The 72,089-nt window shown below is 45.6% G+C and overlaps 1 protein-coding gene across 1 annotated transcript; it reads right to left on the reverse strand.

Moving 5' to 3' along the window:
* Positions 1–18,692: 18,692 nt before the first annotated feature.
* LOC118381923 (melanocortin receptor 5-like) lies at positions 18,693–56,250 on the reverse strand. The gene is made up of 2 exons (XM_052473082.1): positions 55,970–56,250; positions 18,693–21,228 (listed from the first exon to the last, which is right to left on the reverse strand). Exon 2 carries the CDS (start codon positions 21,152–21,154, stop codon positions 20,144–20,146), a length of 1,011 nt encoding a protein of 336 aa, XP_052329042.1. The 5' UTR covers positions 21,155–21,228; positions 55,970–56,250; the 3' UTR covers positions 18,693–20,143.
* Positions 56,251–72,089: the final 15,839 nt, after the last annotated feature.

Here is a 72,089-nt window from a genome sequence, read left to right on the forward strand (position 1 = left end):
AGGCCCTACACCCAAACAAGGGCACTGCGTTCATCCACCTCTGGCCTGCTCGCCTCCCTACCACTGAGGAAGTACAGTTCCCGCTCAGCCCAGTCAAAACTGTTCGCTGCTCTGGCCCCCAATGGTGGAACAAACTCCCTCACGACGCCAGGACAGCGGAGTCAATCACCACCTTCCGGAGACACCTGAAACCCCACCTCTTTAAGGAATACCTAGGATAGGATAAGTAATCCTTCTCACCCCCCTTAAAAGATTTAGATGCACTATTGTAAAGTGGCTGTTCCACTGGATGTCATAAGGTGAATGCATCAATTTGTAAGTCGCTCTGGATAAGAGCGTCTGCTAAATGACTTAAATGTAAATGTAAATGGAGGTGGAATGTAATGTTCCCTTATGTTAGGTAATGTATGTACCCCCTTCATTTAAGGTTATGGTTAGCGTTAACCCTACTCCTTCAGTTAATTATCTGTAGTACTTGAGTAATATTGCAGGTACCTGTTGTATCTACAGTTACAGACCTGTTGTATCTACAGTTACAGACCTGTTGTATCTACAGTTACAGACCTGTTGTATCTACAGTTACAGACCTGCGGTTACAGACCTGTTGTATTTACAGTTACAGAGCTGTTGTATCTACAGTTACAGACCTGTTGTATCTACAGTTACAGACCTGTTGTATCTACAGTTACAGACCTGTTGTATCTAAAGTTACAGACCTGCGGTTACAGACCTGTTGTATCTACAGTTACAGACCTGTTGTATCTACAGTTACAGACCTGTTGTATCTACAGTTACAGACCTGCGGTTACAGACCTGTTGTATCTACAGTTACAGACCTGTTGTATCTACAGTTACAGACCTGTTGTATCTACAGTTACAGACCTGTTGTATCTACAGTTACAGACCTGTTGTATCTACAGTTACAGACCTGTTGTATCTACAGTTACAGACCTGCGGTTACAGACCTGTTGTATCTACAGTTACAGACCTGTTGTATCTACAGTTACAGACCTGTTGTATCTACAGTTACAGACCTGTTGTATCTACAGTTACAGACCTGTTGTATCTACAGTTACAGACCTGTTGTATCTACAGTTACAGACCTGTTGTATCTACAGTTACAGACCTGTTGTATCTACAGTTACAGACCTGTTGTATCTACAGTTACAGACCTGTTGTATCTACAGTTACAGACCTGTTGTATCTACAGTTACAGACCTGTTGTATCTACAGTTACAGACCTGTTGTATCTACAGTTACAGACCTGTTGTATCTACAGTTACAGACCTGTTGTATCTACAGTTACAGACCTGTTGTATCTACAGTTACAGACCTGTTGTATCTACAGTTACAGACCTGCGGTTACAGACCTGTTGTATCTACAGTTACAGACCTGTTGTATCTACAGTTACAGACCTGTTGTATCTACAGTTACAGACCTGTTGTATCTACAGTTACAGACCTGTTGTATCTACAGTTACAGACCTGTTGTATCTACAGTTACAGACCTGTTGTATCTACAGTTACAGACCTGTTGTATCTACAGTTACAGACCTGTTGTACCTACAGTTACAGACCTGTTGTATCTACAGTTACAGACCTGTTGTATCTAAAGTTTGAATGTGCAAGGGACCGATCTTTATCTCACAGTTGTCACGCTGCAAACTTGGTGATGATGCAATGCACCAGAAAGAGGAAGGATGTACAGGATGGTCACACACAGCCGGAAAACCAAAATAAACAAGCACGTCATAAAAAGTTGTCATAATATATGCATGACACCTTAAACCTGTGTTTCTATTGGTCAGACCTGGGGAAGGGTGTTACAGACCTGTTGTATCGTTCCTCCTTACAGACCTGGGTTACAGACCTGTTGGCACACTGCCACCTGTTCCACATAGTAACACAGTACCATCACCCCGTCCAGTTAGTAACACAGTACCACCACCCCTCCACATAGTAAGACAGTACCATCACCCCGTCCACTTAGTAACACAGTACAGACCACCCCCACTTAGTAACACAGTACCACCACCGTTACACATCTACAGTTACAGACCTGTAGTAACACAGAGTACAGACCACCCCTCCACTTAGTAACACAGTACCACTACCCCTCCACATAGTAACATTGTGGTCCTTCTGTTAGCTCAGTTACAGAGCATGGTTACAGCTGTTGTATCTACAGTTACAGGGTACAGTACAGGGTTCGATTACAGACCTGCGGTTACAGACCTGTTGTATCTACGTAGAATGTATGCACAGACATTTGGATAAACAGACGTCTGCTAAATGGCATATATTATTATATATTATTATATTATTATTATAGTTACAGACCTGTTATAACTACAGTTACAGACCCCTCCACATAGTAACACAGTTACAGACCACCCCTCCACATAGTAACACAGTACCACCACCCCTAGACCATAGTAACACAGTACCACCACCCCTTCACATAGTAACACAGTTACAGACCTGTTGTACAGAGTTACAGACCCCTCAGACCTTAGTAACACAGTTACAGACCCCTTCACTGTAGTAACACAGTACCACCACCCTTACACATAGTAACACAGAGTACCACCACCCCTCCACTTAGTAACACAGTACCACCGTATCCCCTCCACTTAGTAACACAGTGACCACCACCCCTACAGATAGTAACACAGTTACACCACCCCTCCATCTTAGTACCACCACCCCTACCACTTTGTAACACAGTACCACCACCCCTCCACATAGTAACACAGTACCACCATCTACCCTCCACCTGTAGTAACACAGTACCACCGTACCCCTCAGACCTGTAGTAACATAGTACCACCATCCCCTCCAGATAGTAACACAGTTACAGACCACCACAGACCCTCCAGATAGTATCTACAGTACCACCACCTAAAGTTACAGATAGTAACACAGTACCACCATCCCCTCCACCTGTAGTACCACCACCCCTCCAGACCTGTAGTAACACAGTACCACCACCCCTACAGACATAGTAACACAGTACCACCACCCCTCCACATAGTAACACAGTACCAGACCCTTCCACAAAGTAACAAGGTACCATCCACAGTTGTCCCTCCACTTTAGTAACACAGTACCAGGATCCCTCTACAGGATGGTAACACAGTACCACCACCCCTCTACTTAGTAACACAGTACCACCACCCCTCCCTTAGTAACACAGTACCACCACCCCTCCACATAGTAACACAGTACCACCACCCCTCCACTTAGTAACACAGTACCACCACCCCTCCACTTAGTAACACAGTACCACCACCCCTCCACATAGTAACACAGTACCACCACCCCTCCACTTAGTAACACAGTACCACCACCCCTCCACTTAGTAACACAGTACCACCACCCCTCCACTTAGTAACACAGTACCACCACCCCTCCACTTAGTAACACAGTACCACCACCCCTCCACTTAGTAACACAGTACCACCACCCCTCCACATAGTAACACAGTACCACCACCCCTCCACTTAGTACCACCACCCCTCCACTTAGTAACACAGTACCACCACCCCTCCACTTAGTAACACAGTACCACCACCCCTCCACTTAGTAACACAGTACCACCACCCCTCCACTTAGTAACACAGTACCACCACCCCTCCACTTAGTAACAGTACCACTACCCCTCCACATAGTAACACAGTACCACCACCCCTCCACTTGGTAACACAGTACCACCACCCCTCCACTTGGTAACACAGTACCACCACCCCTCCACATAGTAACACAGTACCACCACCCCTCTATTAGTAACACAGTAACACCACCCCTCCACTTAGTAACACAGTACCACCACCCCTTCACATAGTAACAAAGTACCACCACCCCTCCACTTAGTAACACAGTAACACCACCCATCCACATAGTAACACAGTAACACCACCCCTCCACTTAGTAACACAGTCCGACCACCCCTCCACTTCGTAACATAGTACCACCACCCCTCCACACAGCCATGCAATCTCCATAGACAAACATTGACAAATATTCCCTTACCTTTAATGATCTTCGTCAGAAAGCACTCCAGGAATCCCAGGTCCACAATAAATGTTTATTTTGTTCGATAATGTCCGTTATTTATGCCCAAATGCCTCCTTTTGTTAGCGCGTTTGGTATACATATCCAAACGCTATTCTGGTCAGCGTTACGTCAGACAAAAACTTCAAAAAGTTATATTACAGATCGAATAAACATTTCAAGCTAAGTACAGAATCAATCATTAGGATGTTTTTAACATATAGATTCAATAAAGTTCCAACCGGAGTATTCCGATTGATGAGCAATGGAACACAAGTGGATACCATGAGGAATGCGCATGATCAGAAAATGGCTGACTACCAGTCACCTGATAGATTCTGCTCTCATTCAGCCCCACAACACAGTAGAAGTCTCATTCAAATGTCTATAGATGGTTGACATCTAGTGGAACCCCTAGGAAGTGCAACATCATTAACTTCTTGATGCTACCCATCCCTTTAGCGGGATCATTGTCATCAACAACCGCTGAATTGCATAGCTCCAAATTCAAATAATATTACTAAACATATTTATATTCATGAAATCACAAGTGCAATATAGCAAAACACAGCTTAGCCTTTTGTTAATCAACCTGTCGTGTCAGATTTTGAAAATATGCTTTACAGCGAAAGCAATCCAAGCGTTTGTAAATTTATCGATCGCTCGACAAAACATTATTAACACCTAGCATCTAGTAGCTTGGTCACGAAAATCAGAAAAGCAATCAAATTAATAATTTACCTTTGATGATCTTCGGATGTTGTCACTCACGAGACTCACAGTTACACAATAAATGTTTATTTTGATCCATGAAGATTATTTTTATACCCAAAATACCTGCGTTTGTTTGGCACGTTATGTTCAGAAATCCACATGGAAAGAGCGGTCACGACAAATTACAAATAGTATCCGTAATATCCACAGAAACGTGTCAAACGTTTTTTATAATCAATCCTCGGGTTGTTTTTAAAATATATAATCGATAATATATCAATCGCAACTGTCTTTTTCAGTAGGAGAGGGAAAGGCAATGGCTGCCCAAACTCTGTTGCGCCAAGCAAAACGCTGCTGGTACCCGGCCATACAATGACGCGATGTTATCTTTCTCGCTCATTTTTCGAAATAAAAGCCTGAAACTATGTCTTAAGACTGTTAACACCTTGAGGAAGCGAAAGGACAAGGAATCTGGTTGATATCTCTCTAAATGGAGCAAAGGCAGGCTATGGAACATGGAGTTTTCAAAATAGAAGCCAATACCTGGTTTGATTTTCCTCAGGGTTTCCCCTGCAATATCAGTTCTGTTATACTCTCAGACAATGTTTTGACAGTTTTGGAAACGTTAGAGAGTATACCCCCATAGAGACTGCCAGAGGTCCAGACAACAGGCCCTCCGATTTGACACACTGAACTCGGTCACATACGTAGTGTTGGGGAATAATCAGAATTAGTTGGTAACATAGGTAAGATGTTTTATATTCATCATAAGTTTGTAAGTTACTTCTCATCAGAATGGGTTTGTATAATACTGTGGCGGGGTTGCAGTTATCTGTTCTCTGTCAAGACTAAGTTATTTGGGCCGGAGAGAGGGGAGAGGTCAAGCGTGAATCTCTTGGCTCCACAATGTCTGTGTGCCAGTCAATGCGTCTCTGTGATCTTGTCAAGATAGGATGGATTTGATATATGCCTGTTGATATGGAGGATTGGTTTATGGTTCTGAGTTTGAGAAAAGTACATAGTTTAGGAGACAAAGCTGAATGATAAATTATGCCGATGCTGTCTGGCTATGTGTGTCTTTGCTATAAAGGATCTGAGTTGCAATGTGTAAGGAACTCTCACAGAATTCATTGATAGACACTGAATTAATCTGAGAGTCACAGGGTTGTGACGGAGCTCATATAATTAAAGATGGACTACACTTTCCAGTACATTTGGAGACGAGGAGGGGATGTGAATCTTCACTCGGTGACCGTTCCTACGATCTAGGTAAATAAATCGTGCACGAGGGATCCCCTAAAATTGGGATCTTAGGGAAACCACACTTCAGGAACGAAGCAGATGGACCAACCTTTGATCTGAGAAGAAGCGAGCTGAGTTGATACCACATTTCGAACTGAGTTTTTTTTAAGAACAAGGTGAGCGAACCACACACAGATTTGAAGTAGAGTTTTTTAAATTATGCCTGTTACGTATACTCTGAGCGTGAATACCTTTGTAAGGAAGGCACCTTGGCGGCGTAAGCAGGGCCGAGTCAGGGGAGAGTATTCTGAGGGTTTGTGACTCTGCCACTGTCCGGTTACGAGTGACCAAGAGCTGTCCTGACACTGAATTGATCACAGTGGGGATTTGGTGAGGTCTGTCGGGGTGAGGGGCCAAAGGTTCTGTGCATTCTAGGTGAAAACATGGCATTTGGTGAAGCCTTATTGGAAGAAGGACCTCATTCTGTGCATCTGTGTGATTGTCTAAGTGACCCTCAGAGGTGGTGAATTGGTGAGTATTCTGTTATGGGATCACTAGGTAATAGTTGTCAGACCGTTCTGTGTGAGCGGGGTAGGGTTGACTCTGTGTGGGCAGGGTAGGGTTGACTCTGTGTGAACGGGGTAGGGTTGACTCTGTGTGAGCGGGGTAGGGTTGAATCTGTGTGAGCAGGGTAGGGTTGACTCTGTGAGCGGGGTAGGGTTGACTCTGTGTGAGCGGGGTAGGAGTTGAATCTGTGTGAGCAGGGTAGGGTTGACTCTGTGAGCGGGGTAGGGTTGACTCTGTGAGCGGGGTAGGGTTGAATCTGTGTGAGCGGGGTAGGGTTGAATCTGTGTGAGCGGGGTAGGGTTGAATCTGTGTGAGCGGGGTAGGGTTGACTCTGTGAGCGGGGTAGGGTTGACTCTGTGTGAGCGGGGTAGGGTTGAATCTGTGTGAGCGGGGTAGGGTTGAATCTGTGTGAGCGGGGTAGGGTTGAATCTGTGTGAGCGGGGTAGGGTTGAATCTGTGTGAGCGGGGTAGGGTTGAATCTGTGTGAGCGGGGTAGGGTTGACTCTGTGTGAGCGGGGTAGGGTTGACTCTGTGTGGGCAAACCTTTTTATGTTTTAATGTCCTGTGTGGACGTCTGACCAGTTCTGTGTGAACATCTGACCAATCCTGTGTGGGTGATCCTGAAAGTTCTATGTGAGCACCTACAATTTTTTAAGTTTTATATGGATTCTGTGAATTATTTGAAATGATGATAAATTGTATGTGTGTATAATCATTTACTAGAGATTTGATAAAGTAATGCTGAGAATGATTAGATACAATTTAAACCACCCATTCGTAGACGTACGTAGGTTTTGAGTTGGTATCTTTAAATGGATAATTTGATAAAGATGAGGTTTTAAGCACTATTAAAATAGTCTACAAAATCTGGGAAATTGAGCTCTAGAAACTGATTAGAATGTGTCCACTTTTGGTTATCTTACCCTAACGATGTAACTATAGAACGCATATTGGATTATCTCCGTCTGGGTGAAACATGTTAAATTAAACTGCCCTTAAGGTCTGTTCAGACATGTTATATTTTTTCTTCCCAGTATGAGAGAAGTTGAGGGATTTATTGGATAAATGGAATAAAGTTAGAGAGAATTAAGAGGGAATCTCGATGTAATTTATAATTTGTAAGTCGCTCTGGATAAGAGCGTCTGATTAAATGACTTAAATGTAAATGTAATGTAATAATGTTGTACTTAGCCTAAGGTTTAACATCAAACTAATTATCATGGCGTGATTAATGTGATGTAGTAAAGCCTAAGGTTTTCCATCAAACTAATTATCATTGATTAATGTGATGTAGTAAAGCCTAAGGTTTTCCATCAAACTAATTATCATGGCGTGATTAATAATGTGATGTAGTAAAGCCTAAGGTTTTCCTTCAAACTAATTATCATTGATTAATGTGATGTAGTAAAGCCTAAGGTTTTCCATCAAACTAATTATCGTGGCGTGATTAATAATGTGATTAGTAAAGTCAATGAAGTACGGTGCATAAGTAAACAATCTACATTTATTAAATATCAATATCTGTTTCCTAGTCATTAACTGTCGATTTTATTCTCTGATTGCTAATATATTCATTTGGAATTTGAGAATCATAGCTGGAGTAACGTTTGTACTAGTAGAATTGGGCTATTATTCTTCTGGGAATTGCCGATAGTGACGTTTTTTGATAGTTGACTATTGTTTGCAATTTGTTTAATATAGTGAAAAACACTGCTTTGAGGGGTTTGTATGACCTATGACCTTCTGATGACTTTTGTGGCTTGATCACCCGCTTTGGAAAGCCATTTGGATAATGAATTTATGGCCATTTGTAATACTGCTTTCAAAATAATTTTTGTAAAAAAAATATGTTTCTTAGCCATATTTGTCATTTGGACCACTGTGAAGAGGGAGAGGGCATTGCTTTTAACTAAGGATATGCTGCTTTAAGTCTATTTTCTTATGACCATAGGGGTTAAATAATTTTTCTTTGTGGAGTTTCTTTCAGTTTATTGATTTTAATTTGATAAGGTTATTTGAAATTTTGTTTTACATTTTTTTTCAGTTTTGTTTTACATTACTCTCATACAGAGAGATGTGTGTAAAACATGGGGGAGGATTCAGTTTTGTTTTACATTACTCTCATACAGAGAGATGTGTGTAAAACATGGGGGAGGATTCAGTTTTGTTTTACATTACTCTCATACGGAGAGATGTGTGTAAAACATGGGGGAGGATTCAGTTTTGTTTTACATTACTCTCATACGGAGAGATGTGTGTAAAACATGGGGGAGGATTCAGTTTTGTTTTACATTACTCTCATACGGAGAGATGTGTGTAAAACATGGGGGAGGATTCAGTTTTGTTTTACATTACTCTCATACGGAGAGATGTGTGTAAAACATGGGGGAGGATTCAGTTTTTTGAGGGTTTGAATTGAAGTTATACAACTTAAGTGATATGTGAAGGAGTGTATTGTATTTGTTGTGTTTGTTTGTTTTGTTCTATTCCCGAGGTATAGGTCTAACTAAGGGATGCGTCACCTGAGTGGGTTGATTCACTGTTGTGGTCATCCTGTCTGGATGACCCCCCCCCAGAAGAGGACTGGCCACCCCACATAGCCTGGTTCCTCTCTAGGTTTCTTCCTAGGTTTTGGCCTTTCTAGGGAGTTTTTCCTAGCCACCGTGCTTCTACACCTGCATTGCTTGCTGTTTGGGGTTTTAGGCTGGGTTTCTGTACAGCACTTTGAGATATCAGCTGACGTACGAAGGGCTATATAAATAAATTTGATTTGATCAGTGGAGGCTGGTGGGAGGAGCATTAGGAGGAGAGGCTCATTGTAAGTACTGGAATGGAATAAATATGTTTGATTGCGGTCCATTAATACCATTCCAACCATTACAATGAGCCCGTCATCCCATCGCTCCTCCCTTCAGCCTCCTCTGACAGTGACCCATTTATTATTTCATGTTCAAATATTTCTATGAACATGATAACTAACTAAGCTTTCCAGGTTCCAATATCCTTCATAATTGAATAGAATTACTTCCATTTCAATCATCACTTAATGTCCGTCTCTAAAACGCTCCTATGTCTGTCTCTAAAACGCTCCTGTGTCTGTCTCTAAAACGCTCCTGTGTCTGTCTCTAAAACGCTCCTGTGTCTGTCTCTAAAACGCTCCTGTGTCTGTCTCTAAAACGCTCCTATGTCTGTCTCTAAAACGCTCCTATGTCTGTCTCTAAAACGCTCCTATGTCTGTCTCTAAAACGCTCCTGTGTCTGTCTCTAAAACGCTCCTGTGTCTGTCTCTAAAACGCTCCTATGTCTGTCTCTAAAACGCTCCTGTGTCTGTCTCTAAAACGCTCCTGTCTGTCTCTAAAACGCTCCTATGTCTGTCTCTAAAACGCTCCTGTGTCTGTCTCTAAAACGCTCCTGTGTCTGTCTCTAAAACGCTCCTATGTCTGTCTCTAAAACGCTCCTGTGTCTGTCTCTAAAACGCTCCTATGTCTGTCTCTAAAACGCTCCTGTGTCTGTCTCTAAAACGCTCCTATGTCTGTCTCTAAAACGCTCCTATGTCTGTCTCTAAAACGCTCCTGTGTCCGTCTCTAAAACGCTCCTGTGTCTGTCTCTAAAACGCTCCTGTGTCTGTCTCTAAAACGCTCCTATGTCTGTCTCTAAAACGCTCCTGTGTCTGTCTCTAAAACGCTCCTATGTCTGTCTCTAAAACGCTCCTGTGTCTGTCTCTAAAACGCTCCTATGTCCGTCTCTAAAACGCTCCTATGTCTGTCTCTAAAACGCTCCTGTCTGTCTCTAAAACGCTCCTATGTCTGTCTCTAAAACGCTCCTATGTCTGTCTCTAAAACGCTCCTATGTCTGTCTCTAAAACGCTCCTATGTCTGTCTCTAAAACGCTCCTGTGTCTGTCTCTAAAACGCTCCTGTGTCTGTCTCTAAAACGCTCCTATGTCTGTCTCTAAAACGCTCCTATGTCTGTCTCTAAAACGCTCCTATGTCTGTCTCTAAAACGCTCCTATGTCTGTCTCTAAAACGCTCCTGTGTCTGTCTCTAAAACGCTCCTATGTCTGTCTCTAAAACGCTCCTATGTCTGTCTCTAAAACGCTCCTGTGTCTGTCTCTAAAACGCTCCTATGTCTGTCTCTAAAACGCTCCTGTGTCTGTCTCTAAAACGCTCCTGTGTCTGTCTCTAAAACGCTCCTATGTCTGTCTCTAAAACGCTCCTGTGTCCGTCTCTAAAACACTCCTATGTCTGTCTCTAAAACGCTCCTATGTCTGTCTCTAAAACGCTCCTATGTCTGTCTCTAAAACGCTCTTGTGTCTGTCTCTAAAACGCTCCTATGTCTGTCTCTAAAACGCTCCTATGTCTGTCTCTAAAACGCTCCTGTGTCTGTCTCTAAAACGCTCCTATGTCTGTCTCTAAAACGCTCCTATGTCTGTCTCTAAAACGCTCCTGTGTCTGTCTCTAAAACGCTCCTATGTCTGTCTCTAAAACGCTCCTATGTCTGTCTCTAAAACGCTCCTATGTCTGTCTCTAAAACGCTCTTGTGTCTGTCTCTAAAACGCTCCTATGTCTGTCTCTAAAACACTCCTATGTCTGTCTCTAAAACGCTCCTGTGTCCGTCTCTAAAACACTCCTATGTCTGTCTCTAAAACGCTCCTATGTCTGTCTCTAAAACGCTCCTATGTCTGTCTCTAAAACGCTCTTGTGTCTGTCTCTAAAACGCTCCTATGTCTGTCTCTAAAACACTCCTATGTCTGTCTCTAAAACGCTCCTGTGTCTGTCTCTAAAACGCTCCTATGTCTGTCTCTAAAACGCTCCTATGTCTGTCTCTAAAACGCTCCTGTCTGTTTCTAAAACGCTCCTGTGTCTGTCTCTAAAACGCTCCTATGTCTGTCTCTAAAACGCTCCTGTCTGTCTCTAAAACGCTCCTGTCTGTCTCTAAAACGCTCCTATGTCTGTCTCTAAAACGCTCCTATGTCTGTCTCTAAAACGCTCCTGTCTGTCTCTAAAACGCTCCTGTCTGTCTCTAAAACGCTCCTATGTCTGTCTCTAAAACGCTCCTGTGTCTGTCTCTAAAACGCTCCTGTGTCCGTCTCTAAAACGCTCCTATGTCTGTCTCTAAAACGCTCCTATGTCTGTCTCTAAAACGCTCCTGTCTGTCTCTAAAACGCTCCTATGTCTGTCTCTAAAACGCTCCTGTCTGTCTCTAAAACGCTCCTGTCTGTCTCTAAAACGCTCCTGTGTCTGTCTCTAAAACGCTCCTATGTCTGTCTCTAAAACGCTCCTATGTCTGTCTCTAAAACGCTCCTATGTCTGTCTCTAAAACGCTCCTGTGTCTGTCTCTAAAACGCTCCTATGTCTGTCTCTAAAACGCTCCTATGTCCGTCTCTAAAACGCTCCTATGTCCGTCTCTAAAACGCTCCTATGTCCGTCTCTAAAACGCTCCTGTGTCTGTCTCTAAAACGCTCCTATGACTGTCTCTAAAACGCTCCTGTGTCCGTCTCTAAAACGCTCCTATGACTGTCTCTAAAACGCTCCTGTGTCCGTCTCTAAAACGCTCCTGTGTCTGAGTTAAATGTACATGTTTCCTTGCAGGATTTGTTGAACCAAGAGGAATTGACTTCCTCCTGCTCCATCTGGAAGGATGTTCAGCCATTCTCGGGTTCCACTTACGGATTGGGAAACATTTGTTCATCGGTTGGTTAATGAATTTGAACATTTTGGATAATGATATTTTTAGAGTTTCAGTCAGTCCAGAAATACAAATAGTTGGGTTCATGTTAGACCTGCGAAGGTCAGAAAATATATAATTTTGACCACTTTGTTTGTTAATAGCAGTCACCCACAGAAAGTCCATGCTCTTTCAGCCACAGGAGGCTGCTGAGGGGAGAACAGCTCATAATAATGGCTGAAATGGAGCCTAGAAACCATGTGTTTGATGTATTTGATACCATTCCACTAATTCCGCTCCAGTCACTAATATGAGCCCTTTCTCCCCAAATAAAGTGTCAACAACCTCCTGTGCTTTCAGACCCCAATAAAATGAAGTATTACAACCATACACAAGGTACTGGGGATCTCTGCTAAGTAATTACAGTTAGTTAGTCTTCTGTGACAAAGGTTAGTGTAGAAGTGTACAGAATTATATATTTCTTAATTCCATTCTTTTACTTTTAGATTTGTGTGTATTGTTGTGAATTGTTAGATACTACTGAGCTGTTAGGTTCTACTGCACTGTTGGAGTTAGGAACACAAGCATTTAGTTAGATACTACTGCATTGTTGGAGTTAGGAACACAAGCATTTAGTTAGATACTACTGCACTGTTGGAGCTAGGAACACAAGCATTTCACTACACCTGCAATAACATCTGCTAAAAATGTGTATGTGACCAATAACATCTGCTAAAAATGTGTATGTGACCAATAACATCTACTAAAAATGTGTATGTGACCAATAACAACTACTAAAAATCTGTATGTGACCAATACAATTTCATTTGAAGTGGAGCAAAGTATGGCGAGTAGGTCTTGCCAGGCTGATGTGAATGTGGTTTAAGGGCGAGTTAAGGTTGTGTTACCAAAAGCTGGGTCTCAATGAGTTGAGTCTTGGGGCCTAGCGTTAGGGTTAGGGTTAAGGTTTAATTTATGAAAAAAATACTTGGGTTTCTATTGTCATATGCTATTGATGCTATCTGATTTGTTAATTTATTTGTTGCAACATTGCAGATTTGCACAGGGACTACACTTGGGGCAAGTTAATATGATAGAAGATGGCATTGCACAGAGCTCAAGGACTCGACAAGAATGACAAAAAGCCTGAGAAAGGTGAGAGGTGCATTGTGATTGTTACAGTTGTCGATCAACACAAAATTATGAGCAATTTTGACTCTGAAAAAGCTCAAGTTTTGTTTATCTACATTCAATTAAAGCTACACTCATTGTGAATCCAGCCATCATGTCAGATTTTAAAAATGCTTTTCGGCGAAAGCATAAGAAGCTATTATCTGATAGCCTGCACCATCTGCACCAGCAGTAAACAAAGGAGTTAGCATATTTCAACCCTTCAGGCGCTACACAAAACGCTGAAATAAAATATAAAACATTACCTTTGACAAGCTTCTTTTGTTGGCACTCCAATATGTCCCATAAACATCCCAATTGGTCCTTTTGTTTGATTAATTCCGTTTATATATATCCAAAATGTCCATTTATAAAGCGCGTTTGATCCAGAAAAAAACAGCTTACAAAAATGCAACGTCACTACAAAATATTTCAAAAGTTTCCTATAAACTTTGCCAAAATATTTCAAACTACTTTTGTAATACAACTTTAGGTATTTTTAAACGTTAATAATCAATCAAATTGTAGACGGGGCAATCTGTGTTCAATGAAGGAAAGAAAACAATATTATTTATTTTATATATAAAACAAACCAGTGCCACTTTTCACATCTTGCGCAACTCACAAAAGTGTCCCCAGTTCCTAGTGTGCCTACTTCTTCATTGCACAAAGGAATAACCTCAACCAAATTCCAAAGACTGGTGACATCCAGTGGAAGCGGTAGGAACTGAAAACAGGTACCTAAGAAATATACCTTGGCAATAACAATTAAGGGAACAGAGAGGCAAAAAAAGAATTCTGAACAGTTAGTCCTCGCGATTTTGCCTGCTACATAACTTATTTTATACTCACAGACATGATTCAGTTTTTTGTAACTTCAGAGTGTTTTCTATCCAAATCTACTAATATTATGCATATCTTATATTCTTGGCATGAGTAGCAGGAAGTTGAAACTGGGCACACTATTTATCAAAAAGTGAAAATTCTGCCCCCTAGCCCCAAGAGGTTAATTAATTTGATTAATATTATGGTGTTTCTATTCCCAAAAAATATTAAACCCTCAGGATTTCCATTAGGGTGGAATGGAAAATATGGCACTGTACAACATGACAGTCAGGAGTAGGCTACAGTACTAAGAGCATAACATTTCCACACCCTAATTGTAGTCTAACCAATACAGAAATGGAGATTCAGTGAAAATAAAAATCTCATTGATTCATCAAGACCAGTCCCCATGCTTGTCTCAGAGCAGTGCTGTCTTGACCTCTGACCTCTGCTGTCTTCCAGTAAGCAACAATTTGTTCACCTTCATTAGTTCCAATTTTTCTGTCATTCTGTGATATTTATTCCCATATTCCCATTATGGATCAATCAATCAATCAAATTTTATTTATATAGCCCTTCGTACATCAGCTGATATCTCAAAGTGCTGTACAGAAACCCAGCCTAAAACCCCAAACAGCAAGCAATGCAGGTGTAGAAGCACGGTGGCTAGGAAAAACTCCCTAGAAAGGCCAAAACCTAGGAAGAAACCTAGAGAGGAACCAGGCTATGTGGGGTGGCCAGTCCTCTTCTGGCTGTGCCGGGTGGAGATTATAACAGAACATGGCCAAGATGTTCAAATGTTCATAAATGACCAGCATGGTCGAATAATAACAAGGCAGAACAGTTGAAACTGGAGCAGCAGCACAGTCAGGTGGACTGGGGACAGCAAGGAGTCATCATGTCAGGTCGTCCTGGGGCACGGTCCTTGGGCTCAGGTCCTCAGAGAGAGAGAGAGAGAAAGAAAGAGAGAATTAGAGAGAGCATATGTGGGGTGGCCAGTCCTCTTCTGGCTGTGCCGGGTGGAGATTATAACAGAACATGGCCAAGATGTTCAAATGTTCATAAATGACCAGCATGGTCAAATAATAGTAAGGCATGACAGTTGAAACTGGAGCAGCAGCATGGCCAGGTGGACTGGGGACAGCGAGGAGCCATCATGTCAGGTAGTCCTGGGGCATGGTCCTAGGGCTCAGGTCCTCCTCCGAGAGAGAGAAAGAAAGAAGGAGAGAATTAGAGAACGCACACTTAGATTCACACAGGACACCGAATAGGACAGGAGAAGTACTCCAGATATAACAAACTGACCCTAGCCCACCGACACAAACTACTGCAGCATAAATACTGGAGGCTGAGACAGGAGGGTTCAGGAGACACTGTGGCCCCATTCGAGGACACCCCCGGACAGGGCCAAACAGGAAGGATATAACCCCACCCACTTTGCCAAAGCACAGCCCGCACACCACTAGAGGGATATCTTCCATAAGGAAATAAACATCTGCATTTTGAAAGAGTATTTTCATCATTATTTTGTTAGTTAAAGCATAAAGATGCTGAAGAAGAATTACAGTACTGTACAGTGTATGCTTTATCCAACATTTTGTGGTTGCATGAGGTCATCCACACGCACTTTAAACATTTGGATAATAAAGCATTTAATGCATTTTGAAGATAGAAGCCGCCTACATTTGTTTATTAGGCTACTGTGCAGTCTGACAAGTAAACATAGCACACAGTACATACTGTAGTAAACATGGTATAGTGCCTAATTGCTTACATAAGGGAGAGCAGGCCATGTCTAGATTTTCCCGGTGACCTCAAGTACTCATTAACTCTGTCTTTAATACTTTTTCGGGTTGAATCAGTCATGGACAAAAACTTCTGAGACAGTATTAATGGTTCACCAGGTTCACTGGTAAGTCACATTTGCCTCAGGATCCATCCCAGTTGGTGCCCACTCGTGGTATCTCTCTTCGGTTACAGAAACTTGGAATAGCAGAACAGGTGTACCTGGCATGGATTGTGACATCATCTCGTTCCTTGGATCCTCTTCAATGAGTCATTCTCCGCCTGACTCTCCGCCAATGCCGCCTGACAGGGCATGTTCACTAACAAGCGGTAAATTGCTGCGTGCCTTTTAGGCCGCCCATTGTGACTTGCTTGTGGGCGTGCTGGCAGCATATAGCAGCAAGTTTGATTGTGTGTGAAGAATTCAGCATAGCAAGATTGTATGAAGGTCTGGTTATTAAATGGGTAAACAGTTAAATTGTAATAAGCTCTAAAACACTCTGGTGACAAACACACTTTGCTTCCCTGTTTCTAATTGTCCACATGGCTGGATAACCTATTCAAGTAAGTAAAAACTATGAATTATTTGATAACTAGCTACAGTGCAGGCTAACTCATATGAGCTGCTAAATGAGCTAACTAGTTGACTAGCTAGCTATCTAGTCAACTTTACATACTGTATAGATAGCTAGCTAAGTGATTAAATATCACCAGCTGCCTAACTTCATATTAGCTAGCTAATCACTGTAAAAAAACAACTCCAAATGCATTTGTAGGTAGCTATGGTAGCTAACAACCATGAACGAGAGTGAAAGGATAGCAGCCCCAATTGTCAAAGTGAGAGACTAGGCTATTCTCGATAGGGCAGGGACTTGTGTATTACCAGTCCCTAGAAGTGAAGACGGAGACTATAGTAACATAATATTCAATGCGATGTAATTTGAGTATAATGAAGTCTGTTTCGTGTGAGGTTTTCTGTCCTCAGATAAAGATAGCTATGAAAGCCTGTCTACAGATGAAGAGGTCCCAATGAAGAGCAGTGGTTCTCAGTCCTGGTCGTCAAAGAGGGGCACATTGTTGTTTTTGCCTCAGCACTGCACAGCTGATTCAAATGATCAACTCATCATCAAGCTTCAAGTGTTATTTATATATTCATTTGTGATGCTATCCTTGATATGATCCTGTTATTGTCACATGCTACACATGCACATGTGTGTGCAAATACAACTATCTATCCAATATTATCATGATTTGTTATCAGGGATATTATACTTTAGTAATCCACAATAACCTGGTGATGTAAAAGGCTAATAATGACATTGTCTTCCATATTCCTACAGATACCTTGTCACTGGAGATTCTTTGAAAACGATTGCCTAAAGTTACCGTGTAACACTGCAAGGTCCGGTGACCAGAGCCATCTGGGACTGCCTCCTGGAGGAATTCAGAAGTGTGAAGGCTACCTGTGTCCTGCATAACTTCATGAGGATGGACATAAGGACCAGAAGGGGATCTGCAGCTCGCTGCCGTGTGCCAGAGGAGAAGTGTGGTGCTCTGCAGGATGTTTCAAGGATGGCGTCCAACAACGCAGCAAGAGAGGCAATCTGTGTGCGGGAGATCTTCACCTCCTACTTTTTCAAAGAATGTGCTGTTCCCTGGTAACAGCATAGACTACACTATGCACAACCGAAGGCTTTTTCAAGAGCCATTCACATTGCAATAAGAGTATCCTTCCATTAACTTCGCTATGTTAACTGCAGTAATTCAATTCTCAGTTACTCTCCCTTTGTTTTCTACTTCTCAGGTGAGGGGGCTGTTTAGGTAAGGGTGTGATGTCTGTACAAAAATAAAACAGGCTATTTTAAGTCACCCATATTGAAAAAATGTAGAACAATTAGACACCCTACAACCCACATCTACACACTCATGTATCAATCTGATTGATGGATTGTGTTGTGCAGTAATCAGGCTCAGGTGTATAACTGTGGCTCCTTGTAGACTGTTAAACACACGTATTACTGTTTAGTTACATATTAATGAATGTAGACTACTCTGTTATAAACACTATTTAGTTACATATTAATGAATGCACACTACTCTGTTAAACACACGTATTACTATTTAGTTACATATGAGTGAATGTAGACTACTCTATTATAAACAGACTATTTAGTTACATATTGGTGAATGGACACTACTCTGTTATAAACACACTTGTTACTTTTTAGTTACATGTTAATGAATGGACACTTAAGGTATTACCCTATTTTTATTTTATTTAAAAAAACAGAAGTTTCAACTAGGACCTGAGCCCAAGGACCGTGCCCCAGGACTACCTGACATGACTCCTTGCTGTCCCCGGTCCACCTGGCCATGCTGCTGCTCCAGTTTCAACTGTTCTGCCTTGTTATTATTCGACCATGCTGGTCATTTATGAACATTTGAACATCTTGGCCATGTTCTGTTATAATCTCCACCCGGCACAGCCAGAAGAGGACTGGCCACCCCACATAGCCTGGTTCCTCTCTAGGTTTCTTCCTAGGTTTTGGCCTTTCTAGGGAGTTTTTCCTAGCCACCGTGCTTCTACACCTGCATTGATTGCTGTTTGGGGTTTTAGGCTGGGTGTCTGTACAGCACTTTGAGATATCAGCTGATGTACGAAGGGCTATATAAATACATTTGATTTGAGAAGAGCATTTTCATAATTTTATTTACTGGAGGACATATGACAAAAAAAAAATTGTGTTCAATCAATTTTATTAGTGGAGTGCCTGTGGTCCTTCTGTAGCACAGTTGGTAGAGCATGGCGCTTGTAACGCCAGGGTAGTGGGTTCGATTCCCGGGACCACCCATACGTAGAATGTATGCACACATGACTGTAAGTCGCTTTGGATAAAAGCGTCAGCTAAATGGCATATATTATTATATTATATATTATTTGTTACAACTATGAAACAGAAATCATGTGTTGGAACATGGTAACAGCTTATTTTTTATAACTACCCCAAAATACCAAGATGCATGGTCAAGTGGTTAAAAGATAAAAACATCAGCAGCCTCAACATCATTATAAGTTCCACGTGGCCTTGATAAATAGTGAAACTCAGCACAAAAGCAATAAAGGCATTCTAATGAATATAAGTGTAGATATGACAGCAGATTAAAATAGTAAATTATTGTCAGCTCGTGCTTGTGTGTATCTTCACTCAATGGCATCGGTTGGATTTCATTTAGCTGTTATCCCTTGTCCTAACAGTTGAAACCATTTTCGTAACTTTCACTTGCTTGACACACTTTGACATACCTTTGTTTGGTTACAGTGCGTAATAGTCTTCTTTTTATTGTGTTCCTGTCATCTTGTCATTCTTCAGCACCTTTGTGGAGTATAACGGCTGTTCAGGTGCTTTATTTTGCACAGAGGGAGGGGGCAAACGTCTAACTTTGTTCATTGTCCCGGCCACAAGGAACCTGTTCTCCAATGACAGTGAAGAAGTTGTCCATGGTGACATTACTGCCCTTTGTTCATTGTCCCGGCCACAAGGAACCTGTTCTCCAATGACAGTGAAGAAGTTGTCCATGGTGACATTACTGCCCTTTGTTCATTGTCCCGGCCACAAGGAACCTGTTCTCCAATGACAGTGAAGAAGTTGTCCATGGTGACATTACTGCCCTTTGTTCATTGTCCCGGCCACAAGGAACCTGTTCTCCAATGACAGTGAAGAAGTTGTCCATGGTGACATTACTCCCCTTGCCTCATCCCCACATTCTTTGACAGTCGCTCACCTGCTGCCTGATGTGTATTAAAAGCCGTTCAGCATGTCCAATTACTCACGCTCTCACTGTGTAGCCTACTCCAAGTAGGCCAGAGTAGACTGATGAGACTTCTTTGATTCGGTGGATGGATATACACTGTAGGGTCAAAATGACTGCTTTAGCAGTTCTAGTGTTAAGGAACAAAGGGTTCTACAAGTTGAGCTTAATCAGACTGCATTGGGACAAGGCAGTCTAAGACACATTTTAATAAGACAGTCTTCTACTCCAATGCACTCTGTTCATACCCAAATACTGCTGACTAAACCACACGTAGGACCCATGGCCAAAGAGTCTATAAGGGTAAGAGTTCTATGGCACTCCAGGTTTATAGCACACAGGGAGACACTCAAACACGTTCCTCAGGCTGTAGCAACCAATAATCTCCTTAAAGGTTTTCCTCATCTCCTGACTCCTGAAGGCGTAGATCAGAGGGTCGATCACAGAGTTACACATGATGAGGATGAGGTACATGTTGAAGTGAGACATGAAGCACACACAGTACAGGTTCCTGGGGCAGGAGATCATCAGGATAAGGTGGAGGAAGAAGGGTGCCCAGCAGACGATGAAGATGCCCAGGAGGATTGTGAGAGTGATGGCTCCCTTCATGCTGGCCCTCTGGTGGATGGAGTTGTACCCTGGCAGAGCCGCGATGCGCTTGACGTGGGAGCGAGCCAGCATGAACATGTGGCTGTACAGCGAGGCCATGAGCACTAGCATGGTGAAGAACATGGACACCAAGCAAATGATAACAGGGGTGGTGTCGGAGTACATGATAAAGACGATGCCGCAGCCCGTGCAGAAGGTCCAGATGGCTCCGATGATGAGAGCGGCCCGTCTATGGGTCATGATGCTGTGGTAACGCAGAGCGTAGAAGATGGTCACATACCGGTCCACAGCGATAGCCAGGAGAGAACACATAGACGCCACCACTGATATACAGATCATGGAGTCAAAGACGTTGTCCATCTGACGAATAAAATGGTCGTCCACAATGAGCTGCCGGTTGGTCAGCAGGTAGATGATGATGGTTTCCCAGGCGTTGGAAACGCTGACCAGCATGTCGGCCACAGCCAGGGAACACACAAAGAAGTACATGGGGGAGTGGAGGTTCTTGTTCTTGATGATGGCGCAGATGACCAGGATGTTCTCCAACAAACTGATAATACCCAGGATGAGGAAGACCTCTGTGGCGATGTTGAGCTGCTCACAGGCCTTGGGTTTGGTGAGGAAATTAGGGGCCACGGTGGTGTTGGGGTTGTAGTACAGCTCGCTGGAGTTGGCGAACAGAGACATGGTCGTCATTTCCTCCATAGGGTTCATCTTTATAACTTTGAGTTTACCTTCAGCTCTCTCTCTTTTCAACTCACTGGCACGTTGTCAGGAGCATCCTATTCCTATGGGGAATAAAGAGGAAGAGGATTTAGTATGAGGGACAGGAATTAACTTTAATAGATACTATACAGAGCTGGACAGTGACACATTAGTTGTTGTTTTGGCTTTGAACCCCATATTGGATGAACCATTTAGAAATTACAGGACTTTTTGAACATACTTCCCCCCATTTTAGGGGCCAAAAGAATTGGGACAAATTAACTTATATGTGTATTAAAGTAGTAAAAAGTTAAAGATGCACCTGTTTGCTAAAATTCTAATAGTTCACCTAATTTCCGTTGATGTGAAGAAACAAACAAGTTTAGAGTAGAGAATCATTGTACCATCTAAACCGCTGTGAAATATGTTTTCCATGACCACAAATATTGTATCCGTAACCATGGTCACCCTCTTAGATATCATCCTTACCAACATGCCCTCTAAATACACCCGTCTTCAACCAGGATCTCAGCGATCATTGCCTCATTGCCTGTGTGCGTATTGGGTCCACGGTCAAACCATCCCTCATCACTGTCAAATGCTCCCTTTTTATTTTTATTTTTATTTTTATTTCACCTTTATTTAACCAGGTAGGCTAGTTGAGAACAAGTTCTCATTTGCAACTGAGACCTGGCCAAAATAAAGCATAGCAGTGTGAACAGACAACACAGAGTTACACATGGAGTAAACAATTAACAAGTCAATAACACAGTAGAAAAAAAGGGGGAGTCTATATACAATGTGTGCAAAAGGCATGAGGTAGGCGAATAATTACAATTTTGCAGATTAGCACTGGAGTGATAAATGATCAGATGGTCATGTACAGGTAGAGATATTGGTGTGCAAAAGAGCAGAAAAGTAAATAAATAAAAACAGTATGGGAATGAGGTAGGTGAAAATGGGTGGGCTATTTACCAATAGACTATGTACAGCAGCAGCGATCGGTTAGCTGCTCAGATAGCTGATGTTTGAAGTTGGTGAGGGAGATAAAAGTCTCCAACTTCAGCGATTTTTGCAATTCGTTCCAGTCACAGGCAGCAGAGTACTGGAACGAAAGGCGGCCAAATGAGGTGTTGGCTTTAGGGATGATCAGAGAGATACACCTGCTGGAGCGCGTGCTACGGATGGGTGTTGCCATCGTGACCAGTGAACTGAGATAAGGCGGAGCCTTACCTAGCATGGACTTGTAGATGACCTGGAGCCAGTGGGTCTGGCGGCGAATATGTAGCGAGGGCCAGCCGACTAGAGCATACAAGTCGCAGTGGTGGGTGGTATAAGGTGCTTTAGTGACAAAACGGATGGCACTGTGATAGACTGCATCCAGTTTGCTGAGTAGAGTGTTGGAAGCCATTTTGTAGATGACATCGCCGAAGTCGAGGATCGGTAGGATAGTCAGTTTTACTAGGGTAAGCTTGGCGTCGTGAGTGAAGGAGGCTTTGTTGCGGAATAGAAAGCCGACTCTTGATTTGATTTTCGATTGGAGATGTTTGATATGAGTCTGGAAGGAGAGTTTGCAGTCGAGCCAGACACCTAGGTACTTATAGATGTCCACATATTCAAGGTCGGAACCATCCAGGGTGGTGATGCTAGTCGGGCATGCGGGTGCAGGCAGCGATCGGTTGAAAAGCATGCATTTGGTTTTACTAGCGTTTAAGAGCAGTTGGAGGCCACGGAAGGAGTGTTGTATGGCATTGAAGCTCATTTGGAGGTTAGATAGCACAGTGTCCAATGACGGGCCGAAAGTATATAGAATGGTGTCGTCTGCGTAGAGGTGGATCAGGGAATCGCCCGCAGCAAGAGCAACATCATTGATATACACAGAGAAAAGAGTCGGCCCGAGAATTTAACCCTGGGGCACCCCCATAGAGACTGCCAGAGGACCGGACAGCATGCCCTCCGATTTGACACACTGAACTCTGTCTGCAAAGTAATTGGTGAACCAGGTAAAGCAGTCATCCGAAAAACCGAGGCTACTGAGTCTGCCGATAAGAATATGGTGATTGACAGAGTCGAAGGCCTTGGCAAGGTCGATGAAGACGGCTGCACAGTACTGTCTTTTATCGATGGCGGTTATGATATCGTTTAGTACCTTGAGTGTGGCTGAGGTGCACCCGTGACCAGCTCGGAAACCAGATTGCACAGCGGAGAAGGTACGGTGGGATTCGAGATGGTCAGTGACCTGTTTGTTGACTTGGCTTTCGAAGACCTTAGATAGGCAGGGCAGGATGGATATAGGTCTGTAACAGTTTGGGTCCAGGGTGTCTCCCCCTTTGAAGAGGGGGATGACTGCGGCAGCTTTCCAATCCTTGGGGATCTCAGACGATATGAAAGAGAGGTTGAACAGGCTGGTAATAGGGGTTGCGACAATGGCGGCGGATAGTTTCAGAAATAGAGGGTCCAGATTGTCAAGCCCAGCTGATTTGTACGGGTCCAGGTTTTGCAGCTCTTTCAGAACATCTGCTATCTGGATTTGGGTAAAGGAGAACCTGGAGAGGCTTGGGCGAGGAGCTGCGGGGGGAGCTGTTGGCCGAGGTTGGAGTAGCCAGGCGGAAGGCATGGCCAGCCGTTGAGAAATGCTTATTGAAGTTTTCGATAATCATGGATTTATCGGTGGTGACCGTGTTACCTAGCCTCAGTGCAGTGGGCAGCTGGGAGGAGGTGCTCTTGTTCTCCATGGACTTCACAGTGTCCCAGAACTTTTTGGAGTTGGAGCTACAGGATGCAAACTTCTACCTGAAGTAGCTGGCCTTAGCTTTCCTGACTGACTGCGTGTATTGGTTCCTGACTTCCCTGAACAGTTGCATATCGCGGGGACTATTCGATGCTATTGCAGTCCGCCACAGGATGTTTTTGTGCTGGTCGAGGGCAGTCAGGTCTGGAGTTCACCCTTTTTGAACGGAGCATGCTTATCTAAAATGGTGAGGAAGTTACTTTTAAAGAATGACCAGGCATCCTCAACTGACGTGATGAGGTCAATGTCCTTCCATGATACCCGGGCCAGGTCGATTAGAAAGGCCTGCTCACAGAAGTGTTTTAGGGAGCGTTTGACAGTGATGAGGGGTGGTCGTTTGACTGCGGCTCCGTGGCGGATACAGGCAATGAGGCAGTGATCGCTGAGATCCTGGTTGAAGACATCGGAGGTGTATTTGGAGGGCCAGTTGGTCAGGATGACGTCTATGATGGTACCCTTGTTTACGGAGTTAGGGTTGTACCTGGTGGGTTCCTTGATGATTTGTGTGAGATTGAGGGCATCTAGCTTAGATTGTAGGACTGCCGGGGTGTTAAGCATATCCCAGTTTAGGTCACCTAACAGAACAAACTCTGAAGCTAGATGGGGGGCGATCAATTCACAAATGGTGTCCAGGGCACAGCTGGGAGCTGAGGGGGGTCGGTAGCAGGCGGCAACAGTGAGAGACTTATTTCTGGAGAGAGTAATTTTCAAAATTAGTAGTTCGAACTGTTTGGGTATGGACCTGGAAAGTATGACATTACTTTGCAGGCTATCTCTGCAGTAGACTTCAACTCCTCCCCCTTTGGCAGTTCTATCTTGGCGGAAGATGTTATAGTTGGGTATGGAAATCTCTGAATTTTTGGTGGCCTTCCTGAGCCAGGATTCAGACACGGCAAGGACATCAGGGTTAGCAGAATGTGCTAAAGCAGTGAGTAAAACAAACTTAGGGAGGAGGCGTCTGATATTGACATGCATGAAACCAAGGCTTTTCGATCACAGAAGCCAACAAATGAGGGTGCCTGGGGACCTGCAGGGCCTGGGTTTACCTCCACATCACCCGCGGAGCAGAGAAGGAGTAGTATGAGGGTGCGGATAAAGGCTATCAAAACTGGTCGCCTAGAGCGTTGGGGGCAGGGGATAAGAGGAGCAGGTTTCTGGGCATGGTAGAATATATTCAGGGCATAATGCGCAGACAGGGGTATGGTGGGGTGCGGGTACAGCGGAGGTAAGCCCAGGCACTGGGTGATGATGAGAGAGGTTGTATCTCTGGACATGCTAGTTGTAATGGGTGAGGTCACCGCATATGTGGGAGGTGGGACAAAGGAGGTAACAGGGGTATGAAGAGTGGAACTAGGGGCTCCATTGTGAACTAAAACAATGATCACTAACCTGAACAACAGTATACAAGGCATATTGACATTTGAGAGAGACATACAGCGAGGCATACAGTAATCACAGGTGTTGAATTGGGAAAGCTAGCTAAAACAGCAACAGCTAGTCAGCTAGCACAACAAACAGCAGGTAAAATGGCGTTGACTAGGCAACGGGGCCGACAGATAAAACAAACAAGCAGAATGGAGTACCGTGATTAATGGACAGTCCAGCGTGCATCAGCTATGTAGCCAAGAGATCAGTGTCCAGGGGGCAGCGGTGGATGGGCAGGGAAGCTGGACTGGCGAGTGTTATCCAGGTTAAAAAAAACTAACAATGACTAAATAGCTTGTAGCTAGTTAGCTGGTTAGTGTCTGGAGGTTCTTGAGTGTGTTCTAAAAATTTTTAAATAATAGCGATTCCGTATCACAATGGGTGAGGCAGGTTTCCGGAAGGTACAAACAATTTAAAAATCTAAAAGAGATAGAAAGTAAATATGGGTCCAGAGAGTGTTTGGGACGCGGCGATACAGACGGTTAGCAGGCCTGTGCTAACAAGCTAACAGTTCGTAGGCCCGAGCTAGACAGGGTAGCAGGGGTGTGCTACAGGTGCTCTGGCCGGGATAGCTTCAAGCTAAGTGGGTGGAAACGCTAGCCAGGGATAATCATCCGGGGTTGCAGTTTAGCTAGATAGCTAGTTGTGAGGATCCAGCTGAAAAATGTTCCGTTTGCGGTGGGAATCCGGGGATGAAAAATAAATAGGTCCCTAAAACACTTCAGCGAGCAGGCCTTTCTAATCGACCTGGCCCAGGTATCCTGGAAGGATATTGACCTCATCCCGTCAGTAGAGGATGCCTGGTTGCTCTTTAAAAGTGCTTACCTCACCATCTTAAATAAGCATGCCCCATTCAAAAAATGTAGAACTAAGAACAGATATAGCCCTTGCTTCAACCCAGACTTGATTGCCCTTGCAAGAAAAAAAAACATCCCGTGGCGTTCTGCATCGAATAGCCCCCGTGATATGCAACTTTTCAGGGAGGTCAGGAACCAATAGTTAGTTAAAAAAGCAAAGGCTAGATTTTCAAACAACAATTTGCATTCTGTAGCACTAATTCCAAAAGGTTTTGGGACACTGTAAAGTCCATGGAGAGTGAGAGAACCTCCTCCCAGGATAGGAAACATTGTCACCACCGATAAATCTACAGTAATCGATCATTTCCATAATAATTATTCTATGGCTGGCCATGCTTTACACCTGGCTACCCCTACCCTGGTCAACATCTCAGCAACCCCTGCAGCAACTTGCCCAAGCCCTCCCACTCATACAAATCCAGACAGCTGATGTTCTGAAAGAGCTGCAAAATCTGGATCCCTACAAATCAGCAGGACTAGACAATCTGGACGCTCTCTTTCTAAAATTATGAGATCCCCAAACATTGGAAAGCTGCCGCAGTCATCCCCCTCTTCAAAGGGAGAGACACTCTAGACTCAAACTTTTACAGACTTATATATGTAGCTATCCTACCCTGCCTTTCTAAGTCTTCGAAAGCCAAGTTAATAAACAGTTCACCGACCATTTCGAATCCCACCATACCTTCTCCACTATGCAATCCGGTATCTGAGCTGATCATGGGTGCACTTCAGCCACACTCAAGGTCCTAAAATTCTGCATCAACCTGGCCAAGGCTTTCGACCCCGTCAATCACCGCATTCTTATTGGCAGACTCAATAGCCTTGGCTTCACAAATGACTACCTCGCCTGGTTCACCAACTACTTGTGTCAAATCGAAGGGTCTATTGTCCAGACCTCTGGCAGTCTCTATGGAGGTGCCACAGGGTCCAATTCTCAGGCCGACTCTTTTCTCTGTATATATCAATATATCAATGATGTTGCTCTTGCTGCTAGTGATTCTCTGATCCACTTCTACGCAGACGACACCATTCTGTAAACATCTGGCCATTCTTTGGACACTGATAACAAACCTCCAAACGAGATTTTATACCATACAACACTCCTTTTGAGGCCTGCAACTGCTTTTCAATGCAAGTAAAACTAAGTGCATGCTCTTCAACCGATTGCTGCCCTCACCCTCCCGCCCGAGTAGCATTACTACTCTGGACGGTTCTGAATATGTGGACAACTACAAATACCTACAGTGGGGAGAACAAGTATTTGATACACTGCCGGTTTTGCAGGTTTTCCTACTTACAAAGCATGTAGAGGTCTGTCATTTTTATCATAGGTACATTTCAACTGTGAGAGACGGGATCTAAAACAAAAATCCAGAAAATCACATTGTATGATTTTTAAGTAATTCATTTTAATTTTAATGCATGCCATAAGTATTTGATCACATACCAACCAGTAAGAATTCCAGCTCTCACTGACCTGTTAGTTTTTCTTTAAGAAGCCCTCCTGTTCTCCACTCATTACCTGTATTAACTGCACCTGTTTGAACTCGTTACCTGTATAAAAGACACCTGTCCACACACAGCTAAAAGTTCTGCTTTTCTGATGTATCAAATACTTATGTCAGGCAATAAAATGCAAATGAATTACTTAATCATACAATGTGATTTTCTGGATTTTTGCTTTAGATTCCGTCTCTCACAGTTGAAGTGTACCTATGATAAAAAATTACAGACCTCTACAAGTGGTGGAGAATGTGAGCACTCTTATAACGTGGTCAGATCAGGGTTGATATTTACGCAGCATCAGCATGAACGAGTTGATAGCTCAGTTCATCCGGGCCCAACAAGTCCAACAGGCGGTTCAGGAACGAATGCTGAAGGAACAGCGACTACAAAACATCCTCCTTATTGAGGAAATCCGGAAGCTACAAGGAGGAGCGTCTACTGAATCACATCCAAATCAGCTTTTAATCAGGCTAACATCAAAATCTACCTCTGTATGTTTGAAAGGACAGCACTACGGGAAGGATGGCCAAGGCAGAAGTGGGCCAGTCTGCGGGCCTCGTTCCTCTCTGGGAATGCCCAAAAGGCAATTGGGACCTGAACGACGAACAGGCGGCTAACTCCAATCACCAGGTGATGGCTCCTAACCAACGTATCCACCCCCTCCATCCTAGACAAATTGGTCCTGGATCGCTTCCTACGGGCACTACCCCACGACATGCGCACCCCAGACCTTGGAGGGCCTCCTGGAAGCAGTGGAGACGCATCAGAACACTCAGGCCCTGCTGAGTGGGAGCCGGGCCGAGCCGGCGACCTGTTCGAGGAGCCGGAAGGACAGCCCCACTGCTGTTTACCCCAAACCGACATTCGGCAGGGCCAAAGGACCGCAAACCCGTGGAGGGATGCCTGGGGTAGGGCCGACCCACCAGCGACAACCCCAGGTAGATGGAGAACAAAGGAGGTGTTTTGAGTGTGGCGCCCAGGGGCACATTGCCTGGAATTGCATGGCTAGAGAGGAGTCGATGCCATCAGCAAGCTCGGGAGTCTAGGTGGGTCACACAAATCAACTGCACCCATGGTCCCGGTGAAGGTTGACGGACACAACACGGAAGCTCTATTAGACTCCGGAAGTACGGTTACCCTCATAACCACGAGTCTGCTGAATCAGGATACCGAACGTGGTAGGGAGATGTCCATTTCCTGTGTTCAAGGGGACAAAGCAGTATCCAAACGTATAGGCCAACATCGTGATGCCACAAGGGAACTGCCAGATGATGGTGGGTGCAGTACTAGAGTTGCCGGTACCTCTCCTAGTGGGACGAGATTGTCCGCTGTTCACGGCCCTGCGGGGGCATGAGCTGAGGAAGAAGGTACGAGCCAGCTGAAGACGAGAGCGAGGACGACCCATCGCCTGTGCGGCCCGGAAGCAAACGATTGATCAGCCTGTATCTATGTGTCTGGAGTCGGAGGGGGTGCCGGAACCTGACCACCCCTGGGGAACCACGGGAGGAAGAGCCCAGCCTCCCCCTCCTTGATTTCGAGGGGCCAGTCGAGACACCCGCTGGGGGACAACTGAGGGGACAATTCGGGATGGCTCAGTGGGAGGATCCTAACTTGAATGCCGCCGCAGCCTAAGTGATAGCGGTGGATGGACAGCTTCTTCCGGGGGTGAGTGACTGGCGATTCCCCCATTTCCAAATCAAGAATAACCTTTTGTATCAGGTGTCGCACCAACAGGGAGAATTTCGAGAGGTATTGTTGCTGCCCAGACGGTACGTGGGAACCGTTCTTCAGCTGCCAACACCCACCTGTTGGGGGCACACCTGGGAATGGAGAAGACCCGGGAACGGATCGCTGCCCGGTTCCACTGGCCGGGATGAGGAGGGCCATGGAAGAATACTGTCGCAGCTGCCCGGAGTGTCAAATGACTGCCCCAAAGGCACAATTTGGTCCCCCTACCGATCATCGGGGTGCCCTTTGAACACATTGACATAGTGGGAGCCCTGGTGAAAACAGCACGAGGACACCGGTACATCCTGGTAATAGCGGACTATGCCACCCAGTATCCCGAGGCCATTCCTCTACGGGCGGCGGTATCCAAGGGAATCGCCCGGAAGCTGTTCCACCTCTGTTCCACCTCTTCAGCCTGGTGAGCATCCTGAACGAGATCCTGACAGACCAAGGTACTGAGTTTATGTCCCGCCTAATTAAAGATTTGTGTGCTCTCCTGCAGATCAAGCAGATCCGGACCTCCGCTTCCATCCGCAGACGGATGGGCTCGTCGAGGGGTTCAATAAAATGCTCAAACAAATGCTGCGAAAGGTCATCGAGCAAGATGGGAAGAACTGGGACCAGCTACTACCCCACCTAATGTTATCAATCCGAGAAGTAGCCCAGTCCTCCACTGGGTTTTCCCCTTTCGAAACTCCTCTATGGGAGGAGGCCACGAGGCCTACTGGACCTCGCCAAGGAGGTGTGGGAAGTCCAACCGACCCCCTTACGCAGCACGGTAGAACACATGGAGACGATGAGGGTGAAGATTACAGCCATTTGGCCAGTCATGAGGGAACATATGGAGAAGGCCCAACGCGCCCAAGCCCAGGTCTACAATCGGGGAGCCCAGCCCCGAGAATTCCAGGTGGGAGACAGGGTTTTGGTTCTTAATCCCCACGGCCAAAGGTAAGTTCCTGGCAACATGGCACGGGCCATACGAAGTGATCGAGAAGCTGGAACCTGTCAATTACCGCGTACGGCAGCCGGGGAGACGGAAACCCCAACCGATTTGCCACGTGAACCTGTTGAAGTGGTACGAGAGGACAACCTTGGCCGTGTTATGGTTGGGACCAAGGACGCCAACGGTACCAGTGGTGGTCCCGAGCAATGAAGACCTCGACCCAGCCCAGAAGCAAGAGCTCTGGGAGCTCGTTGATCGTAACACGGCGGTGTTCTCTGAGAAGCCGGGCCGCACAACCATCCTTGAACACCACATCTGTACCCTGCCCATGGAAACGGTACAAAAGAGGCCATATCGGATTCCGGAGGCCCGAAGGAAGGCCGTGAAACAGGAAGCGGAGACTATGCTGAGGATGGGTGTCGTTGAAGAGTCTCACAGTGCATGGTGCAGCCCCGTCATGTTGCTACCGGACAGTAGCCTGCGTTTCTGTAATGATTTACAGAGTGTGAACGACATAAGCTTGTTCGACGCCTAACCCATGCCGAGGGTGGATGAGCTCATCGACCGATTGGGAAACGCCCAGTACATCAGCACCCTTGACCTGACCAAAGGATATTTGCAGGTACCGTTGGCAGCCTCCTCCCGGGAGAAGACTGCGTTTTGGACACCAGATGGATTGTACCGGGTGCTCCCGTTCGGTCTCCACGGAGCCCCGCCCACATTCCAGCTACTGATGAACAAAGTACTTCGACCAGCAGTATGCAGCAGCCTATTTGGATGATATCATCATCCACAGCCAAGGTTGGGAAGAGCATCTGACGCGCCTCCAGGCGGTGCTGGACACGCTCAGACAAGCTGGGTTGCCCGCGAACCACAAGAAATGCAAACTAGTGTTCGAGGAGGTGGAGTACCTGGGGTATTTGATCGGACGAGGGAACGTCAAGCCCCAGGAGAGGAAGTTTCACGCGGTACTTGACTTGCCAATTCCACGCAGCAAGACACAGGTCAAGTCCTTCCTGGGACTGGCAGGATACTATAGTCGGTTTATCAGATCATGCTCCCCTGATCAAATCAAATCTAATTGTATTTGTCACATACACATGGTTAGCAGATGTTAATGCGAGTGTAGCGAAATGCTTGTGCTTCTAGTTCCAACCGTGCAGTAATATCTAACAAGTAATCTAACAATTGCACAACTACCTTATACACACAAGTGTAAAGGAATTAATAAGAATATGTTCCAAAAAATATATGGATGAGTGATGGCCGAACGGCATAGGCAAGATGAGGTAGATGCTATAGAGTACAGAAAATATACATATGAGATGAGTATTGTAGGGTATGTAAACATTATATAAAGTGACATTGTTTAAAGTGACTAGTGATACATTTATTACATCCAATGGTTAATTATTAAAGTGGCTAGAGATTTGAGTCAGTATGTTGGCAGCAGCCAATCAATGTTAGTGGTGGCTGTTTAACAGTCTGATTGCCTTGAGATTGAAGCTGTTTTTCAGCCTCTCGGTCCCAGCTTTGATGCACCTGTACTGACCTCGCCTTCTGGATGATAGCGGGGTGAGCAGGCAGTAGCTTGGGTGGTTGTTGTCCTTGATTATCTTTTTGACATTCCTGTGACATCGGGTGGTGTAGGTGTCCTGGAGGGCAGGTAGTTTGCCCCTACCTGCGCTGTTGCGTCTTCTTCACCACGCTGTCTGTGAGGGTTGCCATTTCGTTTGTCCGTGATGTGTACGCCAAGGAACTTAAAACGTTCCACCTTCTCCACTACTGTCCCGTCGATGTGGATAGGGGGCTGCTCTCCCTGCTGTTTCCTGAAGTCCACGATCATCTCCTTTGTTTTGTTGACATTGAGTGTGAGGTTATTTTCCTGACACCACACTCTGAGGGCCCTCACCTCCTCCCTGTAGGCTGTCTCGACGTTGTCAAATTTCAAGCCTACCACTGTAGTGTCGTCTGCAAACTTGATGATTGAGCTGGAGGCGTGCATGGCCACAGGGAGTACAGGAGAGGGCTGAGAACGCACCCTTGTGGGACCCCAGTGTTGAGGATCAGCGGGATGGAGATTTTGTTCCTTACCCTCACCACCTGGGGGCGGCCCTTCAGGAAGTCCAGGACCCAGTTGCACAGGGTGGGGTCGAGACCTAGGGTCTCGAGCTTAACCTCTAGTAACTCCCCATCCCGGGTCCGGGAGCGCAATCATCGACTGACACTAATTAGCATAACGCAACGGACATAAATATTCCAAGAAAATATTCCTAATCAAGAAAATCACAAGTGAAATATATTGAGACACAGCTTAGCCTTTTGTTAATCACCCTGTCATCTCAGATTTTCACAATATGCTTTACAGCCAAAGCTAGACAAGCATTTGTGTAAGTTTATCGATAGCCTAGCAAAGCATTTTGTCCAGCTAGCAGCAGAGAACTTGGTCACGGAAATCAGAAAAGCAATCTAATTCAATTGTTTACCTTTGATGAGCTTCGGATGTTTTCACTCACGAGACTCCCAGTTAGATAGCCAATGTTCCTTTTTTCCAAAAATATTATTTTTGTAGGCGAAATAGCTCCGTTTGTTCTTCACGTTTGGCTGAGAAATCGCCCGGAAATTGCAGCCATGAAAACGCCGAAAAATATTCCAAATTAGCTCCATAATATCGACAGAAACATGGCAAATGTTTTTTATAATCAATCCTCAAGGTGTTTTTCAAATATCTATTCGAAAAAGTTAATGATGAGTTTGGAGGGTACTATGGTGTTGAATGCTGAGCTGTAGTCGATGAACAGCATTCTTACATAGGTATTCCTCTTGTACAGATGGGTTAGGGCAGTGTGCAGTGTGATTGCGTCGTCTGTGGTCCTATTGGGGCGGATAGCAAATTGGAGTGGGTCTAGGGTGTTAGATAGGGTGGAGGTGATATGGTCCTTGACTAGTCTCTCAAAGCACTTCATGATGACGGAAGTGAGTGCTACTGGGCGATAGTCATTTAGCTCAGTTACCTTAACTTTCTTGGGAACAGGAACAATGGTGGCCCACTTGAAACATGTGGGAACAGCAGACTGGGATAAGGATTGATTGCATATGTCCGTAAACACACCAGCCAGCTGGTCTGTGCATGCTCTGAGGATGCGGCTAGGCCCGGCAGCCGCCAGCCTTGCGAGGGTTAACGTGTTTAAATGTCTTACTCACGCTGGCTGCGGTGAAGGAGAGCCCTCAGGTTTTGGTTGCGGGCCGTCTCAGTGGCACTTTATTGTCCTCAAAATATGTGCCCTTACTTCCCTATATCTCTCTAATATCTCCCTGTCAACCCAAAATCTGTCTAATATCTCCCTCTCAGCCCTATATCTCTCGAATATCTCCATGTCAGCCATCCATCTCTCTAATATCTACCTGTCAGCCCTAAATATCTGCCTTTCAGCCCAAAATCTCTCCAATATCTCCAATATCAGCCCTAAATTACTCTAATATCTCAGTCAGCCCTAAACCTCTCCTATATCTCACTGTCAGCCTGACATCTCTCTAATATCTCTGTGTCAGCCCTAAATCTCTCAAATATCTCCAATATCAGCCCTAACCTCTCTAATATGTGCCCTTTCTTCCCTATATCTCTAATATCTCCCCATTCAGACCCAAATCTCTCTAATATCTCTGTCAGTCCTAAATATTTCTAATATCTCCGCTTTCAGCCCTACATTTCTCTAATCTCTTCACCTTTCAGACCTACATCTCTTTAATATCTCCCTGTCAGCCTTAAATCTCTCTAACATCTCCAATATCATCCCTTAATCTCTCTGTCATACATACATCTCTATAATATCTCCTCTTTCAGCCCTACATCTCTCTAATTTATCCGTTTCATCCCTACATCTAATATCTCCCTCTCAGCCCTGCATCTGTCTAATATCCCCCTTTCAGCCCTACATCTCTCTAATATCTCACTGTCAACCCCTTAATCGTTCTAAAATCTGCCTGTCAGCTCTAAATCTAAATCTGTATTTCAACTGCCCTACCCTGGCCTGCACTAAGAGACCTTGCTATCTGTAGTTGATCTACACTACCCAGGACTGCACTAAGAGACCTGGCTGTCTGTAGTTCATCTACACTACCCCAGACTGCACTAAGAAACCTGGCTGTCTGTAGTTATTCCACACTACCATGGACTGCACTAGGAGACCTGGCTGTCTGTAGTTATTGCACACTACCCCGGCCCACACTAGGAGACCTGGCTGTCTGTAGTTCATCTACACTACCCCGGACTGCACTAAGATACCTTGCACAGCCGTCTGTGTATTTCTCTGTCTGGTTTCTGTCTTCCACACCTCGTTCTCTCCCTCTCTCTCTCTCTCTAATACACCCTCATTCTCTCTCTCTCTCTCTCTCTCTCTCTAATACACCCTCGTTCTCTCTCTCTCTCTCTCTCGCTCTCTCGCTCTCTCGCTCTCTCTCTCTCGCTCTGTCGCTCTCTCACACCCTCACACTCTCTCTCTCTCACACTCACACACTCTCTTACACCATCACTCTTTCTCTCACACCCTCACTCTCTCTCTCACACACCCACTCTCTCTCTCTCACACACTCTCTCACACACCCTCTCTCTCACACACCCTCTCTATCACACCCTCACTCTCTCTCTCACACCCTCACACTCTCTCTCTCTCACACCCTCACACTCTCGCTCTCACACCCTCATACTCTCACTCTCTCACACACCCTCCCACTCTCTCACACACCCTCTCTCTCACACCCTCACTCTCTCTCTCTCACACTCACACACTCCCTTGCTCTCTCACACCATCACTCTCTCTCACACCCTCACACCCTCACACACTCTCACACTCTCTCTCTCTCACACTCACACACTCTCTTACACCCTCACACTCTCTCTCACACCCCCTCTCTCTCTCACACACTCTCTCTCACACACTCTCTCTCACACTCTCACACTCTCACACTCTCAAACCTTCTCTCTCACACCCTCCCTCTCACACACCCTCACTCACACACCCTCACTCACACACCCTCACGCTCTCACACCCTCACATTCCTTCTCTCTCTCACACTCCCTCTCACACACCCTCACTCACACACCCTCACTCACACACCCTCACTCTCTCACACACCCTCCCGCTCTCTCTCACACTCTCACTCTCACACTCTCACTCACACACTCTCACACTCTCACACCCTCACCCTCTCTCTCTCTCACACACACACTCACACCCTCACACTCTCTCTCTCTCTCTCACACTCACACACTCTCTTACACCATCACTCTTTCTCTCACACCCTCACACTCTCTCTCACACCCCCTCTCTCTCACACACCCTCACACTCTCACACACTCTCTCACACCCTCACACTCTCTATCTCTCTCACACACCCTCTCTCACACCCTCACACTCTCACACCCTCTCTCACACCCTCTCTCTCACACCCTCACACTCTCGCTCTCACACCCTCACTCTCGCTCTCTCACACCCTCATACTCTCACTCTCTCACACACCCTCCCACTCTCTCTCACACACCCTCTCCCTCTCACCCTCGCTCTCTCACACACCCTCACTCACACACCCTCCCGCTCTCACACCCTCACATTCCTTGTCTCTCTCACACTCACACTCACTCTCACTCTCACACTCTCACTCTCACTCTCACATCCTCACTCTCTCACACACCCTCCCGCTCTCTCACTCTCTCCCACTCTCTCTCTCTCTCTCACACACACTCACACCCTCACACTCTCTCTCGCTCTGTCGCTCTCTCACACCCTCACACTCTCTCTCTCTCACACTCACACACTCTCTTACACCATCTCTCTCTCTCACACACCCTCACACTCTCTCTCACACACTCTCTCACACCCTCACTCTCTCTCTCTCACACACCCTCTCTCACACTCTCTCTCTCACACCCTCACTCTCGCTCTCACACCCTCATACTCTCACACACCCTCCCACCCTCTCTCTCACACCCTCACTCTCTCTCTCACACACTCACACACTCACACACTCCCTTGCTCTCTCACACCATCACTCTCTCTCACACCCTCACTCTCTCACACTCTCACACTCTCTTACACCATCACTCTTTCTCTCACACCCTCACACTCTCTCTCTCTCTCACACACCCTCACACACCCTCACACTCTCTCTCACACACTCTCTCACCCTCACACTCTCTCTCTCTCTCTCTCTCTCTCTCACACACCCTCTCTCACACCCTCTCTCTCACACCCTCACACTCTCGCTCTCACACCCTCATACTCTCACACACCCTCCCTCTCTCTCTCACACACCCTCTCTCTCACACACTCCCTTGCTCTCTCACACCATCACTCACACTCACACTCTCACACTCTCACACCCTCACTCTCTCACACTCTCTTACACCATCACTCTTTCTCTCACACCCTCACACTCTCTCTCCCTCTCACACACCCTCACACTCTCTCACACTCTCTCTCACACCCTCTCTCACACCCTCACACTCTCTCTCACACCCTCACACTCTCTCTCACACCCTCACACTCTCTCTCACACCCTCACACTCTCGCTCTCACACTCTCGCTCTCACACCGTCACACTCTCGCTCTCACACCCTCATACTCTCACTCTCTCTCACACACCCTCTCTCTCTCACACACTCACTCTCTCTCTCACACTCACACACTCCCTTGCTCTCTCACACCCTCACACACTCTCACTCTCTCTCTCTCTCACTCTCACTCACACCCTTGCTCTCACACCCCTCTCACACACACCCTCTCTCACACACCCTCACATACACCCTCTCTCTATCGCTCTCACACCCACTCTCTCACACACCCTCACACTCTCTCTCACACACCCTCACACTCACACACCCTCACACCCTCTATCTCTCTCACACTCCCACACTCTCTCTCTCTCTTACACACCCTCACATACACCCTCTCTCTCACCCTCTCTCACACACCCTCACACGCTTCCATCTCGATCCCTTCCTCAGGTCTCTCATCCATCTCTCCTCAATCCTCAACTATTCTATTTAAACGGGAGCCCACATATCTCTCTTCCCAATTTGTCCCAACAGGCTTTGAACATTGACTCGCTGTTGAGTCTGTCTGGACCCACGCAACCCCGACTTCCTCACACCCACGCACTGAACCGCTGACTCAAGCTTGCAGGCACACAGAACCACAGAGAGCAGATAGAGAGCTACAGAACATGTTATTTTATAAAACAGTCTGGCTGAATGGCAGACAAGCAAGATACTGACAGTGTAACTGTCTGGGTAACTCTACTGACAGTGTAGGTGTCTAGGATGGTAACTATACTGACAGTGTAGGTGTCTAGGATGGTAACTCTACTGACTGTGTAGGTGTCTAGGATGGTAACTGTAGTGATAGTGTAGGTGTCTAGGATGGTAACTCTACTGACTGTGTAGGTGTCTAGGATGGTAACTCTAGTGGTAGTGTAGGTGTCTAGGATGGTAACTCTACTGACTGTGTAGGTGTCTAGGATGGTAACTGTAGTGGTAGTGTAGGTGTCTAGGATGGTAACTGTAGTGATAGTGTAGGTGTCTAGGATGGTAACTCTACTGATAGTGTAGGTGTCTAGGATGGTAACTCTACTGACTGTGTAGGTGTCTAGGATGGTAACTGTAGTGATAGTGTAGGTGTCTAGGATGGTAACTCTACTGACTGTGTAGGTGTCTAGGATGGTAACTCTAGTGGTAGTGTAGGTGTCTAGGATGGTAACTCTACTGACTGTGTAGGTGTCTAGGATGGTAACTGTAGTGGTAGTGTAGGTGTCTAGGATGGTAACTGTAGTGATAGTGTAGGTGTCTAGGATGGTAACTGTAGTGATAGTGTAGGTGTCTAGGATGGTAACTCTACTGATAGTGTAGGTGTCTAGGATGGTAACTCTAGTGATAGTGTAGGTGTCTAGGATGGTAACTCTACTGACTGTGTAGGTGTCTAGGATGGTAACTATAGTGACAGTGTAGGTGTCTAGGATGGTAACTCTACTGACTGTGTAGGTGTCTAGGATGGTAACTGTAGTGATAGTGTAGGTGTCTAGGATGGTAACTCTACTGACTGTGTAGGTGTCTAGGATGGTAACTGTAGTGATAGTGTAGGTGTCTAGGATGGTAACTCTACTGATAGTGTAGGTGTCTAGGATGGTAACTATAGTGATAGTGTAGGTGTCTAGGATGGTAACTCTACTGATAGTGTAGGTGTCTAGGATGGTAACTATAGTGATAGTGTAGGTGTCTAGGATGGTAACTATAGTGACAGTGTAGGTGTCTAGGATGGTAACTCTAGTGATAGTGTAGGTGTCTAGGATGGTAACTCTACTGATAGTGTAGGTGTCTAGGATGGTAACTATAGTGATAGTGTAGGTGTCTAGGATGGTAACTCTAGTGATAGTGTAGGTGTCTAGGATGGTAACTCTACTGATAGTGTAGGTGTCTAGGATGGTAACTCTACTGATAGTGTAGGTGTCTAGGATGGTAACTCTACTGACAGTGTAGGTGTCTAGGATGGTAACTCTACTGACTGTAGGGGCCTAGGATGGTAACTCTAGTGATAGTGTAGGTGTCTAGGATGGTAACTCTAGTGATAGTGTAGGTGTCTAGGATGGTAACTCTACTGACAGTGTAGGTGTCTAGGATGGTAACTATAGTGACAGTGTAGGTGTCTTGGTAACTCTAGTGATAGTGTAGGTGTCTAGGATGGTAACTATAGTGATAGTGTAGGTGTCTAGGATGGTAACTATACTGATAGTGTAGGTGTCTAGGATGGTAACTCTACTGACAGTGTAGGTGTCTAGGATGGTAACTCTACTGACAGTGTAGGTGTCTAGGATGGTAACTCTAGTGACAGTGTAGGTGTCTAGGATGGTAACTATACTGACAGAGTAGGTGTCTAGGATGGTAACTGTAGTGATAGTGTAGGTGTCTAGGATTGTAACTGTAGTGATAGTGTAGGTGTCTAGGATGGTAACTCTACTGACAGTGTAGGTGTCTAGGATGGTAACTATACTGACAGAGGTGTCTAGGTGTAACTATACTCTAGGTGGATGGTAACTATACTGACAGAGTAAGTGTCTAGGATGGTAACTCTACTGACTGTGTAGGTGTCTAGGATTGTAACTGTAGTGATAGTGTAGGTGTCTAGGATGATGGTAACTCTACTGACAGTGTAGGTGTCTAGGATGGTAACTCTCGTGATAGAGTAGGTGTTTAGGATGGTAACTCTACTGACAGTGTACGTGTCTAGGATGGTAACTCTACTGACAGTGTAGGTGTCTAGGATGGTAACTCTAGTGTTTGTGTAAATGTCTATGATTGTAACTCAAGTGTTAGTGTAATTGTCTTGGTAACTCTAGTGATGGTGTCGGTATCTCGGTAACTCTACTGATAGTGTAGGTGTCTAGGATGGTAACTATACTGACTGTAGGGGCCTAGGATGGTAACTCTAGTGATAGTGTAGGTGTCTAGGATGGTAACTCTAGTGATAGTGTAGGTGTCTTGGATGGTAACTATAGTGATAGTGTAGGTGTCTAGGATGTTAACTCTACTGACAGTGTAGGTGTCTAGGATGGTAACTCTACTGACAGTGTAGGTGTCTAGGATGGTAACTCTACTGACAGTGTATGTGTCTAGGATGGTAACTCTAGTGATAGTGTAGGTGTCTAGGATGGTAACTATACTGATTGTGTAGGTGTCTAGGATGGTAACTGTAGTGATAGTGTAGGTGTCTAGGATGGTAACTGTAGTGATAGTGTAGGTGTCTAGGATGGTAACTCTACTGACAGTGTAGGTGTCTAGGATGGTAACTCTACTGACTGTAGGGGCCTAGGATGGTAACTCTAGTGATAGTGTAGGTGTCTAGGATGGTAACTGTAGTGATAGTGTAGGTGTCTAGGTAACTAGTGATAGTGTTTGTGTCTAGGATGGTAACTCTAGTGATAGAGTAGGTGTCTAGGATGGTAACTCTAGTGACAGTGTAGGTGTCTAGGATGATAACTATACTGACAGTGTAGGTGTCTAGGATGGTAACTCTAGTGATAGTGTAGGTGTCTTGGTAACTCTAGTGATAGTGTAGGTGTCTAGGATGGTAACTATAGTGATAGTGTAGGTGTCTTGGTAACTCTAGTGATAGTGTAGGTGTCTAGGATGGTAACTCTACTGACAGTGTAGGTGTCTAGGATGGTAACTCTCGTGATAGAGTAGGTGTCTAGGATGGTAACTCTACTGACAGTGTAGGTGTCTAGGATGGTAACTCTACTGACAGTGTAGGTGTCTAGGATGGTAACTCTAGTGTTTGTGTAAATGTCTATGATTGTAACTCAAGTGTTAGTGTAATTGTCTTGGTAACTCTAGTGATGGTGTCGGTATCTCGGTAACTCTACTGATAGTGTAGGTGTCTAGGATGGTAACTCTACTGACAGTGTAGGTGTCTAGGATGGTAACTCTACTGACAGTGTAGGTGTCTAGGATGGTAACTCAAGTGTTAGTGTACGTGTCTAGGTAACTCTTGTTCTAGTGTAGGTGTCTAGGACGGTAACTATACTGATAGTGTAGGTGTCTTGGTAACTGTAGGTGTCTAGGTAAAATTCCAAGATATTTATATGAGGTTACAACCTATTTCTTGCATTCGAAAACACCATTAGTTTTGTTTTGTCAGTATTGAGGATAAGCTTCAATTGACACAAGGTATGTTGAACAGTATAAAAAGCAGTTTGCAAGTTCTGGAAAGTTGTTGTAAGAGATGAGGCACAACAGTAAATAACAGTATCATCAGCATAAAAATGAAGTTGTGCATTTTGGACATTTTTGTCTCCATCATTTATATAAATAGTGAATAAGAGAGGACCAAGTACAGAGCCTTGGGGCACACCATTCAAGACAGACAATTTAACAGACATAAGCCCATCAAATTAAGTGCACTGAGTTCTATCAGACAGATAGTTAGCAAACCATGCAACTGCATGCTCCGAAAGACCTACACTCAACAATCTCTGCCTTAGTATAGCATGATCAACTGTATCAAAAGCCTTAGAGAGGTCAATAAACAGGGAGACACAGTGCTGGTTTTTGTCAAGGGCTTCAGTGATATAATTTAAAACCTTCATGGCTGCTGTAATTGTGCTATGCTTCTTCCTGAAGCCCGATTGGTATATTGATAAAATAGAGTTAGTAAATAAAAACTATTTTAGCTGTTCACTTACAAGGGTTTCAAGTATTTTCACCAGGGGTGACAGCTTTGAGATTGGCCTATAATTATTTAAGAGAGTTGGATCTCCCCCTTTTAAAAGTGGAAGGGCAAATGCTGATTTCCAGATCTTTGGGATTTCATTACATTCCAGGGTTAGATTGAACAGATGTAAGTGGTTCAACTATGAAATCAGCTGCCAGATTTAAAAAGCAGGGATCCAAAAGATCAGGACCTGCAGGCTTTCTCTGATCTAAGGATTTCAGTGTTTTATGTACCACCTGCACTGAGAATGGCAAAAAGCTAAAAGTTTGACCAGCTCTCACTGGTTCATCCACACAGGGTTGGACAGAGACAGAGGACACTGGTTCATCCACCACAGGGTTGGACAGAGACAGAGGACACTGGTTCATCCACACAGGGTTGGATAGAGACAGAGGACACTGGTTCATCCACACAGGGTTGTACAGAGACAGAGGGCACTGGTTCATCCACACAGGGTTGTACAGAGACAGAGGGCACTGAATCAAACAGCCTACCAGATGATACAAAGTGCTCATTGAAACAATTCAGCATTTCAGTTTTGTCATATATAGCAACAGAGTCCTTCAAAACACATGACGGTAATTCATTAACATTACTGTTACCAGACATAGACTTAATCGCCTTACTGTGGATATAGATACTTTTGTAACTGTTTCCTCCAGCATCTTCACAAGGTCCTTTGCTGTTGTTCTGGAATTGATTTGCACTTTTCGCACCAAAGTACATTCATCTCTAGGAAACAGAACAAGTCTCCTTCCTGAGCGGTATGACGGCTGCGTGGTCCCATGGTGTTTATACTTGCGTACTATTGTTTGTACAGATGAACGTGGTACCTTCAGGCATTCTGAAATTGCTGCCAATGATGAACCAGACTTGTGGAAGTCTACAAATCTATTTCTGATGTCTTGGCTGATTTCTTTTCATTTCCCCATGATGTCAAGCAAATAGGCACTGCGTTTGAAGGAAGGCCTTGAAATACATACACAGGTACACCTCCAATTGACTCAAATTATGTCAATTAGCCTATCAGAAGCTACTCAAGCCATTTAAGCTGTTTAAAGTCACAGTCAACAGTGAATTTTAAGTGGAATAATCTGTCTGTAAACAATTGTTGGAAAAATGACTTGTGTCATGAAGTAGATGTGCTAACCGACTTGCCAAAACTATAGTTTGTTTAACAAGAAATTTGTGGAGTGGTTGAAAAAAGAGTTTTAATGACTCCAACCTAAGTGTATGTAAAATCGTAAAATGTATGAGAACTTCCGACTTCAACTGTAGGTCAGGTTTGGTTTCTTGACAAAGAGTTACATAAGAGTAGTTACACCTCTGACATCGCCTAAACAGAAGGCAATGTTAAGCTATTGTTTTTTTCCGTCTATCAGCGGTTACCGCTGATCTGAGTGAATCCTGGCCTTAATAAGTCCTCTGTTAGTGATGGTTGTACAGTTATTATTGCATAGCAGAGATAATAGCATGTTAGGAAATGACTGTGTTCATGACTGATCATTGTTTACTTCCATTTGAGTCATTTAGCAGACTCTCTTATTTGTGCATTAATCTTCAGATAGCAAGTGAACAGCAACATATCACAATCATAGAAAGTACATTTTCACTCAACAAAGTCTTTATCAGTCAGTGCTTGTAGGAAGAGAGAAATACCCTTCTTTACTCTGTGGTAGTTATTTAAGATACATTTCAAAGAGGTAGAGTTTCAGACATTTTCAGAAGATTGGCAGGCAGGAACTCCGCTATTCTTTAGACTTTATTGGGAAGCTTGTTACACCATTGGGGTGCCAGGACAAAGAAGAGCTTGGACTGGGTTGAGCGGGAGGTGCCCTTCCGTAGGGTTGGGAGGGCCAAGAGACCATAGGTGTCAGGATAGATTACTTGAGTTAGTGTGTAGGGTTTCCCTTGTTGCACCAGGGTCCTGAAGACTGGAAGCTAATGGAGTGTGCAAAGGAGCGGTGTGAGACGGGAGAACTTTGGAAGGTTGAACACAAGGCAGGCTTCTGAGGTTTGGATAAGTTGCAGAGGTTTGATGGAACAAACAGGGAGCCCAGCCAACAGAGAGCTGCAGTAGTCTAGAAGGTAGAGGACAAGAGGGGAGCCCAGCCAACAGAGAGTTACAGTAGTCTAGAAGGTAGAGGACAAGAGGGGAGCCCAGCCACCAGAGAGTTGCAGTAGTCTAGAAGGTAGAGGACAATAGGGGAGCCCAGCCAACAGAGAGTTGCAGTAGTCTAGAAGGTAGAGGACAATAGGGGAGCCCAGCCAACAGAGAGTTGCAGTAGTCTAGAAGGTAGAGGACAATAGGGGAGCCCAGCCAACAGAGAGTTGCAGTAGTCTAGAAGGTAGAGGACAATAGGGGAGCCCAGCCAACAGAGAGTTGCAGTAGTCTAGAAGGTAGAGGACAAGAGGGAGCCCAGCCAACAGAGAGTTGCAGTAGTCTAGAAGGTAGAGGACAATAGGGGAGCCCAGCCAACAGAGAGTTGCAGTAGTCTAGAAGGTAGAGGACAAGAGGGAGCCCAGCCAACAGAGAGTTGCAGTAGTCTAGAAGGTAGAGGACAAGAGGGGAGCCCAGCCAACAGAGAGTTGCAGTAGTCTAGAAGGTAGAGGACAAGAGGGGAGCCCAGCCAACAGAGAGTTGCAGTAGTCTAGAAGGTAGAGGACAAGAGGGGAGCCCAGCCAACAGAGAGTTGCAGTAGTCTAGAAGGTAGAGGACAAGAGGGGAGCCCAGCCAACAGTGAGTTGCAGTAGTCTAGAAGGTAGAGGACAAGAGGGGAGCCCAGCCAACAGAGAGTTGCAGTAGTCTAGAAGGTAGAGGACAAGAGGGGAGCCCAGCCAACAGAGAGTTGCAGTAGTCTAGAAGGTAGAGGACAATAGGGGAGCCCAGCCAACAGAGAGCTGCAGTAGTCTAGAAGGTAGAGGACAAGAGGGAGCCCAGCCAACAGAGAGCTGCAGTAGTCTAGAAGGTAGAGGACAAGAGGGGAGCCCAGCCAACAGAGAGTTGCAGTAGTCTAGAAGGTAGAGGACAATAGGGGAGCCCAGCCAACAGAGAGCTACAGTAGTCTAGAAGGTAGAGGACAATAGGGGAGCCCAGCCAACAGAGAGTTACAGTAGTCTAGAAGGTAGAGGACAAGAGGGGAGCCCAGCCAACAGAGAGTTGCAGTAGTCTAGAAGGTAGAGGACAATAGGGGAGCCCAGCCAACAGAGAGTTGCAGTAGTCTAGAAGGTAGAGGACAAGAGGGAGCCCAGCCAACAGAGAGTTGCAGTAGTCTAGAAGGTAGAGGACAAGAGGGGCGCCCAGACAACAGAGAGTTGCAGTAGTCTAGAAGGTAGAGGACAAGAGGGAGCCCAGCCAACAGAGAGTTGCAGTAGTCTAGAAGGTAGAGGACAAGAGGGGAGCCCAGCCAACAGAGAGTTGCAGTAGTCTAGAAGGTAGAGGACAAGAGGGAGCCCAGCCAACAGAGAGTTGCAGTAGTCTAGAAGGTAGAGGACAAGAGGGAGCCCAGCCAACAGAGAGTTGCAGTAGTCTAGAAGGTAGAGGACAAGAGGGAGCCCAGCCAACAGAGAGTTGCAGTAGCCTAGAAGGTAGAGGACAATAGGGGAGCCCAGCCAACAGAGAGTTGCAGTAGTCTAGAAGGTAGAGGACAATAGGGGAGCCCAGCCAACAGAGAGTTGCAGTAGTCTAGAAGGTAGAGGACAAGGGGAGCCCAGCCAACAGAGAGTTGCAGTAGTCTAGAAGGTAGAGGACAAGAGGGGAGCCCAGCCAACAGAGAGTTGCAGTAGTCTAGAAGGTAGAGGACAATAGGGGAGCCCAGCCAACAGAGAGTTGCAGTAGTCTAGAAGGTAGAGGACAATAGGGGAGCCCAGCCAACAGAGAGTTGCAGTAGTCTAGAAGGTAGAGGACAAGAGGGAGCCCAGCCAACAGAGAGTTGCAGTAGTCTAGAAGGTAGAGGACAAGAGGGGAGCCCAGCCAACAGAGAGTTGCAGTAGTCTAGAAGGTAGAGGACAAGAGGGGAGCCCAGCCAACAGAGAGTTGCAGTAGTCTAGAAGGTAGAGGACAAGAGGGGAGCCCAGCCAACAGAGAGTTGCAGTAGTCTAGAAGGTAGAGGACAATAGGGAGCCCAGCCAACAGAGAGCTGCAGTAGTCTAGAAGGTAGAGGACAGAGGGAGCCCAGCCAACAGAGAGTTGCAGTAGTCTAGAAGGTAGAGGACAAGAGGGAGCCCAGCCAACAGAGAGTTGCAGTAGTCTAGAAGGTAGAGGACAATAGGGGAGCCCAGCCAACAGAGAGTTGCAGTAGTCTAGAAGGTAGAGGACAATAGGGAGCCCAGCCAACAGAGAGTTGCAGTAGTCTAGAAGGTAGAGGACAATAGGGAGCCCAGCCAACAGAGAGTTGCAGTAGTCTAGAAGGTAGAGGACAAGAGGGAGCCCAGCCAACAGAGAGTTGCAGTAGTCTAGAAGGTAAGGACAATAGGGAGCCCAGCCAACAGAGAGTTGCAGTAGTCTAGAAGGTAGAGGACAATAGGGGAGCCCAGCCAACAGAGAGTTGCAGTAGTCTAGAAGGTAGAGGACAAGAGGGAGCCCAGCCAACAGAGAGTTGCAGTAGTCTAGAAGGTAGAGGACAAGAGGGGAGCCCAGCCAACAGAGAGTTGCAGTAGTCTAGAAGGTAGAGGACAAGAGGGGAGCCCAGCCAACAGAGAGTTGCAGTAGTCTAGAAGGTAGAGGATGAAGAGGGGAGCCCAGCCAACAGAGGGTTGCAGTAGTCTAGAAGGTAGAGGACAATAGGGGAGCCCAGCCAACAGAGAGCTGCAGTAGTCTAGAAGGTAGACGACAAGAGGGGAGCCCAGCCAACAGAGAGTTGCAGTAGTCTAGAAGGTAGAGGACAAGAGGGGAGCCCAGCCAACAGAGAGTTGCAGTAGTCTAGAAGGTAGAGGACAATAGGGGAGCCTAGCCAACAGAGAGTTGCAGTAATCTAGAAGGTAGAGGACAATAGGGAGCCCAGCCAACAGAGAGTTGCAGTAGTCTAGAAGGTAGAGGACAATAGGGGAGCCCAGCCAACAGAGAGTTGCAGTAGTCTAGAAGGTAGAGGACAAAGGGGAGCCCAGCCAACAGAGAGTTGCAGTAGTCTAGAAGGTAGAGGACAATAGGGGAGCCCAGCCAACAGAGAGTTGCAGTAGTCTAGAAGGTAGAGGACAATAGGGAGCCCAGCCAACAGAGAGTTGCAGTAGTCTAGAAGGTAGAGGACAAGAGGGAGCCCAGCCAACAGAGAGTTGCAGTAGTCTAGAAGGTAGAGGACAAGAAGCCCAGCCAACAGAGAGTTGCAGTAGTCTAGAAGGTAGAGGACAAGAGGGGAGCCCAGCCAACAGAGAGTTGCAGTAGTCTAGAAGGTAGAGGACAAGAGGGGAGCCCAGCCAACAGAGAGTTGCAGTAGTCTAGAAGGTAGAGGACAATAGGGGAGCCCAGCCAACAGAGAGGCTGCAGTAGTCTAGAAGGTAGAGGACAAGAGGGGAGCACAGCCAACAGAGAGTTGCAGTAGTCTAGAAGGTAGAGGACAAGAGGGGAGCCCAGCCAACAGAGAGTTGCAGTAGTCTAGAAGGTTAGGGAGCCCAGCCAACAGAGAGTTGCAGTAGTCTAGAAGGTAGAGGACAGGGGAGCCCAGCCAACAGAAGTTGCAGTAGTCTAGAAGGTAGAGGACAAGAGGGGAGCCCAGCCAACAGAGAGTTGCAGTAGTCTAGAAGGTAGAGGACAATAGGGAGCCCAGCCAACAGAGAGTTGCAGTAGTCTAGAAGGTAGAGGACAATAGGGGAGCCCAGCCAACAGAGAGCTGCAGTAGTCTAGAAGGTAGAGGACAATAGGGGAGCCCAAAACAGAGAGTTGCAGTAGTCTAGAAGGTAGAGGACAATAGGGAGCCCAGCCAACAGAGAGTTGCAGTAGTTTAGAAGGTAGAGGACAAGAGGGGAGCCCAGCCAACAGAGAGTTGCAGTAGTCTAGAAGGTAGAGGACAAGAGGGAGCCCAGCCAACAGAGAGTTGCAGTAGTCTAGAAGGTAGAGGACAATAGGGAGCCCAGCCAACAGAGAGTTCCAGTAGTCTAGAAGGTAGAGGACAATAGGGGAGCCCAGCCAACAGAGAGTTACAGTAGTCTAGAAGGTAGAGGACAAGAGGGAGCCCAGCCAACAGAGAGTTGCAGTAGTCTAGAAGGTAGAGGACAAGAGGGGAGCCCAGCCAACAGAGAGTTGCAGTAGTCTAGAAGGTAGAGGACAAGAGGAGCCCAGCCAACAGAGAGTTGCAGTAGTCTAGAAGGTAGAGGACAATGAGGGAGCCCAGCCAACAGAGAGTTGCAGTAGTCTAGAAGGTAGAGGACAGAGGGAGCCCAGCCAACAGAGAGTTGCAGTAGTCTAGAAGGTAGAGGACAATAGGGAGCCCAGCCAACAGAGAGTTGCAGTAGTCTAGAAAGTAGAGGACAAGAGGGGAGCCCAGCCAACAGAGAGCTGCAGTAGTCTAGAAGGTAGAGGACAAGAGGGGAGCCCAGCCAACAGAGAGTTGCAGTAGTCTAGAAGGTAGAGGACAAGAGGGGAGCCCAGCCAACAGAGAGTTGCAGTAGTCTAGAAGGTAGAGGACAATAGGGAGCCCAGCCAACAGAGAGTTGCAGTAGTCTAGAAGGTAGAGGACAGAGGGGAGTCCAGCCAACAGAGAGTTGCAGTAGTCTAGAAGGTAGAGGACAATAGGGAGCCCAGCCAACAGAGAGTTGCAGTAGTCTAGAAGGTAGAGGACAATAGGGAGCCCAGCCAACAGAGAGCTGCAGTTCTAGAAGGTAGAGGACAATAGGGGAGCCCAGCCAACAGAGAGCTGCAGTAGTCTAGAAGGTAGAGGACAAGAGGGGAGCCCAGCCAACAGAGAGTTGCAGTAGTCTAGAAGGTAGAGGACAAGAGGGGAGCCCAGCCAACAGAGAGTTGCAGTAGTCTAGAAGGTAGAGGACAATAGGGAGCCCAGCCAACAGAGAGTTGCAGTAGTCTAGAAGGTAGAGGACAATAGGGAGCCCAGCCAACAGAGAGTTGCAGTAGTCTAGAAGGTAGAGGACAAGAGGGAGCCCAGCCAACAGAGAGTTGCAGTAGTCTAGAAGGTAGAGGACAATAGGGGAGCCCAGCCAACAGAGAGTTGCAGTAGTCTAGAAGGTAGAGGACAAGAGGGAGCCCAGCCAACAGAGAGTTGCAGTAGTCTAGAAGGTAGAGGACAGGGAGCCCAGCCAACAGAGAGCTGCAGTAGTCTAGAAGGTAGAGGACAATAGGGGAGCCCAGCCAACAGAGAGTTACAGTAGTCTAGAAGGTAGAGGACAGAGGAGCCCAGCCAACAGAGAGTTGCAGTAGTCTAGAAGGTAGAGGACAAGAGGGGAGCCCAGCCAACAAGAGTTGCAGTAGTCTAGAAGGTAGAGGACAAGAGGGAGCCCAGCCAACAGAGAGTTGCAGTAGTCTAGAAGGTAGAGGACAATAGGGAGCCCAGCCAACAGAGAGTTGCAGTAGTCTAGAAGGTAGAGGACAAGAGGGGAGCCCAGCCAACAGAGAGTTGCAGTAGTCTAGAAGGTAGAGGACAAGAGGGAGCCCAGCCAACAGAGAGTTGCAGTAGTCTAGAAGGTAGAGGACAAGAGGGGAGCCCAGCCAACAGAGAGTTGCAGTAGTCTAGAAGGTAGAGGACAATAGGGAGCCCAGCCAACAGAGAGTTGCAGTAGTCTAGAAGGTAGAGGACAATAGGGGAGCCCAGCCAACAGAGAGTTGCAGTAGTCTAGAAGGTAGAGGACAAGAGGGGAGCCCAGCCAACAGAGAGTTGCAGTAGTCTAGAAGGTAGAGGACAATAGGGGAGCCCAGCCAACAGAGAGTTGCAGTAGTCTAGAAGGTAGAGGACAAGAGGGAGCCCAGCCAACAGAGAGTTGCAGTAGTCTAGAAGGTAGAGGACAAGAGGGGAGCCCAGCCAACAGAGAGCTGCAGTAGTCTAGAAGGTAGAGGACAATAGGGGAGCCCAGCCAACAGAGAGTTACAGTAGTCTAGAAGGTAGAGGACAAGAGGGAGCCCAGCCAACAGAGAGTTGCAGTAGTCTAGAAGGTAGAGGACAAGAGGGGAGCCCAGCCAACAGAGAGTTGCAGTAGTCTAGAAGGTAGAGGACAAGAGGGAGCCCAGCCAACAGAGAGTTGCAGTAGTCTAGAAGGTAGAGGACAAGAGGGGAGCCCAGCCAACAGAGAGTTGCAGTAGTCTAGAAGGTAGAGGACAAGAGGGAGCCCAGCCAACAGAGAGTTGCAGTAGTCTAGAAGGTAGAGGACAAGAGGGGAGCCCAGCCAACAGAGAGTTGCAGTAGTCTAGAAGGTAGAGGACAAGAGGGAGCCCAGCCAACAGAGAGTTGCAGTAGTCTAGAAGGTAGAGGACAATAGGGGAGCCCAGCCAACAGAGAGTTGCAGTAGTCTAGAAGGTAGAGGACAAGAGGGGAGCCCAGCCAACAGAGAGTTGCAGTAGTCTAGAAGGTAGAGGACAAGAGGGGAGCCCAGCCAACAGAGAGTTGCAGTAGTCTAGAAGGTAGAGGACAAGAGGGGAGCCCAGCCAACAGAGAGTTGCAGTAGTCTAGAAGGTAGAGGACAATAGGGGAGCCCAGCCAACAGAGAGTTGCAGTAGTCTAGAAGGTAGAGGACAATAGGGGAGCCCAGCCAACAGAGAGTTGCAGTAGTCTAGAAGGTAGAGGACAAGAGGGGAGCCCAGCCAACAGAGAGTTGCAGTAGTCTAGAAGGTAGAGGACAATAGGGGAGCCCAGCCAACAGAGAGTTGCAGTAGTCTAGAAGGTAGAGGACAAGAGGGAGCCCAGCCAACAGAGAGTTGCAGTAGTCTAGAAGGTAGAGGACAAGAGGGAGCCCAGCCAACAGAGAGCTGCAGTAGTCTAGAAGGTAGAGGACAATAGGGAGCCCAGCCAACAGAGAGTTACAGTAGTCTAGAAGGTAGAGGACAAGAGGGAGCCCAGCCAACAGAGAGTTGCAGTAGTCTAGAAGGTAGAGGACAAGAGGGGAGCCCAGGCCGGTTCAATGTCTATTGAAAAATTTTAAATGCCAACAGAGAGTTGCAGTAGTCTAGAAGGTAGAGGACAAGAGGGAGCCCAGCCAACAGAGAGTTGCAGTAGTCTAGAAGGTAGAGGACAATAGGGGAGCCCAGCCAACAGAGAGTTGCAGTAGTCTAGAAGGTAGAGGACAAGAGGGGAGCCCAGCCAACAGAGAGTTGCAGTAGTCTAGAAGGTAGAGGACAATAGGGAGCCCAGCCAACAGAGAGTTGCAGTAGTCTAGAAAGTAGAGGACAAGAGGGGAGCCCAGCCAACAGAGAGCTGCAGTAGTCTAGAAGGTAGAGGACAATAGGGAGCCCAGCCAACAGAGAGTTGCAGTAGTCTAGAAGGTAGAGGACAAGAGGGAGCCCAGCCAACAGAGAGTTGCAGTAGTCTAGAAGGTAGAGGACAATAGGGGAGCCCAGCCAACAGAGAGTTGCAGTAGTCTAGAAAGTAGAGGACAAGAGGGAGCCCAGCCAACAGAGAGCTGCAGTAGTCTAGAAGGTAGAGGACAAGAGGGGAGCCCAGCCAACAGAGAGTTGCAGTAGTCTAGAAGGTAGAGGACAATAGGGGAGCCCAGCCAACAGAGAGTTGCAGTAGTCTAGAAGGTAGAGGACAATAGGGAGCCCAGCCAACAGAGAGTTGCAGTAGTCTAGAAGGTAGAGGACAAGAGGGGAGCCCAGCCAACATAGAGTTGCAGTAGTCTAGAAGGTAGAGGACAATAGGGAGCCCAGCCAACAGAGAGTTGCAGTAGTCTAGAAGGTAGAGGACAAGAGGGGAGCCCAGCCAACAGAGAGTTGCAGTAGTCTAGAAGGTAGACGACAAGAGGGAGCCCAGCCAACAGAGAGTTGCAGTAGTCTAGAAGGTAGAGGACAATAGGGGAGCCCAGCCAACAGAGAGTTGCAGTAGTCTAGAAGGTAGAGGACAAGAGGGGAGCCCAGCCAACAGAGAGCTGCAGTAGTCTAGAAGGTAGAGGACAATAGGGGAGCCCAGCCAACAGAGAGCTGCAGTAGTCTAGAAGGTAGAGGACCTGCAACGCTTACTGTGAGGAAAGGTTGTGCTCTACGGATGTTGTAGAGAATGAACCTGCAGGAGCGAGTCACTGCTTTGATGTTTGCAGAGAACGACAAGTTGTTGTCCAGGGTCATGATTCTTTGCAATCTGAGAGGAGGATACTGTGGAGTTGTTAATCATTAAGGAGAGGTATTAGAGTGAGCAGGCCTTCCCTGGGAGGAAGAACAGCTCCATTTTGTAGAGGTTGAGCTTGAGGGAAACATCCAAGTTGCGTCACCACATGACCAAAGGTATGTGGACATCTACTCTTGAACATCTCATTCCAAAATCATGAGCATTAATATGGAGTTGGTCCCCCTTTGCTGCTACATCCGCCACTCTTTCTAACCTTTATTTAACTAGGCAAGCCAATTTAGAGCAAATACTTATTTTTAAGGATGGCCTAGGAACAGTGGCCAGAAGGGGGTTATGGTTCCCATTTGGGAACTCCCCCACCCCCCCACGTTCAGCTGGAAGGTGGCGCATGGAACGCAACAATATTCCTAAAAATATTTAACCTCCACACATTAACAAGTCCAATGGCTCAAATGAAAGATAAACACCTTGTTCATCTACCCAGCAAGTCAGATTTCTAAAATGTTTTACGGCGAAAACATAGCACATATTTATGTCAAACCACCACCGAAGACACAGCTAATTTGCATAGCCAAGTTGAAAAAAATATGCAATCAACAAACGCAGGATTAAAAGAAAAATAATTTCACTAACCTTTTGAAATCTTCATCAGATGACAGTAATATAACATGTTACACAGTACATTTATGTTTTTTTCAATAATATGCTATATATATCCATAAATCTCTGTTTACAATGATGCATCATTCAAAAATGCTACTCGAATGTCCTGAGAAATGACGATAGCTCCGGCAGATAACGTCAGCTAACAAGGAATACACATCATAAACTTTGACTAAATATGCATGTTCTACATATATATAGTTAGATACACTTCTTCTGAATGCAATCGCTGTGTTACATTTATTTTTAACGTTACAGGTTTCGTTCACTAGGCTATACTATGAGTCGGCGCTCAAAAAGTAGCATTATGTCTCCTCTATCTTGGAGTCCACAGAAACCCAAATTTACCACATAAATATTCCCTTACCTTTGCTGTTCTTCCATCAGAAGACCTGGAAGGAATTATACTTACCAAAAACAGCGTTTAGTTTTGCAGTCTGTGTCTTTCGGTTCTCAAACACGACACATTTCGGTTGAAATGCAGCCAAAAGTCAAGTATATGTCGACTAAACTTGTCAAACTAAGTTCATAATCAAGCTTTAACATGTTATAAAGGTGTACAGCAATCGTGAGGACGAACAGAAACGCATGCATTGTATAATCGATCTTGGAAAAAAGACAGGACCGGAGCGGAGCAGAGCGCGCATGAGAGTAACCTGTTTTTTCGCGTGACCGAAAGGTTTCGGCCCGCCAAAACTCTCGTGAGCGCGCGATTCTCACAATGAGAAGCCCCATTGGAAGCAGACATCGCGCTGAAGACAAAGAGACTGTTCCCAGACCTGTAAGTCCTTGGGAAGGGTGGGGGCGATGACGTCAAAGTTGGGCCAACTTTTCTGATGACAAGAGAGAGTTTGGGAGAATGACTGCCCTGAGAGTTCTGCTTTACATACAGACATAATTTAAACGGTTTTAGAAGCTTTAGAGTGTTTTCTATTCAATAATATTTTTCATTTGCATATATTAGCAACTTTTGACAAAAAAACTAATTATGTTTACTATGGGCACGCAATTACTCCAGAGGGGGCAGTAAACAGCCCCAACAGGTTATTAACTGCCTTGTTCAGGGGCAGAACAACAGATTTTTACCTTGTCAGCTCAGGGATTTGAACTTGCAACCTTTCGGTTACTAGTCCAACACTCTAACCACTAGGCTACCTGCCAGCCCCATGCTGTCTTCTGGGAAGGCTTTTCCAATAAATGTTGGGGACTTGCTTTCATTCAGCGACAAGAGCATTAGTGAGGTCAGGCACCGATGTTCGGCGATTAGGCCTGGCTCGCAGTCGGCGTTCCAATTCATCCCAAAGGTGTTTGATGGGGTTGAGGTCAGGTCTCACAGTCAAGTTCTTCCACACCAATCTCGACAAACCATTTCTGGATACACCATGTTTTGTGAGCAGGGGCATTGTCATGCTGAAACTCTTAGGGAAAGGGCCTTCCTAAATTTGGAAGCACAGAATCGTCTAGAATGTAAGTGTATGCTGTAGCATTAAGATTTCCCTTCAATGGAACTAAGGGGCTGAGCCTGAACCATGACAAACAGCCCCAGAACAGCGTGATTCATCCCTCCAGGGAACACGTTTCCACTGCTCCATTGTCCAATGGTGGCGAGCTTTACACCACTCCAGCAGACGCTTGGCATTGCGCCTGGTGATATTAGGTTTGTGTGCGGCTGCATTTCATGAAGCTCTCACGGAACAGTTTTGTCCTGATGTTGCTTTCAGAGGCAGTTTGGTATTCAGTAGTGAGTGTTGCAACTGAGGACAGACGATTTTTACGCTCTACACGCTTCAGCACTCGGTGATCATGTTCTGTAAGCTTGTGTGGCCTACCACTTCGCGGCTGAGTGGTGGTTGCTCCTAGACGTTTTCACTTCACAATCATAGTACTTCCAGTTGACCAGGTCAGCTCTCGCAGGACAGAAATTGGAAACCTCCCATGACAGTGCCACATTGAAAGACACTGAGCTCTCCAGTAAGGCCATTCATTCTACTGCCAATGTTTTGTATTTGTATTTATTATGGATCCCCATTAGTTTCCTGCCAACGCAGAAGCTACTCTTCCTGGGGTCCAGCACAATTAAGGCAGTTTATACCATTTGAAAAACATTACAATACATTCACAGATTTCACAACACACTGTGTGCCCTCAGGCCCCTACTCCACCACTACCACATATCTACAGTACCAAATTAATGTGTGTTGTGTGTGTGTGTGTGTGTGTGTGTGTGTGTGTGTGTGTGTGTGTGTGTGTGTGTGTGTGTGTGTGTGTGTGTGTGTGTGTGTGTGTGTGTGTGTGTATGTGTGTGTGTGTGTGCCAATGTTTGTGTTGCTTCAGTCCCCAGTGTTCCATAAGGTGTTTTTTTAACTGTTTTTTAAAATCTAATTTTACTGCTGCATCAGTTACTTGATGTGGAATAGAGTTCCATATACTCATGGCTCTATGTACTACTGTGGAATAGAGTTCCATATACTCATGGCTCTATGTACTACTGTGTGCCTCCCATAGTCTGTTCTGGACTTGGGGACTGTGAAGAGACCTCTTGTGGCATGTCTTGTGGGGTACGCATGGGTGTCAGAGCTGTGTACCAATAGTTTAAAAAGACAGCTCGGTGCATTCAACATGTCAATACCTCTCATAAATATAAGTAGGGATGAAGTCAATCCCTCCACTACTGAAATAGCTTACTGAAAAAGCCGAATCCACTCATTTGAAGGGGTGTTGACATACTTTTGTGTCTATGGTATAGTCATAATGATGATACTATTAAAACAATGTCATATTTTGTATTATCAGCAAACTAATCTATGATATTGATGACCATGTTCTGAGACGTGTGACAGAGCAAACATTACAAACAGTACATTATTCTCTATAGATCTCTATATAATAGATCAACTCTCCAGTACATTATTCTCTATAGATCTCTCTATAATAGATCAACTCTCCAGTACATTATTCTCTATAGATCTCTCTATAATAGATCAACTCTCCAGTACGTTATTCTCTATAGATCTCTATATAATAGATCAACTCTCCAGTACGTTATTCTCTACAGATCTCTCTATAATAGATCAGCTCGCCAGTACATTATTCTCTATAGATCTCTCTATAATAGATCAATTATCCCGTAAGAGTTGCTGCCTAGCCTATAGTTGGTGTATTTTTATAGTGGATATAACATTGAAGATCTGACATTGTTTCAAAGGTACAAATGTAACTTATTTTAAGGTTTGTCCATATTATATATATTATATTTGTTACAATGATGACATTATCCTGCTGTTGAAATTTCACCATTTAAATATTTTTTCCAAATCAATTGATTTTCCATGAAGATTCCAAGTCACAATATATTGACTAAATCTTTGAAACTACATTGCTTGTAGTTGCTTTGTGCCCAGTATCCATAAAATGTAATTGGTGGAGCGCTCACCTTGGGGCTGCATGATGCTTGCTGAAGCTGGATTGAATTCGTTATAGCCAGTAGCCAGTATAGCAGCTTGCCAGTGCTTGATTTAGCAATGATTCTAGCGCGAGGAGAGACTGCCAGCAGGTCCGATGGATGGAACAGGGAATGACAGCATTCCTGGATGTATCAATAGATGACGAGGGATCCTCCTCTCTCTCTGCATTGCTCTGTTTCAACGATATGATACTACATGCTCCTCCGGCTCATCGACCCTCCTCTATATTGCTCTGTTTCAACAATATGATACGTTCTCCTCCAGCTCATCGACGTAGCTCAACACGTAGACTAACTTCCTGTAGGGAGCAGAGAGATCCTGGTTTGGTAGCTCAACACATAGACTAACTTCCTGTAGGGAGCAGAGAGATCCTGATTTGTTTCATGTTCTACACAGACAAGACACCTCATGAAGCAATTCATTCAAGTCATGGAATTATTTTAGTATTATTTGGTACATTGTTGTACAAAGGAATAATTATTATTATTTCAGAACAATCCAAATGCAGCATCATGTTTTAGGATGAGGAAGATTGGGGTTTGCAAAATTTTGTCTCAAATGTATTTACCATAAAGTCAATCTAGTCAGTGACTATCATATATATTCACTCCCCTTGGATTATTTCAAATTTTTAAACAGCCCTGCTTTTTATTTTTATTTTTAAACAGCCCTGCTGTGAAGTAGATACTAGCATCAGAGGCCCAACTTGAGAAAATTAGACATCATTTTCTGTAAGGTCCTTCAGTCGAGCAGTCGACACAAGTGAGATTTCTTATAAGCGATTAGAGTCTCGCACCAAGAAGACAGTGAATGTTCGAGTAGTCTATTTACAGTGTGGATTTGAATCTGATTGAAAATGATATAGCAAGACTTGGAAATGATCAAAAACAAATTTGACAGAGCTTGAAGTATTTAGAAAATAATGCACGTCACCGCCAGAGCCGCCAGTCAGCCAGGATCCGCCATTCAGCCAGGATCCACCATTCAGCCAGGATCTGTCAGAATCGCCAGTCAGCCAGGATCTGCCAGAGCCGCCAGTCAGCCAGGATCTGCCCAGAGCCGCCAGTCAGCCAGGATCTGCCAGTCGGCCAGGATCCGCCAGTCAGCCAGGATCCGCCATTCAGCCAGGATCTGCCAGAATCGCCAGTCAGCCAGGATCTGCCCAGAGCCGCCAGTCAGCCAGGATCTGCCAGAACCACCAGTCAGCCAGCATCTGCCAGAGCCAGAGTTTTGAACATTTGAACATCTTGGCCATGTTCTGTTATAATCTCCACCCGGCACAGCCAGAAGAGGACTGGCCACCCCACATATGCTCTCTCTAATTCTCTCTTTCTTTCTCTCGGAGCAGGACCTGAACCCTAGGACCATGCCCCAGGACTACCTGACATGATGACTCCTTGCTGTCCCCAGTCCACCTGGCCGTGCTGCTGCTCCAGTTTCAACTGTTCTGCCTTATTCGACCATGCTGGTCATTTATGAACATTTTAACATCTTGGCCATGTTCTGTTATAATCTCCACCCGGCACAGCCAGAAGAGGACTGGCCACCCCACATAGCCTGGTTCCTCTCTAGGTTTCTTCCTAGGTTTTGGCCTTTCTAGGGAGTTTTTCCTAGCCACCGTGCTTCTACACCTGCATTGCTTGCTGTTTGGGGTTTTAGGCTGGGTTTCTGTACAGCACTTTGAGATATCAGCTGATGTACGAAGGGCTATATAAATACATTTGATTTGATTTGATCAACCTGCCTGAGCTTCCTCTCAGTCCTGAGCTTCCTCTCAGTCCTGCTTCCTCTCAGTCCTTCCTCTCAGTCCTGAGCTACCCTCAGTCCTGAGCTACCCTTCAGTCCTGAGCTACCCCTCAGTCCCAAGCTACCCCTCAGTCCCGAGCTATCCCTCCATCCCGAGCTGTCCCTCAGTCCGGAGCTGCCCCTCAGCTCAGTGGGGCCCTCTGTTAGGGTTCTTAGGCCAAGGTCGGTGGTGATGGTCGCCAATCTAAGGACGCTAAGGAGGTGGACAAAGTCCATGATGGAGTGGGGTCCACGTCCAGCACCAGAGCCGCCACCGTGGACAGACGCCCACCCAGACCCTCCCCTATGGGTTTAGGTGTGCGGCCGGGAGTCCGCACCTTTGGGGGGTACTGTCACGCCCTGGTCTTAGTATTCTGTGTTCTCTTTATTATTTTTGGTTAGGCCAGGGTGTGACATGGGTGATTATGTGTTTGTCTGGTCTAGAGGTTTTGTAGATGATGGGGTTGTGTTTAGTATAGTATTCTAGGTAAGTCTATGGTTGCCTAGAGTGGTTCTAAATCAGAGGCAGGTGTTTATCGTTGTCTCTGATTGGAAACCATATTTAGGCAGCCATATTCTTTGAGTATTTCATGGGTGATTGTTCCTGTCTCTGTGTAGTTTCACCAGATAGGCTCAGTCACTTTGGTTTTTCTTTTTCCTTGTTTTGGAAGAGAAGAGAACGAACGCCATTCTCCTTGCGGAGATGGTGCAAAATCCATCAACACGGTCGGTCCCTGGGATTGGGCTGGCCAACACGATTCAGTTTGCTTGGAAGGAAAAGGAGTTGGAGCCTTTAGGACGGGAAACCTTTGGAAGGATAATATTGATGGGGATTCTAAAGCTGACGGTGAAGGATGTGTTTTGTTTCCAAGGCAACTCGTTGGAGGGAGCATACGACGTGGCACTATATACAGAGGAGAAACACAATGATATCCTGAGAAGGGCAAGAGCAGTGGGAGGTGAGAGGCCGATGAGCCACTATGAAATAACAAGCCTGGCGAAAAACAACAACTAACTGTCGACATTTACAACCCATACATTAAGGACGAAGAGGTGAGGGCCTTTCTGGGGAGATACATGGATAACGTCTCCTCAGCAAGGCACCTCAAAGACTCCCTTGGGTTTTGGAATGGGAGTAGAGGCTTCCAGGCCCTCCTCAGGGAGGACCCAAAGGGACATGGTGGCTACCTCCATCCTCCTGCTATGTTCTCCCTAGGGGCTGACAGGGACGTTGTTTTATGCACGTCAGCCCCCATTTTGCAGGCGCTGTATGGCCTATGGCCACATATTCGCCTCGTGCAGCACAAGAAAATGCAGATTTTGTGGATCTGAGGAACACGAGGTGAGGGATTGTGACAAGCCTAAGGCGTGCCATGGGTGTGGCTCGTCAGCACACCTGTGGCGGGGGTGCCCGGCTCATCAGAGGTCATATGCGTCTGCGGCTGGGGGGAGCAGGAGCGGGGGATGGGGAAGAAGAGAGGGGAAGGAAGCATGCCTCATGACCAGAGTACAGGTCCAGAGGGGAAGGCTGCAAGGAAGGAGGAGGAGCAAGAAGCGGCGGATGGAAGAGAGAAGGAAACAGAAGGCACGGGAGTAGGAGAACCAGGAAAAGCAGCGGAAGAAGGCAACCGAGTGGAGGAGCATGAGAGAGAAGAAAGTGAGGGAGGAGTGGTGGAGAAGGAGACGGTGGAAGAGCAAGTGGACTGGGGGAAAGTGCCCTGGTGGAAGATATGAGGGCTATGGTGGAGGAGCTGGCGGGGGGGGAGGGTGGTATCTCTCCACTGCCGCCATCACCAAAGAAGAGAATGAAGAGGAGGGTGCGATTGGCCGACAGTGAGAGGTAGGGGATGGTCAAGAGAGTGATGGGGGTGGGAGAAACCTCTGGGTTGCTGCTGGTTTCCCCAGGCCCTCAACTGCTGTTGGGTGGGGACACACCTAACAAGACTCAGGACTGGGTAGGTGGGGAGTTTTTTTGTTTGGGGACGATTTTTTTCCAAACCAGCTGCAGCACTGGGGAGGGGGAGGAGTGTGGGGGTAGACCCAGGGTGCAGGGCACCCCAGAGCCAAACACTATTCCTGCATCCTGGGTTGGTGAGATGGAGGAAGAGGGGGGATGTCGGGTGTACAGCTGGTGTTTTCACCGGTAGATATGGAGCAGGGGAGCATCGGGTGAGTCTCCTGTTTTAGTTTTTTTCTGTCTGGGTTTAGAATTTGAGTGTATTACATGATTTTATTTTATTCTTTCATGGGGTCTAATTTTACTTTTGTTAGTTTAAATGTAAGGTGTTTAAGGGATTTTGTTAAGAGGAGGGTGGTTTTTAGTTATTTGGAGGGTGTGGGGTTTGATTTTTTTTTTTTTTACAGAAGGTTCACCAGAGGGATGGAGGGGATGTTAGTAGGTTTAAGAGGGAGTGGGACAAGGGGGAGTCGTTTTGGGGTATTGGGGGTGCACTCATCGGGGTAGGGATTTTGTGTGGGCACAGGGAGGTAAAAGTGGAGGATTCTTTTGTGGTAATGCAGGGGAGGGTTATAGGGGTGGATGTCACGATAAGGGATTGTAAATTTAGATTAGTGGTGGTGTATGGGCCACAGGTGGTGGCAGACAGGAGGGAGATGGTGGACTCTCTGACGCCCCTGTGTGTCACAAATAGGAAATTAGTGATAGGGGGATTTTAATACAGATTTAGGAATAGGGGGATAGCAGTGCAGGCGCTATTACTGGGCTAATGGCTTGCCATGGTCTGGTTGATGGTGGTCTGCACACTACTCCGAAAATGTCCGGTCCTACATGGCGCAACTCCAGGGGGTTGAGCGGAGGCTCGACTATATTTTTGTACCCAGGTCTTTGGGTAAGTTGTCTGGGAGGCTGTTGCCTGTTTTCTTTTCGGATCATGACGGGGTGCTCCTGCAGGTGGGGTCGCCAGTCTGCCTCTTTGGTAGGGGTACTGGAAGTTAGATCGGGATGTGCTGGAGGAGCAGGCTTTTGTTGACGGGTTTTATGGTTTATTTTGAGGCTTGAAGGCCTCCGGTCCATGTGCGAGGGGGTGTTAGAGTGGTGGGAATTAGTTAAGGTGAGGATTAGGGCTTTTATAATAGGGTATTGCAAGAGGAAAAAAAAAGGGAGGAGAGGAGGGAGGTGGATCGTATCCAAAAGTTAATTGAACTCGAGTACGAGGCAGGCAACCTCGGCGGGTCGCTTGACTGGGAGAGATCCGCAACCCTAAGGCGCAGGCAGGGAGTTGCAGGAGCGGAAGGCTCGAGCTTTCCTGGAGCTTGCGCATAGTGGCTTTCTAGAACACAATGAAACTTGTTCTGCTATGTTCTTTAAGTCTGTTAGGGCCAGACAGAGTAGGAAGGTAATGCATGGCGTTAGGGAAGAAAATGGTAGTATAGTTAGAGAACCAGAGGATATGGTCAGGGTGACAACTGATAATTTCCAAGGTTTATTTAAAGAAAGGGAAATAGATGTAGAGTAGGGAAATGTGTTTTAGAACACTTGTCCAGGCGGTTGCCGGAGGACATTAGAGAAGTGATGGAGGCCCAGATCTCACTAGAAGAGGCTGAGAGCGCTCTTAGGAGGATGGGAAAAGGGAAGGTGCCTGGGATGGATGGGCTGCCGGCTGAGTTTTATCTCAAGTTTTGGGGTATACTTGTACCAGTGGTCCTCGAAGTCTTGAAGGCCATCCTTGAGACAGGGGGTCCCGGAGGGGATCAATGGCTGTTGGTGTGCTGTCACTTTTATATAAGAAGGGGGAAGTAACAGACCGTGGCAACTGGCGGCCGTTGACCATGCTGTGTGTAGATTACAAGATACTTGTAAAGGTTTTAGCAGACCGGTTGTGCACAGCCCTTCCCTACGTCGTCCATGAGGATCAGATGTGCGGGGTAGAGGGCCACTCTATTAGATGGAACCTACAGTTAATCAGGGACTCCATCGATTGGGTTGAAGATAGAGGACTGCCTTTAATGGTAGCAGCGCTAGATCAGGCGAAAGCCTTTGATCGCGTGAATAGATCCTTTTATTCAGAGTGTTAGGTCGATTAGGATTTGGGGAGAAGTTCATAGGATGGATTCGTACATTATATGTCAGAGCGGGGTGCCGAGTTAGTGTAAATAGTCACTTGGGTGACGTTTTGACCTCTCGTCTGGGGTCAGGCAGGGGTGCCCACTCTCGGCTCTCCTCTTCGTTCTGTACATGGAGCCTCTGGGGGCTGCCATTAGGCAGACACAGGGGTGGAAGGCTTGTTGATCCCTGGAACTGGTGGGCTGCGTGTTAAGATGACGCAGTACGCCGACGACACTTCCTTGCTGCTGTGCAAGGACTTGTGCCTGACAAGGTCCCTTGCCATCTTTGGGGATTTCACCCGAGCGTCGGGAGCGGTTCTGAACCATGCAAAGTCTTCCATCAAGTTTTTCGGAAGATGGCGCGGTAGAACGGATGTGCCTGGGGGTTATCTCTCTGTGAGGGGGCCCTGAGGATTCTCGGGGTCCATTTTGAGACCTCCGGCTCAGTGACGCTAAACTGGAACATGCGTATCGCAGTGGTACAGAGGAAGCTAGCAATGTGGAAGGCTAGGTGTTTGTCTTTATGGGCAAAGTCCTGGTTCTAAAGGTGGATGTGTTGCCGTCTCTTTTGTATTTGGCGTACATCTACCCATTGCCGGCTTGTCTGAGGAGGCCTCTAGTGAGGCTTGTGTTTCAGTTCATGTGGAGTGGCAGGTGCGAGTGGGTCGCCAGGGCACGCATGCTCTGTCCCATCGGGGAGGGAGGTAGGGGGGTACCACATTTCCCCCTCAAGCTGGACACAATTTTTGTTTCTTTCTTGTTAACGGAGCTTGCTCATCCAGTGATACACCCGTCCGGTTACCTCCTGTGGGTGTTCTTCTCGTATCAGGCGAGAAGCGTAATGGTGTGGTCTAACACGGGTCCTCGGGCGGAACAGCTGCCATGGCACTTTGGTCATGCGGCCAAGTGGCTGCGTGCGCACCCTGAGGTTGAAGTTGCCCGAGTTGGTTTAGATCACAGGCATCTGAACGAGGAGGTCAGAAAGGCAGGGAGTCCGGTGCCTGTAGTGGGCATCTCGGAAGTGGTCTGGGAGGGAGTGCAGGCGCGGGGTCTGGACAACAGGCTCAAGGACTTGAATTGGTTGAGCCTTCATAAGTGTTTGCCGGTACTTTCCATCATGTACCGGTATAGTTTGATGTATTCCCCACCTGTCCAAGATCCTCTTGTGGCAGGGAGGAGACTGTGCACCATGTCTTTTGGGACTGTGCCTTTGCCGGAGTAGTATGGGCTAGGGCACGGGTGTTGTTAGGTTTGGTAAGGGGGGATTTTGTATTGACGTGGGCCAGGTTAGAGAGAGGTGTAGGGAGAGCGAGAGGGACGGATAGGGACAGGTTTCTGCTCTGGCTTCTCATGAGTCTCTTTAAACGGGGGCTGTGGGAAGCCAGGCAGAACATGGTGAAGACAGGGAGAGATTGGGGGGTGGAAGGGATAGTGAGGAGGGTGGAAGGAGATTTGAGGGGGAGGATGAAGAGGGAGGAGAGGAAGTGGGGGCAGCATGCTGCTCGGGAGAGGTGGAAGGGGAGTTTAGGGCTGGGTGTCATTTAGAGTTGTAAGGGGATAGATTAGGGATGGGGAGATAGGGAAAGGTAGATTGTAGGGTGACGGGGAGGGAAGATGCTCCCCTGAGGTTTTGTTTGGGGTTTTTGTTTAGTTAAATGAGTTAAATTAAAATACCATTATTTGAGTATGTATGAGAATTATGAGTTGTAAAGAATGAATGGTATTGAAGATAATAAATTATTTTTTATAAAAAAATAGGGCTGTTTCGGTTTTTCACGTTTCTTGTTTTGTATATTGTTTGTATTTTTCATATTTTATTAAAGATGTATAAAGATAACCACGCTGCATATTGGTCCTCGTCTCTTTCACCAGAAGAAAACCGTAAGTCGCTCTGGATAAGAGCGTCTGCTAAATGTAAATGTAAATGTAACAGCACAGCTGTAATCGCTTCCAAATGTGTTTCTAACATACAGTATATATTTTATTTTTCATTCATTAAAAATGTCACATTTTCTTCCACTTTGGAATTACATAGTACTTTGTGTAGACTGTTGACAAAAAAATTACAAATGAACCTATTTTAATCCCACTTTGCAACAAGAAATCCAATAGGGATGGCGATTTATGATAGGCAGAGTAAACAAATTAGCTACACAAGACTGCTCAACAGTATTTCCTTAATGATAGCTTGAATGGAGCCCGCAGGACTTCATGTTGGTTACTTGAATAAAACTACATATATAGTCCTGTGTTGCTCACTTGGAAGAGCATGGCCCTTGTAATGTCAGGGTTGTGGGTACAATTCCCACGGGGGGACCAGTACGGAAATCTATGCACTCAGTACTGTAAGTCGCTCTGAATAAGAGTGTCTGGTAAATGTAAACTCTATCATATACGTAAATCAAAGCACCGAATACAACAGGTATTGATGCTATATACAGTAGAGAGGCTATATACAGTAGAGAGGTTATATACATTAGCAAGGCATTAACAGTATTGATGCTATATACAGTAGCTTACCGCCCAAATAGGTCCACAGACGATGCAATCTCAACCACACTGCACACTGCCCTAACCCACCTGGACAAGAAGAATACCTATGTGAGAATGCTGTTCATCGACTACAGTTCGGCATTCAACACCATAGTACCCTCCAAGCTCGTCATCAAGCTCAAGACCCTGGGTCTCGACCCCGCCCTGTGCAACTGGGTACTGGACTTCCTGACGGGCCGCCCCCAGGTGGTGAGGGTAGGCAACAACATCTCCTCCCCGCTGATCCTCAACACGGGGGCCCCACAAGGGTGCGTTCTGAGCCCTCTCCTGTACTCCCTGTTCACCCACGACTGCGTGGCCACGCACGCCTCCAACTCAATCATCAAGTTTGCGGACGACACAACAGTGGTAGGCTTGATTACCAACAACGACGAGACAGCCTACAGGGAGGAGGTGAGGGCCCTCGGAGTGTGGTGTCAGGAAAGTAACCTCACACTCAACGTCAACAAAACTAAGGAGATGATTGTGGACTTCAGGAAACAGCAGAGGGAACACCCCCCTATCCACATCGATGGAACAGTAGTGGAGAGGGTAGCAAGTTTTAAGTTCCTCGGCATACACATCCTTGTGTATGTTGACCTGTTTAAAGGTCTTACTCACGTCGGCTATGGAGAGCTTGATCACACAGCTGAACAGCTGATGCTCTCATGCATGCCTCAGTGTTGCTTGCCTCAAAGCGAGCATAGAAGTGATTTAGCTCGTCTGGTAGGCTCGTGTCACTAGGCAGCTCGCTCTGTGCTTCCCTTTGTAGTCTATAACAGTTTGCAAGCCCTGCCACATAAGATCGTCGGAGCCGGTGTAGTACGATTCAATCTTAACCCTGTATTGCCTGTTTGATTGTTCGTTAGAGGGCATAGCAGGATTTCTTATAAGCTTCCGGGTTAGAGTCCCGGGTTAGAGACCTTGAAAGCGGCAGCTCTATCCTCTAGCTCAGTGCGAATGTTGCCTGTAATCCGTTGCTTCTAGTTGAGGTATGTACGTACAGTCACTGTGGGGACGACGTCCTCGATGCACTTAGTGATAAAGCCAGTTACTGATGTGGTGTACTCCTCAAAGCCATCGGAAGAATCCTGGAACATGTTCCAATCTGTGATAGCATAATAATCCTGTAGTTTACCATCTGCTTCATCTTGCCAGTTTTGTATAGACCGAGTCACTGGTGGTTCCTGCTTTATTTTTTGTTTGTAAGCAGGAATCAGGAGGATAGAATTGTTGTCAGATTTACCAAATGGAGGGCGAGGGAGAGCTTTGTAGATGTCTCTGTGTGTGGAGTACAGGTGATCTTGAATTATTTTCCGTCTGGTTGCACAGTTAGCATGTTGATAGAAATTAGGTAGAACTGATTTAAGTTTCCCTACATTAAATTCTCCGGCCACTAGGAGCACCGCCTCTGGGTGAGAGGTTTCCTGTTTGCGTATTTCCTTATGCAGCTAACTGAGTGCGGTCTTAGTGCCAGCATCTGTCTGTGGTTGTAAATAAACAGCTACAAAAGGTAAAGATAAAAACTCTTGGCAAATAGTGTGGTCTGCAGTTTTTCATAAGATACTCTACTTCATGCGAGCAAAATCTAGAGACTTCCTTAGATTTCGTGCACCAGCTGATGTTTACAAATATAAACAGACCGCCCCCCTCGTCTTACCGGACGGAGTGTGCTGTTCTATCTAGCCGGTGCAGCGTTATGTGGTTAAGCCCCATAGTGTACCAATAGTGTACTGTATGTAACAAACAATGACAGGCTTTTTGGACCTCTAATGATGGGTAACAACATGTGACACATGATGCATGGCCTGGCTGGGCAACAACGCCTGAGGCCACAGCGCATAGAAGCCTATTCATTGGGTAATATAATTATGAATACCCGATACTAATTCAATTATAATGAAGTGAATTGTTTCAGAAAAGTGAATATCCACAACCAGACTTTAGTGTTTATAAGCATCATTGATGTTCATATACCTGTCAGTATAAATACTAAATTGGGTGATCCTTGATATCAATCATCTGCACCTATTGACTGCCCTCTTCAATCAAACCATAAGTTTTCAAGCAAAAAAAATAGAAAAGGCTCAGTGCCATTATCCTCTCAAGGTAAGGTATTGAAAACAGGGTCAAAATGTTGACCTCTACCTTTTTGAGAGATAAAAATGGTTACTTGTTGGTTACAGAGTGTAGTATAGTATAACTATAATCCTTCAGAGTGTAGTATAGTATACCTCTAACCCTTCAGTGTAGTACAGTATAACTCTAACCCTTCAGAGTGTAGTTTAATATACCTCTAACCCTTCAGTGTGTAGTATAGTATAACTATAATCATTCAGAGTGTAGTATAGTATAACTATAATCCTTCAGATTGTAGTATAGTATAACTATAATCCTTCAGATTGTAGTATAGTATAACTATAATCCTTCAGATTGTAGTATAGTATAACTATAATCCTTCAGATTGTAGTATAGTATAACTATAATCCTTCAGATTGTAGTATAGTATAACTATAATCCTTCAGATTGTAGTATAGTATAACTATAATCCTTCAGAGTGTAGTATAGTATAACTATAATCCTTCAGATTGTAGTATAGTATAACTCTAACCCTTCAGAGTGTAGTATAACTCTAACCCTTCAGAGTGTAGTATAGTATACCTCTAACCCTTCAGTGTAGTATAGTATAACTCTAACCCTTCAGAGTGTAGTATAGTATAACTCTAACCCTTCAGTGTAGTATAGTATAACTCTAACCCTTCAGAGTGTAGTATAGTATACCTCTAACCCTTCAGAGTGTAGTATAGTATACCTCTAACCCTTCAGTGTAGTATAGTATACCTCTAACCCTTCAGAGTGTAGTATAGTATACCTCTAACCCTTCAGAATGTAGTATAGTATACCTCTAACCCTTCAGTGTAGTATAGTATACCTCTAACCCTTCAGAGTGTAGTATACCTCTAACCCTTCAGAGGGTAGTATAGTATACCTCTAACCCTTCAGAGTGTAGTATAGTATAACTCTAACCCTTCAGTGTAGTATAGTATACCTCTAACCCTTCAGAGTGTAGTATAGTATAACTCTAACCCTTCAGTGTAGTATAGTATACCTCTAACCCTTCACTGTGTAGTTTAATATACCTCTAACCCTTCAGAGTGTAGTATAGTATAACTCTAACCCTTCAGTGTAGTATAGTATAACTCTAACCCTTCAGAGTGTAGTATAGTATAACTCTAACCCTTCAGTGTAGTATAGTATAACTCTAACCCTTCAGAGGGTAGTATAGTATAACTCTAACCCTTCAGTGTAGTATAGTATAACTCGAACCCTTCAGTGTAGTATAGTATAACTCTAACCCTTCAGTGTAGTATAGTATAACTCTAACCCTTCAGTGTAGTATAGTATAACTCGAACCCTTCAGTGTAGTATAGTATAACTCGAACCCTTCAGTGTGTAGTATAGTATACCTCTAACCCTTCAGAGTGTAGTATAGTATAACTCTAACCCTTCACAGTGTAGTATAGTATACCTCGAACCCTTCAGTGTAGTATAGTATAACTCTAACCCTTCAGTGTGTAGTATAGTATACCTCTAACCCTTCAGAGTGTGGTATAGTATAACTCGAACCCTTCAGTGTAGTATAGTATAACTCTAACCCTTCAGTGTAGTATAGTATAACTCTAACCCTTCAGTGTGTTGTTTAATATACCTCTAACCCTTCAGTGTGTAGTATAGTATAACTCTAACCCTTCAGAGTGTAGTATAGTATACCTCTAACCCTTCAGTGTAGTATAGTATAACTCTAACCCTTCAGAGTGTAGTATAGTATACCTCTAACCCTTCAGAGTGTAGTATAGTATAACTCGAACCCTTCAGTGTAGTATAGTATAACTCTAACCCTTCAGAGGGTAGTATAGTATAACTCTAACCCTTCAGAGTGTAGTATAGTATAACTCTAACCCTTCAGTGTGTTGTTTAATATACCTCTAACCCTTCAGTGTGTAGTATAGTATAACTCTAACCCTTCAGAGTGTAGTATAGTATAACTATAATCATTCAGAGTGTAGTATAGTATAACTATAATCCTTCAGATTGTAGTATAGTATAACTATAATCCTTCAGATTGTAGTATAGTATAACTATAATCCTTCAGAGTGTAGTATAGTATAACTATAATCCTTCAGATTGTAGTATAGTATAACTATAATCCTTCAGAGTGTAGTATAGTATAACTATAATCCTTCAGATTGTAGTATAGTATAACTCTAACCCTTCAGAGTGTAGTATAGTATACCTCTAACCCTTCAGTGTAGTATAGTATAACTCTAACCCTTCAGAGTGTAGTATAGTATAACTCTAACCCTTCAGTGTAGTATAGTATAACTCTAACCCTTCAGAGTGTAGTATAGTATACCTCTAACCCTTCAGAGTGTAGTATAGTATACCTCTAACCCTTCAGTGTAGTATAGTATACCTCTAACCCTTCAGAGTGTAGTATAGTATACCTCTAACCCTTCAGAATGTAGTATAGTATACCTCTAACCCTTCAGTGTAGTATAGTATACCTCTAACCCTTCAGAGTGTAGTATATACCTCTAACCCTTCAGAGGGTAGTATAGTATACCTCTAACCCTTCAGAGTGTAGTATAGTATAACTCTAACCCTTCAGTGTAGTATAGTATACCTCTAACCCTTCAGAGTGTAGTATAGTATAACTCTAACCCTTCAGTGTAGTATAGTATACCTCTAACCCTTCACTGTGTAGTTTAATATACCTCTAACCCTTCAGAGTGTAGTATAGTATAACTCTAACCCTTCAGTGTAGTATAGTATAACTCTAACCCTTCAGAGTGTAGTATAGTATAACTCTAACCCTTCAGTGTAGTATAGTATAACTCTAACCCTTCAGAGGGTAGTATAGTATAACTCTAACCCTTCAGTGTAGTATAGTATAACTCGAACCCTTCAGTGTAGTATAGTATAACTCTAACCCTTCAGTGTAGTATAGTATAACTCTAACCCTTCAGTGTAGTATAGTATAACTCGAACCCTTCAGTGTAGTATAGTATAACTCGAACCCTTCAGTGTGTAGTATAGTATACCTCTAACCCTTCAGAGTGTAGTATAGTATAACTCTAACCCTTCACAGTGTAGTATAGTATACCTCTAACCCTTCAGTGTAGTATAGTATAACTCTAACCCTTCAGTGTGTAGTATAGTATACCTCTAACCCTTCAGAGTGTGGTATAGTATAACTCGAACCCTTCAGTGTAGTATAGTATAACTCTAACCCTTCAGAGTGTAGTATAGTATAGTATAATAGTATAACTAACCCTTCAGTGTAGTATAGTATAACTCTAACCCTTCAGAGGGTAGTATAGTATAACTCTAACCCTTCAGAGTGTAGTATAGTATAACTCTAACCCTTCAGTGTGTTGTTTAATATACCTCTAATCCTTCAGTGTGTAGTATAGTATAACTCTAACCCTTCAGAGTGTAGTATAGTATACCTCTAACCCTTCAGTGTAGTATAGTATAACTAACCCTTCAGAGTGTAGTATAGTATAACTATAATCCTTCAGAGTGTAGTATAGTATAACTCTAACCCTTCAGTGTAGTATAGTATAACTCGAACCCTTCAGTGTAGTATAGTATAACTCTAACCCTTCAGTGTAGTATAGTATAACTCGAACCCTTCAGTGTAGTATAGTATAACTCTAACCCTTCAGTGTAGTATAGTATAACTCGAACCCTTCAGTGTAGTATAGTATAACTCTAACCCTTCAGTGTAGTATAGTATAACTCTAACCCTTCAGAGTGTAGTATAGTATAACTCTAACCCTTCAGAGGGTAGTATAGTATAACTCTAACCCTTCAGTGTGTAGTATAGTATAACTCTAACCCTTCAGTGTAGTATAGTATAACTCTAACCCTTCAGAGGGTAGTATTATAACCCTTCGGCCGTATAGCCGCCCAACAACCTAACCCTTCAGTGTAGTATAGTATCCCCTAACCCTTCAGAGTGTAGTATCTTCTCCAGACCATTTCCGGAGTAGTATAGTATACCTCTAACCCTTCGCTCATCAACTATCCCTAACCTTCAGAGTGTAGTATAGTATCCCTCCCGTCTTCAAGAGTGTAGTAGAGTATGCTCTAACCCTTCTGTAGTAAAAACCTAACCCTTCGATCCCTCCGATGTCAACAACTACAGACCAGTATCCCTCTAACCCTTCTTTTAGTCTCCAAAACTCTTGAGCGTATAACTCTAACCCTTGGCCAGTATAGTATAACTCTAATCCTTCAGTGAGTATGACCTTCTTGATCCAAATCACCCTTCAGGTTTCAAGACTAGTCATTCAACTGAGTATGCTCTTCTAACCCTTCAGTGTAGTATAACTACGGAGGCGCTCCGCACTGCTAGTAAGTATAACTCTAACCCTTAACTCTCTCTCCTCTGCTCTAACCCTTCAGACCTGTCGTATAGTATAACCTAACCCTTCAGTGTAGTATAGATAACCCTTCAGTGAGTATCAGTATCCCTCCTCTCCACCCTAACCCTTCAGAGTTGGGTATCTCCGGCCGGCTAACCTTGTGTAGTCCTACCTGTATAGGTCGCTAACCCTTCAGGTGGCGTGGCGAGTATAACTGTAACCCTTCACCACGTGTAGCTCTCACCACTGGTGTCCCCTTCAGTGGTCTGTATAACTAGAACCCTTCTGTATTCTCGCTATAACACCTAAGTCACTTGGCTCTGTCATAACCTCACATGGTCTCTCCTTCATTGTAGTATAGTATACCTCTAACCCTTCAGTGTGTAATAGTATAACTCCTTTCCCCTTCTGATGACCAGGTGTAGTATCGCTATAATCTCTGCATGTCTGGCAACATATCCTTCAGTGTAGTATAGTATACCACCTAAGCTGAACTATAATCCTTCAGAGTGCAAGACGGAGTATGCTCTTCCTCCCAGGGGAAGTATATAACTGCCCCTTCCATGATCTCAGAGTGTAGTATAGTATCACGGTCTAACAACTCCATTGTGTCCTCCTTCCCAGAGCGCTAAGAACCTTCAGCGTGATCCTAGTATAACACCCTGACGTTCTCAGTACTAACATCAAGGCAGTGTAGTGTCCCGTTCCTTCAGAGTGTAGGTTCATGCTCTAACATCCTTCAGAGTATAGTATACCCTAACCCTTCACAGTAGGAACTCTAACCGGCGCAGGTCCTAATCCAGGCACTTGTCATCTAACCCCCGTCTTGAGTTACTGCAACTCGCTGTTGGCTGGGCTAACCCTTCTGCCTGTAGTATAGTAAACCCCTACAACCTTCAGAACGTAGCAGCCCGTAACCCTGGTGTTCAACCTTCCCAAGTTCTCTCACGTCACCCCTATCCTAACCCTCTCTCCACTGGTTCCAGTATGAAGCTTGCATCCACTTCAAGACCATGGTGCTAACCCTTCGGAGCTGTGAGGGTATAGGCACCTCAGTACCTCCAGGTAGTCTGTATAGGCCCTAACCCAAACAAGGGCATAGTATCATCTAACCTCTGGCCTATCAGAGTGTAGTATAGTATAACCTCCCTAACCACTTCAGAGGAAGTACAGTTCCCGCTCAGCCCAGTCAAAACTGTTCGCTGCTCTAACCCTTCAGTGGTATGTATACCTCAAACCCTTCAGACGTATAGGACCCTTCAGTGGAGTATAACTC

The sequence above is a fragment of the Oncorhynchus keta genome, chromosome 20, assembly GCF_023373465.1.
Source record: "Oncorhynchus keta strain PuntledgeMale-10-30-2019 chromosome 20, Oket_V2, whole genome shotgun sequence".
Lineage (NCBI taxonomy): Eukaryota > Metazoa > Chordata > Actinopteri > Salmoniformes > Salmonidae > Oncorhynchus > Oncorhynchus keta.

Excerpts from the sequence above, each read along its gene's own strand:
- LOC118381923 (XM_052473082.1), bottom strand. The coding sequence starts at position 21,154 with ATGAACCCTATGGAGGAAATGACGACCATGTCTCTGTTCGCCAACTCC.